The 65,298-nt window shown below is 50.8% G+C and overlaps 1 protein-coding gene and 1 pseudogene across 2 annotated transcripts; both read right to left on the reverse strand.

The window, feature by feature from the left end:
- Positions 1–21,330: 21,330 nt before the first annotated feature.
- On the reverse strand, positions 21,331–24,449 carry LOC149331103 (mitotic checkpoint protein BUB3 pseudogene; annotated as a pseudogene).
- On the reverse strand, positions 21,639–50,043 carry LOC149331104 (uncharacterized). Of its 2 annotated transcripts, none has more exons than XM_089556328.1 (3): positions 49,883–50,043; positions 24,399–24,538; positions 21,639–21,778 (listed from the first exon to the last, which is right to left on the reverse strand). In XM_089556328.1, exons 1-2 carry the CDS (start codon positions 50,026–50,028, stop codon positions 24,457–24,459), a joined length of 228 nt encoding a protein of 75 aa, XP_089412454.1. In that variant the 5' UTR covers positions 50,029–50,043; the 3' UTR covers positions 21,639–21,778; positions 24,399–24,456. The 2 variants fall into 2 exon arrangements, with proteins under 2 accessions (XP_089412454.1, XP_089412453.1); XM_089556327.1 differs by lacking the exon at positions 49,883–50,043 and adding an exon at positions 34,172–35,457.
- Positions 50,044–65,298: the final 15,255 nt, after the last annotated feature.

Below are 65,298 nucleotides of genomic sequence, written 5' to 3' on the forward strand. Positions count from 1 at the left end.
TTTTTCTCTCGATCCCCTACTCTTAATTTTCCGGAGGCTGACGTGATTTGTGGCCGATGAATTTCCTCACCAGGGAGGGAGCTTGCTAGATAGAGGCAGTACGGTACTGGAGACCAAGAACTTAGGTTTACGTACAACCAATATAAAATATTCGAAAAAAAAACAATAGCTGTCACGTGGTTGGACCAAATGAGCAATTCGTTCGCTGCTGTCTCCCGTGCGGCGGTTCTTCCAAAAGCAAAAGGGAGAGAATGAACGCCTACAGCTTCCTTGCCTTCGGCTAGGCAGGAAACTACGACCACGCATTTGCCCTCTACTACATGCAGAACTCGGGAGAAGCGCTCAGTAATTTCTTCGAAAAGCGAGACAGCACTTGCCTCCAAGTCATAAGTATCAACAGAGCAGCATGGCTGTCTAAGCGTCTCTCGGGTTACTCGCACGGTCCACGGATCCGGAGCCCTCAAAGCACCCCGCTGCAGCCCGGCCGCGGCTCTGAAACCTTTAACGGCTCGTCAAGGAGACCTGAGCTGATCTGCTGATAACGTCACGCCTACTTGTGGGTTGCCCCTCCACTGTTCTGTTCTCCAGTCACCGCCCTAACAAGCGGAGGGCAGGCAAGAATGCACAAGGCGCGGGTATTCAAAGGCAGCAAGCTGTTACGTCGTCTCGTGGCCTGCTAAAGCGGCGTACAGCGCATTCCGTAGGTCGACGTGTCCACGCAGAAAATTTACAGCAATGGTGAACAAACCTCAGAATACAGGCTGATGGGCTCGTTACTTGGGTCAACTGAGAATGCCGATGGCACACTTTTGAAGTCAACAAGGCGGTACGAATGCGCGCGGCGATGATCTCGTGGCACTGAGCTCGTGGCTACGTAAACTCAGCACCTGTTTGTGCCCCGGCCACGGTCACATCTAGTATAGGGAGGTATACGGGGACACCGGAAACGAGCAGGGCGCGAACACTCGTCCAGGGAGTTGAACTCTGACGCCACCAACGCTAAAAACAACCTGCGGCATTCCTCGGAGGAAAAAGGAACGCAACCACTCGCCTAGACCAAGCTGCACAACTTCGTTTTTTTTTGTTTATTTACAATATTGTAAGCTTATCTTGTGATGTTGCACTTCGACCCACTGATGCACATCGACGGTGTCAGTACACTAGCTACCACTCTTTCTGAACAGCCAGAACATCCTACATCTCAACCAAGCAAGCTGTTCATGAATATGTAGAAAATTCTTTGGAAGCTGTCTAGTGAAGGCGATGCGAAGCCAGTCGAAAGCCTTACAATGGCCAGCATGAAGTTCCGAAGAATGGAACTGAATGTCCCCAGTGCCGCCGGATGCCCACCGGCGATACAATGGGCACAAGATTCCCCTGGCCTGGTGCTCGGCTTATTTAGGGTGAAATACTTGGGAAATGGGTCTTTGACCCCACCTTGTGCAACGAAAAAACCTTGTGCCGTGTCACTCTTTGACCTCTTATGGCCTTGCGCCATAAGAATTCATCGTCATCATCAAGAATGGAACTGAATGCTTCTATGAAGAGCAAGAGTGGCGAGTACACATGTGAATTTAGTGCGCTTATGAAGAAAACAAAAAACACTTGGATTAAATCTAGCCATCGAAGAGTGCTGCCATGGCTTTGGTCTCCACAGAAAACGCTTCGGTATCTTTGGGACAATGGGGGCCGAGAGAACGCCCTTCACGTAGCTCAGCTTTGTCTGCATTGAATAATAATGCTCTCCTCGGTATGCACAGAGGCAAACTCTCGTCACCAACTTCTTTTCGTAATAAATTGGCTTGTTTTTCCCGGATATTCGTTTCTATGAATAATCAACTTTATGGACACATTCACGGGGACATTATCATCACTATCAGCATCAGCCTGACTGCGCCCACTGCAGGGAAAAGGCCTCTCCCATGTCTCTCCAATTAACCCTGTACTTTGCCCGCTGCAGCCATCGTATGCCCGCCCACCTAACTTTATGCCGCCCCCTGCTACGTTTGTCTTCTCCTGGAATACACTCCGTTACCCTTAAGGACCAGCGGTTATCTTGCCTTCGCATTACATGCCCTTCTTCTTCTTCACCATAAGAAAATGGCACATACCCACGCGGGGGGATTGGCCAAGGTGCGGTGGTGAATGCCAAGGAGGTATGAGTGCGGGAAAAAAGCTAAGTGCCCTCCCAAGCCCACTTCTTCCTCTTCATTGCAACTAGGATATCATTAACGTCCGTTTTTTTCTCTCACCCACTCCGCCCGCTTTCAATCTCTTAACGTCACACCTATCATTTCTCTTTCCCTAGCTCGCTGCGTTGTCCTTAACTTAAGCTGAACTCTCTTTGTTAGCCTCCACGTTTCTGCCCCATAGGTGAGTACCGGTAAGATACACCTGTTATATACATTTCTCTTGAGGGATAACGGCAAACTGCCATTCATGATCTGAGAGAACATGCCATATGCGCTCCACCCCATTCTTATTCTTCTAGTTATTTCCCTCTCATGATCTGGATCAGCGGCCACTACCTGCCCTAAGTAGAGCCATTCTCTTACCACTTCCAGCACCTCGCTACCAATTGCGAACTGCTGTTCCCTTGCCAGACTATTGAACATTACTTTGGTTTTCTGCATGTTAATTTTAAGACCTACCGTTCTGCTTTGCAGCTCATCTCTTGAGAGACTGAGCAAGGCAATGTCATCAGTGAATCGCAGATTACTCAGGTATTCTCCATTAACTCTTCTCCCCAACTGTTCTCATTCCAGTCCCCGGAATACCTCCTGTAAGCAGGCAGTGAAGAGCATTGGCGAGATCGTATCTCCCTGCCTGACACCTTTCCTTATTAGAATTTCATTGCTGACCTTATGGAGAACTATGGTAGGTGTGAAATCGTTATAAATATCTTCCAACATTTTCACACAACTTTTCTACACCCTGATTCTGCAATGCCTGCATAATTACTGAGGTTTCTACTGAGTCGAATACTTTCTCCTAATCAATGAAGGCTATATATAGGGTTGATTATATTCTGCGCATTTATCTATCACCTGACTGATTGCGTGAATATGGTCTATTGTCGAGTATCCTTTACGAAAGCCTGCCTGATCATTTGGTTGATTGAAGACTAAGGTTGTCCTGACCCTATTAGCGATTACCTTAGTAAATACCTAGCAGGCAACCGACAATAAGCAGATCGGTCTGTAATTCTTTAAGTCCCTGACGTCTCCTTTCTTATTAATTAAGATAATGTTAGCGTTTTTCCAAGCTCTAGGTACGCTCGAAGTCACAAGGCATTGCGTATACTGGGTGGCTAGTTTTTCGAGCACAATCTCTCCTCCATCCTTCAACAAATCTTCTGTTATCTGATCCTCACCAGCTGCTTTTCCTCTTGGCATTGCTCCTAAGGCTTTCTACTTCCTCCTTTGTTACGGATGGGATGTCCCATTGGTGTGCTCTACTGCCTCTCTCAGTAGCATTCTGATTGCAATCGCTACTGTACAGATTTGTGAAGAACTGTGTGGCTACTTTAACTATCTTATCCATATTGCTAATGACATTGCCCTCTTTGTCTCTTATCGCATAAATCTGGTTTTTACCTATGCCTAGAATTTCTCTTCACTGCTTTTAGGCTACCTCCGCTCTTCAGAGCATGCTCGATTTTCTCCATGTTAAACTTCCTGATGTCGGCTACCTTGCGCTTATTTATTAACTTCGACAGCTCTATTAGTTCTATTCTATCTATGGAGTTAGACGTCCTCATGCTTTGCCGTTTCTTAATCAGATCTTTAGTCTCATGAGATAGCTTCCCGGAATTACGAGCCAGAACAAGGGAGAGGCCCCTCATCCATCGCTCACGGTGCCGGAGGCTGGCCTTCTTCGGCACATCCAAATGAATGCAGCTATCACCCCGTCTCGCCTCTTTCTCTATCGCTATCGATCAGACCCTTCCTGTCCCAACTGCCCCTGTATCTATGTGGACCTGGCTCATTGCCCTTCTATTGCCCGGCTGCTCAGCAGTCGGGTTCCTACCCCCCACCTTCCTTATCCATCACCACCTGGCTCGACTGGCTTGGCGCTGAAGGGGAGGCAGAACAGCGACTCCTGGTCGCCCAGGCGGTCGACATGCTCGGCCTGTAAATTTTGGCCGAATAAAGGTCTTGTACTACTACTACTACTACTAGGTTATGCGGGTGGAGATAAGAGTTCATTATATTTATATTTACTATTTATATGTATGGAACGAGAATACACGGAAATATTGTTCACGACTCGAAGGGAAGCACTCCGATTATACCTGAAAACCTGCGATTCTCTTGCTTTTTCGTTCTTTTTTTTTTGTTAAATGAACGGCTGTATGTGTTAAAAGCTGCCGTAATTACGTCCCCCTGCTAATGTAGTCTGTGTAAATAATGCTATTTGTGAGGTTCTTGTTTAGTATTCTTTCAGTGGCTGCACAGATGGCGTAACATTCGGCAGTGAAGATGGAAGCACATTGCGGAAGCCTTACTATTTCATTCAAATTCCCTTGTGTCACTGTGCTTCCAACGTAAACATCTGTTTCTGAACCATCTGTACAAAAAGCTCTGAAAGTACTGTACTTTTCCCCGAGCGCAAGAAGTTCTTCTATTACATGTTGCTTTGTGGTTTGTTTTTTTACGGAACTCTGCAAGAGTGAAATCACAGATTGCACGAAAATTGTACCAAGGGCCGCAGTGGATCTCGTCTTCGATCAATGCCAGGTAATGTGTCTTCTACGAAGATGTTTTGGCACATCTCTTCAAAACGCAAAAGCATGTGGCCTGGTAGTTTGCGGTTTATTGTTAAAAAGTATTCTAGAAGGGCACATTGTAACTATTTGGTGACAGACGTGTTTAGGTTGTGAACGAATTTCTAGAATATATGAACACGTAAGCATGGTTCTTCTGTCTGTAAATGATGGTTGGTTAGTTCCTACATCAAGACTATTTATGGGCAACTACCTGTAGGCGCCAGTGGAAAGTTATGTAATGGATCCACTCGTTTATGATACGATGGTCTCGCTGACCATGCAATATACATCCATAAACCAGGACAGAGCGTTCCACAGAGTGGTATATTGCTAAAAGACATGTCCTATCTGCCCCCCAGTGTTTTCGTGAAGGTACTTTGTGTATGCTCAAGGATCGGAAGGCTTTCTTATTCAGCGCGTTTATGAGAGGCTGGCAAGGGAGCTTTATGTCATACGTTATGCCTAGAAATTTATGTTGATCTTTTACGGGTAGCTCAGTTTCGTTCAGGTGTAGGGTGGAATCTGCCTTTAAGCCTCGTTTCAGAGAGAAAAAAAATGGGCACTGTTTTCTCTAAAGAAAAGCGGAAACCATTTCTGTCTGTCCATGTTGTCAGTTTATTTCACTTGTTGGCACATTGGACGATGTGCAGCCCATCTGAAGAACGTCTACATAGAGTGAATACATAATGCACCTTGCAATTATTTTAATAACAGAGTTCTCCTTTACAACAAAAAGTGTTACGCTTATAATACGCCCCTGTGGTAATCCATTTTACTTAATGAAATTCCTCGAAAGGGTTGAGCCTAGGCGTACATGGAATGAACGGTTAGATAAGAAGTCTTTTAGGCAGGTCAACCTTCTGCCTCGGATGCCAAGCTCGGCAAGGTCTTGAATAATTCCGAACCTATAGGTTGTGTCGTATGCCTTCTCTAAATCAAGAGACTGCAGTGTTGTTTGTGTACAAGAGCTTCCCGGACAGCATTTCAAGACGAACTAGGTGATCTGGAGTGGAGCATCCCTTTTTAAAACCACACTGACGGATGTCAAGAAGTTCGGAGGATAGAAGGACAAAAGGTTATCTCATATTCAGGACACTTTCAAAGTATTTTGAGAGGCAACCGGTAAGGGCTATGGGTCTATAATTGTTAGGAGAGGTTGGTGGCTTTCCTGGTTTAAGAAACTGCACAATAATAGTTTTTCTCCAGGCTTCGGGTACTTTCCCCAATGCCCAAAATTTGTTACAAAAAAGTCTTCAAAGTGTATCTACAACATATCTGGAGAGATAGGCTAGCATTTGATAATGTACCGTCTTTGTCAAAAGTAACCAGGCTGCATGGTTTGCTTCTAGCTTGTATAGTGGAGCCCATGGGGCTTTCCTAAAGATCAAAAGAGGTTGGAAGGTAAGAAGACACCCAGTCCTTACCTTTAACGACCATTACAGCTTCAGGGAAGCCGTAAGGGCTCCACTGCACGAGCTAGAAGCAAACCATCCAGCCTGGTTACTTTTGACAAAGACGGTACTTCATATGGGTCGGGTGCAGCCTTTTTATCAGTGGAAATTAGTTCATGGATTTCTTGAAGCGTGATTGAACTATTGCAAGGTTCATTTGTGCTGCCACTTGTTGTCAGTGTGTTTTTCAGCTGTGTTTTTGTATTTTAGGACTGTTTCTGTGTACTGTGACGAACTGGAAACTGCAGAAAAGTATTCACCCGAAATGCTTTCCTGTTCTATATCTGTCTATACAGCAGGGGCTGTCAGAAGGCGAACTGTGAATGGGGAATAGCTGCCATTTATCTTTAGAGCTTTCTCCCATATGTGTTTTAATGTTGTTGAGCTGTTTATGACGACACATAATTTTGCCGAGAAGTTTTTGCGGCACTGTGACGGATACATCGGTCTTTCGCTCTCGCCTTCTTAACAGACCCGTGTACTGTGCGATGTCAGTGCACGTTAAAGAACCCCAGGTGGTCCCAATTTCCGAAGCCCTCCACTACGGCGTCTCTCATAGCCTCAGTCGCTTTGGGACGTTAAACCCCATAAAAAAAAACCAAACCAAAGTTTGTTCAATTATCCTGCGTTGCATACCTACGGGAAAATCCCCAAGCATTCTTTTCTATCTTTTTAGCTTCCCTACGTTCTTGTATGCAATACTTTTTTACTCTGTTTTACTACTCCAGAGGACTGAGGGATGACTAGGCGCGCAGCGGTAATAGTACACGTCGTGAAAAGTTCGTTAAGGTTGTCTAAAACTGAGGTTGTCGGTAACTATTTTTTTCTAGGCTGGCCTTTTCTCGGAACAGTGCCCTGTAGACGAGATGCAGCTTCCAACGTCATGATTTTGATGGAGTGACTTCTAGTGAAGATGTTGATTAGTATAGGCAGATGATCACTTCCATGTGGGTTATCTAGGTCATCAAATTTTGTATCTAAAAATAGATGGCGAACTAAAAGATAAATCTATACAGCTCATTTGTCCTGAGCTAGGAGAACAACAGGTTGGTTTTCCAGTGTTTAATAGATAGAGGTCATTACAGAGTATAACATCCTCAATGAATTGTCCTCCAGTGTCAGTTTTGTCAGCGCCCTGAAAGCTGGAGTGCGCGTTAAAATCTCCAGATATTAGATATGGCTCTGGATGCTGCTCCAAAAGGTCTTTTAATTCATGATTGCTTAGATTAACATGTCGCTCCAGGTACACGCAGCATACCGTAAATGTTTTAAATGTTTGTAGGATGGCTGCCACAGTTTCTAATCTAGTTTTAAGCTTGTGTTCGCGAAATGCAACTCCATTTTTAACGATGATGGGAACGCCATCCGAACGTCTGCTAACCTGCTCTCGGTTGCGGCGGAAGCTATTATAGTTTTTTTAGAATGTTTTCGTGCTTAGAGCCTAAGTTTGTACCTCGATCGCATGGCATTTGGAGAACGTTGGGACAGAGTAAAAGAAATAGAAAAGCGACAAGCTAGAACACACCAGGTTCTGGCACGCATCGTAGTTTCTTTGTATAGTGGACACCGTAGCGTAAAAGCCCATCGGCATTTCACTTTTCAAACGAAGCGCAGCCGTTTTAACGAAACGCTGGGCCGCGGTTTCGTTTTCTGTACGGAACCAACACGAAGGACTTGGTTCTCGGAGCGGCGAGAGTTGGCGCTGCGTATTTCGCATATCGCTATTAGGCATGCACATGAGTACGTCGGATGGCTGCCCTCACGATTTACGCACAGATGTGGTTCAAGTGTACAGTTATCAGAATCATGTTCGTGTGAAGCATGCTTCGCGCAAGTCAGTTGGCTTCGGCAGCTCTGAGAGCTGTCGCTATACCGTTGGCACTGAAAGCAACGTCGTGGGTTTGGTATGTACTGCCCGAAGTGAAGTTTCATACAGCCGATTTCTACGGATTCTGGGAGTATATGCTTGATGCGAAAGTCAGGATGATGTGTTTCGTGGCTATTTCTTGGTCGCCTCTCCTCATTTTTATGCTCTACACGTTAGTCACGTTTTGTTCCTCTAGTCCTTCAAGAAGTACTTCTGTTACATGCCTAAGGCCGTCGTCTGCGTTAACTCCTCGCACTGTGTTCAAGGATCGGGGTGGGTTGAGTGTCACAGGCGTGTCTACAAAAGAGGTGACTTCTGCTTACTTTTCGTGCTGGTGGTTGTACAGGATTACTAGTAGGAGGTCCCCGTTTGCTGGTTTTTTTATCTTATAGCCCTGGCCTATGCTATCTGTGAAAGTTCTGGTGACAAGAAATGGTGTAATGCATCTAGCCGTTCTTCTCTGCGTGTTCAGAGTGCACTTCGTGGAACCGTTCTAAGCTGTTTTGGTTATTTGGGAAGAATTTTGCTGTCTCGGTGCGCCCTCTTTTGCAGCGGAGATCGGCGTTAAAAAATGAGAAGCCATAAAAAAGTTTTGGTGTTCAACAAAGGCGCCAGCCGGCCACCGCGGAGCCCAACATGGGGACTGGACAGGAGCCCTTAAAAAGCCCTACGCACGCCAACTGCGCACCACCACTGTAACCTAATATGGCGCGAAACAGGGTCGTCCGCCACACAATGTTAGCCCTCGCCGCCGGGAAAAAAGGAAAAACCAAGGAGAGAGTAGGAGATAGGACAGTTCTAAGAAAGAAGATCAGAACGGCAAGCGACAGCAGATCGCAAACGGCCAACTACAAATCGCCCCCCCCCCCCCCCCCCTCCGAAGGGGAGATCGCACGACAGTGACCCTTCCGGTTTACGGCAACGTCTTAAGCGTGGGAAACGCTCGGGAGGTCATAATTGAATGTGTTCTAGGAAGGCGCCGGATAGACCCGTGTAGAACTCAACTCCGGGGTCAGTTTAGTTTGTTTTCTTTTTAATTTTAAGAGAGAGTGTAGTGTGCCCTATCAAAGTTGTAGGGCGGGACGCGCGCTTCGGAGAGCCAATCGCTTTTGTGGAGATCGCTCTGTGCATCGTATTTTGGAACTGATTTGATTACTTTTTTTAATGTGTTTTGAGGAAGAGTTAATAATACGATCAACATGAAAAGGGGCAGCACGCAACAAGGAATCAATCGTGTTGAGGCCGGCTGCTACTGGATGCTTCCTGTATTTGAGACGGACTTCGAGGTTTTAAGCCGAGCCCTGAAGAAAACAAAATTAGTTTGAGAATTGGTTCTAAGGAAAGGAAATGATGCAGTAACTGCATCACACATCTCGGTGGACAACCCGAAAAGCGCCGCAAAGGAAGGAATAAAGGTAGGAGTGGAACGGAGGTAGCCTAAAAGCAGTGAAGAAAAAACTACTCATAGGTAGATACTAGATGTATGCGCTAAGAGACAAAGAGGGAAATGTCATTAGCAATATATATCTTTTAACCACTCGAAATGCCCTTCTGAAACTTGCATTTGTGACTATTTTAGATCTGACGAAGATGTATCTCGGAGTGCTTTTATAGCTGCATGCATGAATTTTAAACATATGTATGTACGTAAGCTGCATTTGTTCAATGCTCTGTAACAATTTCTTGTACAATTTGCTTTTGCCTCCCTGCTTGGACCAAAAAGGTCTCCAGTATCATGTAAATAAAATAAATAAAAATATGGATAAGATAGTTAAAGTAGCCAGAAACAATACTAGCCACGAACATAACCTTCGCAAATGTGGCGCTGCATCCAAGCCTTCTTAATAAGACACAATCAACGGCCCAGATCCAACTCGGCACTATACCGTCACCTCCGTTCTCCCTCCCCAACCGGGGCACTCCACAAGGAGCTCTTCTCTCCCCCCTCTTATTTAATGTAACTCTAGCCCCGCTGGCCAAACAACTGACCAACATACCTGACCTCCACTCGGCAATATACGCCGACATCAACGACTGAAGGCTCCACAGGAGAGGCGCAAGACACCTTACAATTGGCAGTTGATATCATCACCTCGAACCTGACCAATATGGGCCTTATGTGCTCCCCGCTCAAATCGGAACTGCTGATGATCAGACCACTTCCCCGGGATCCACGCATGCACCTCCGAATGTACGACGACCATATACCGCTGGTCCCCTAGAGTTGGTCAATAGACTCCTTGGACTCCAACGTCCTTGACTCCATAGGTCCTTGGACTGCACATACAGGACGCTTTGGATGCAACCTTCCCTGTACAACTCCTAGAGAAGCGAACCAAACAAATCGAGGGTCTTGTCCACAGTGTAGCCACATGCAACCATGGACTGTCGGAGAGGGAAACCTTTAATATGACAGACGCCCTCATCACCAGACACGACTTTTCACGTTCCTTACCGCTTTCTCACAAGACAAAGCTGATGCTTTTATTAGAAAGGCAATAATCTCAACGCTCCGCCTACCACAGTCGCTTAGCACAAATCACTACTCTCAACGGGCACCTACAAAACTATCTCGGAACTCCACGAAGCCAAACGAGACAACCAGATACTTCAACTAACCCGCACAGAAACCGGCCAACATCTCTTACGGCATCTTCGCCAGGCTCCAATCTACCTGCTCACCTGCCCCCAACTATCAAATCATTGCACCTGACATCCAGGGTCCAATGCGCATCAAACCTCTACCCAGAAATATGAGCCCCGAGCTACACGGGGCCAGACGCCAGGCACGAGCCTAGTATTACAACAAGCACTACAGAGGCAGACCCGACATGTATGTAAACGCGGCACAACGCACCCTACCGGGCTATTATGCCGCTGTCCCCGCCTACTATCGAGGATGGCACCATCGGGGCCGCAGCCACCTTCCCCACGGAGGCTGAAGGCGCGGCCATGGGCTTGGTGCTTATACACTATGCACAAGATCCCAACATCACGGATATCTCCACCGTCTCCAAAGCTGTGTACCGTCACTCAGCAAAGCATTATCACGTCAATCGCCCGACGCATTCTCGCATCAGGACATACGCTTACCCAAGAGATAACCCTCACGTGGGTTCCTGGGTAAGTATCGATCCCCGGTAACCAGCGTGTTCATACGCTGACTCGAGAACTATCCTTCAGGCCCCAAGAAGATGGGACACCCAAACCCACGCAGGAATCCTCTCGGGCTCTTCTCACATAAAAAAAAACACTTATTACAAAAACAGGCGCTTACCCTCCCACCACCTCACCGTACACGAAATTCAAAATACAGTGCAGTCTGGCGGCAACTGCAGACATTCATCGCACCTCCTTCATCGCCACCACCCCACCTTGACCTCCCTACTCTGCTCAACATGTGGGGCGGCCAAGGCACCCTCATACACAACCTGTGGGGGACGTTTTATGGGGGTTTAACGTCCCAAAGCGCCTCAGGCTATGAGGGACGCCGTAGTGGAGGGCTCCGGAAATTTCCACCACCTGGGGTTCTTTAACGCGCACTGACATCGCACAGTACACGGTGTGGGAATGCCCCCAACCGATGGCAGGTCCCCCATACCCAACCGGTCCGCCTCCTCATGGAATGACATTCTGCTAGTTGCTCAACCAGCTAGCCAATCATGGCAAGTGTACAGAGTTCTCAGTGAAGCACAGACGCCTGGACTCTTGGTCAAGAACAAAGGATCCTTTTTGTTGAAATAAAGCTGTCCCTCCCACATCCCCACACGTGTCAAAGGCGATATGCTGGCCACGCCCAGGTAGCACGGAAAATTAGAACAATCTTATGAAAAATTTATGCAAGTTCAGTAATATTGTTACATTGAAATGTTGCATTAACTGTTAGAAATTAATATTTAAGTTTATATGTTACACATAAAAATTAGTTTAACACTGAACATAAATATTATTCCAATCCTGGCTTTCAACTCTTGTTATAATGTTAAAAATGAACAAATGATGGTAAACGCTGCAGCATAAACATATATTTAACGTTCCAAGTCAGCAATGTCTCCTTATTGTTTATTAAACATTATTATATTTGAATCATAACTATAAAACACTGCAGATATATTTCTAGCACCGAGTCCCAGAACACTCTCCACTAATTTTACAGTAAACATGTTTTTCAACTAGCAGTGCTTCGCGCAACTAAATCTCTTAGATTGTGCCCGCCATAGGTAACATGCTCAAGCAGATTATTTTGTTAAACTGCTTATTATCCTTTCGCTACTACCACTCATGGGACACCTCTCAGTAATGGGCGTGTAAGCTTGACTCCACTGCATGCTTTCGGAGGTAAGTACATTCTAGTCGCATGTTGTGCTCTACTGTGGAGACGAAGTGTCGCCTTCGTTGCTGGTCCTTGTAAAGCGTTGATTAAATTGTCACAATGGTGGGCCTGCATACTAGTGCAGGGTTGCTTCATTATTTTCGACAATATTACATTTACGTTGTTATAATGTTTAATTAATGTTAGAAAAAGTTTACTAGGATGTTCATCTGTAACGTAAAGAAATTATTAAAAAAGGTCATTAAGAAAACTTAATTAACGTTTGACCAAAAGAAAAATGTCACATTGGTCTAATGCTTCGGTGCTACCTGGCAGGCAGAGGGAACTGAGGGTGATTTTTAGGACGCCATAGGTAATGACGATCAAGTGCCTCGGTACTGATCCGTCTACTGCCGAAGCACTAAAAAAAACTGACTTTGCGGTAAAGAGAAAACGTCACGGTCATTCACCAGAACTGACAAGCCCCTGCACGCCAGAAAACGTAGTAAAGTTTGCAACGTGGCTCAGCATAGAGTTACGTAACGGTTACAAAATGCAGGCAGGTCTGTAAATGTGACTTCCAAAGCAAACCATTTCTTGGGTGAATTAACTTTTGCCTGGGATCATCGAAAGAAAGTAGACATAGCAGCGACAGTGACTCGTGTACCATACAGTCGTGGGGATCCCACGCTGTTCAAGCGAAACTCTGAACACTGTTGCCACAGACGCCATGAACGGACACACACCATGGCGCTCACTATGTCTTGAAATACTCAAGTTATAGGCGGAGCTCCAATCACAAAGCAGCGGTCGCCCGGCGGTGTCGGAAAGTTATACACGCAGCTGGTACTAGAAAGTGCATGGTCTTCTGCAGTGTCCATCACGACACATTCAAGCGGTGTCTATCTAACAAAAGGTAAAAACAGGGCTAATTTAACACGCAGCACACAGAAAGGCGGACAGGACGGGCGCTGTCGTTCGGAGCCCGTCCCGTCCCGTCAGTCTTTCTGTGTGGTGTGTGTTAAAGGTGCACCGAAGAGTAATCGAAGCTAGTCTTTTTAGCGCGGGAACTCGATCTACACGTTCCGAGCATTCATGGAAACTTCGAATTATTGTCCTGTGCGACCGATTTCCGTAATTTAAATCGGATTAAACGTCCCGGCTCCCACCTTTTTTTGAACTCGCCGCAGACGGTAGGAGGAGTCAACTAACGCGTGAAGTGCCTTTCAGGCGGTCGTGTGGCGGCTTCGCTTTCGCTTGTATTTTGTTTTTTAGGTTGCCGTGAATAAATTACTCCAGCCAGAGGCTACATAGCCGCAAATTAGGCCCACAGAAATAAAAATACGCGCGGACTCTTTGCTTTCGCCGACCGGTACGTATCATTCCGCCGATGGCAGAGCGGCAAGCCGCCACGGAACTGGTTGAAATATCGGTTGACTCCTCCTACCGTCTGCGGCGAGTTCAAAAAAAGGCGGGAGACGGAAGTTTAATTCGATTTAAATTGAGGAAATCGGTCGCACAGGACTATAATTCGAAATTTCTCAGAATTCCTAGAACGTGTAGATCGAGTTCACGCGGCAAAAAAACGAGTTCAGATTACTATTCAGTGTACGTTTAAATTACAGCTATATTTACTTTTTCCTAGACAACGCTCCACCAACTGACCTTGCGACCGCGTAGCGCATACCGCTGCATGGTCGACGTCGAATGCAGGCGCTGAACTGCATGCTGAGCACGATAATACGTAGTCTGGCGATTTGCAGGCGATCACTTCGGGCCTAATTCACCTAAAATAAAGTACTCTAACGCTGTGCAATGCCTCAAGAAGGCTGAGTACAGCACACATCAGCACAGCTAGTCATTAGGTTTCTCAACACTGTACCGCCATTTTTAGTATTGGCTGGCGAGTAAACGAACCTTACACCAGTAAAAAGTTGTTGGTGCGTTTCGGCCTAAGCGACAGTGAACCTTCATGTTGCGCTGGACTATGCAACCGCTGTAGGAAAACAGCCAAAAAAAGTTTGTTTATATGTCATGTACTGGGGCTGTCTATAGCACTCTGGGAAGTCCCGGACAGGTGAGCAACAGTTCGCCTCACAGCCGACAGATTTGGACCGCCAAAGCGAGCCACGGTGCATGGCCCGGATTCGAACTAGGCAGGCTGTACTACATACCGAGTTTTTCACTTAAGAAGACCTGCGAGTTTTGAAAATGGGCTTTTTGAGCTACACGAGCGCTTTTTCAGCACAGCATTGTCCGCAGTGTAGCGCATCAGAATACAGTTAAGAACTACTAACTAGTAGGATGGTAACTGATATAAAATAGTGAACTTTTAATTATTACTGTTAGTCTCCTTATTTACTGATAGGCATGTGGCCCAGCGCAAATAATATGAATATCAGTTTTAGAATTGAAACGCAGCTGCTCTCCGCGCTATGGCCCAACATATTTTGGCTATTTGGACGAGTTAAGAGCACTGCAGGGGTTGCTTCGCCTGCAAGCTTTTCGAGAGCGCGTGTATTTTGACGCGACGCAGGTAAAATTGTTGGCTCACAGCACCGAAAGTAAATGATTTTGGTTTGGTTTATTGGGGTTTAACGTCCCGAAGAAACTTAGGCTATGAGGGACGGCTTAGTGAAGGGCTCCGGAAATTTCGACCACCTGGGGTTCTTTAACGTGCACTGACATCGCACAGCACACGGACCTCTAGAATTTCGCCTTCATCGAAATTCGGCCTCCGCGGCCGGGATCGAACCCGCGTCTTTCGGGTCAGCAGCCGAGCGCCGTAACCACTGAGCCACCGTGGCGGGGCGAAAGTAAATGCGTTTTCGAAGTTCTAAAAACTGGCATGGATATTACTCACGAAGGATTTCACGCATCTCACTAAATAAAACTGAGCAACAACTGCAAAGTTTAGTTAACCAGCCTACAAGTTAGCATGTTTTAGCAGTACTCTGATGAGCTATACCGCTGACAATGCTATGCAGATAAAAAGCACTCTTCTAACTGAAAAAGCCCATATTAAAAAATTGCTGAACATCTTAGGTGAAACATATATGGTGTTTTTGGCAAAGCCCGTATACATACTTCTCTGCGAACAGTTTCTAACATTGCGAAATCATAAGTGAAAAAAAATGGCAGTGGCTTAGCTCTGGTTAAGCCTGGATATACAAGCGAAAAGCTGCAGTTATGCTTTGCTTGACGTCATGGCTGTCGCAGTTCGCGCACAATGCACTGGGAGCACCACGATAACAGTGTAGGCAAGCGCGTTATATAGCCCTCCTTGCGCATACGTAGTAACTGTGGTAAACACGCGGCTGCAGCGAAAGGTCAAACGGTGTCGAGGAGGCGAGCGCGCAGTAGTAGCGGCGGTGAGGAGGCGGCGCACATGCGCAGTAGCGCGCGGCTGCGCCGAACGGTCAGGCGGCGGAGTCGACACGGCGGCGGCTGCGGACACCTGCGCCGCGCGTGACGTCGCTCGGTTTCGCGCATGCGCAGCTGCGGCAAATCTTGGCTCCGACGGCTCACGCTAAGCGCGGCTGTAGTGCGGGTAGTGAAGCTTTTCGCTTCAAAACTGCGATATTTCGCCAGCCTTCTAATCACGTCTGGCGCGCATACGCGAGTCCTGGCGAAAGACGATTGCTAAGGCCGCGCGTCGGCGGTGATGAACCTGAATGGTGACTGTAAAGATAATCGCAACAAACCGCTACGTAGATAGGCGAACAAATCCCGATAGCATTGGAACTTGGCAGCGCATCGTGTCTGCGACAGCTTGGCATGAATCTGGTCCTACTTCTTGTTGTGGCCGATCAAAAGGTATCAAAAATAAAAGAACGCGACTAGTTAATGAAGATCTGTGCGATACGATCATGTATGCCGGAGCCGAATAGTTAGGAATTTCACGCCAAGGGCTTTTTTGCGACAACGTTGCGAAGGTTTTCTGCTTCTGCGTACACATTGTGGCTAATTACAGGGCCGCGTACTCTGTTGTGCGAACGCAGAGCGGCACATCAAGCTGAGGCAGGCAGCCGGCAGCACAATGCCCTCCACGCAGTTCAACAAAATGCCCACCCCCCTCCACACAGTGCCAACAAAATGCCCTCGACATAGTTCATAGTAGCGCAACTTGAGTGGGCTGAAGTCTCGGCGAAACTTCGGGCCCCCTCGTCAATATATGCGTGCCAGTGCAATCGGTGCAAAAGACGGAGCATTCGGGCCGATGCTAGCCAATCTCGTGCCTTTCTATCACCTAAAAAATGAAGGCTTCTAAGGTGTTACGAAGTGGAACGGCTCTTTCATTCTTTAGAGAACAGCGCTTTACCGTTTCTCGTGCACCTTCACATCCTCTCATCCATTTCCCCCAGTGCAGGGTATCGATCCGGTGTCCTCTTCCAGCTAACCTCCCCACATTTCCTTTTCTCTCCTAAAGGAGAATGCTTAAACCCACTGGTACGAAAGTTCCATCCCTGCGGTACCGGGAAAAACAGTGCTTCTAATTCCTTAATCTGCAGTAATCGCTGAGCGACAACTTCGGTGCTTACTTCCCTCCCAGCTTTCTAGAAGAGACGCTCGTCTCAGGGCGTGCCTTTGACTTCTAGATCAGCGATCACCTCTCAGCTACACATCACTGCGTGCTGCCTATCGTTGCTTGCAGCTGTGCCCTAACTTCTAGACCAACAACAGACACGCGATCACCCCTCAGCTACACATGATCGCATGTTGCCTATCCCTGCTTACAGCTAGCTGTGCTTCTGCGACTGGCGCCAGAAATTACTCCGGATAAAAGTTGTTACGCTATCTTCGTAAGTGCGTTCAGCGCATTTTCTACGCTAACAGAAGCTCGAGTATTGCAAAACTCGCGAATCCAGCAGTGCGAGTAGCAGAACGGACCGATTGTAATCGCACTTACCGTTCTTGCTGCCGCGAGTGAAGCTTTGGGAAGGCATCGTCCATGCAAGCCGAGTTCCCCCTTTGAAGGGGCGACGCCGAAAACACCGCACTTCGTTGACAGGCTGGCAGCAGTGGTACCTTTGCAGAAGTTCGTTGTTTCGTGATTGAAGAGGTTATCCGCCGTGTTTAGCGATGGACAGGCGAACAGGTGGCACAAACACGACGTTGTCAGGCGCCGCGGTAATAGCTGGGTTCTTCAATTCTGGTCCGACTCTAACTTGACAATAGTTTCAAGGCCCCAATTAATGCCGGGCTTCAGGAGACATCACAGTTCGACGAGCGAGGCAGGAAGGGTTTCATTAGTTCACTCAGTCAAGGTCAGTTTCCAACAACGTCACCAATAATTAAGATAATTACACCCGAGCACCACTGAAAGGGCGCGGCCATGCTGCCGCCGCATCGCTACTGCCCGGTAGACTTAGGCCTAATCTCGCGAATTCTCGCCCGCCGTGCCGAGAACAAGCGGGTGTGACCTTATCTTTTGCCTTACTTCGCACGTGTTCCATCTGAGGCTACAGCAAAAACCTTTGTTTCTTTTTTTTTAGGCGGCGATCGCATTGTTTCACCTAAGTTTTAGGCTCTCGCCCTACCGCGCTCGACTGACTTTTTTCAGGCTGCTTCATGCAAGTGCAACGTCACCTATTCACCCCGATAGGAGAGACGGCAACGGAATAAGGCAGGTTATCGATGAAACCGCGCTCACTTGAACGGGAGCCTTGGAACGTTACCATTATATCACTAGAGCATAAACAGTGAAGGAAAGCACATTGCGAATATTGTGGATATTGCGAATGTTGCGAATGTTGCGAATATTGCACATTGCGGGGTCAGTGCCAGAGCACCCCTTCCCCCCCCCCCCCCCCCCCCGAAATTTTCTGAGTGCCGCATCTCCTCTCTCTCACACACCTTTCGGCCTTTTTATTTCGCCGATGCTATTTACACACCGCATCGATATATTAAAATGTAAAAGCAAAAATAAGAAGAGTGTCGGTTTATTCCTGAAAAGATCGATGTATGTACTACGTTGTCGTGGCTCTAGAATAGGAAGCGGAACTTATTGCTGAGAAGAATCACACCTCTTCGCTACCGCACGAAGTATGGCACTCCTTTTAACAGTAGGCACAGTTCACCCGATTAAACATACCTCTTCACGACAGCCTACTTTTTCATCCTTTGCGTTGTCCTCAAATGATCATAAACTATTACGAAAATAAAAAGTGCTTTTTTTAAGCGCCTCTGCGGCCGGGCGCAGGTTTACATGCATGAAGTATAAATTTTGACAAATACCATTCGTTCGCAGTTGCTGACTTTGCTATTGAGCAGAAGCTCTTGTGTTGTTGTAAATCACATGAAAATAGTTGAAACTGCCGCGACTTTTCGTTTTTTACGTATGTTCTCTGCGAATCAAGTTCACGCAATCCTGTGTGCACAAGTATTTTATGTAGAGATTAGAGTGAACGAAACGACGGACCCTTCGGCTTTATGAAAGCAATTAAAAGTATTTTAACTCTATGGACTACGATACTGTTTTGGCGCAGGCTTTCTTTTACTTTTCTACCGGCGGCGAATGACACCCTCGAAAAATATTTCTGGCTACCTCTTGCACTCTTGCCACGGCCTTGGACTGTACGCTTCCCATGCTTTTGAGGGAGCTATAACCAGGCCTGCTGGAGACAGATCCTCCGCGCAATCCCAAATTATGTGATCCAGCGTTGCTAGTTCACCGCAACGCTGGCAGTAAGGATTTACTAGATCAGAAATATATTCGCACTGATCCATGAATTTGGCAGCGACCGTGTCTGCAGTCGCCTCCCCGTGGTGGCTTGATCTCGGCTCAGCGACGTATTCGGGGGAGGCAGACTCGCCCCTAAGATCTCTGTAATAACTCGCAATGGCCTGGCAGCTGTCCAGCGTCTCAATTCGCAAGGTCCCCGCGTCGGAGTCTTCCTCACCAGCACGGCTGACAAAACCTCGAGCGTACTGGTGAGCGGCCCCTTGATGAGCCGGGACCCAAACCAGGCCAATAACTTTCCTGCCTTTTGGCATCGTGGTACTCGGTGGCTGAGATTCGCCTTCGCGCAATGTTGCGGAGGACCGTCTTGTAATCGCAAAGAATGGTGCTGGCGCCTTCCTGAGTAATTCCTAGCGTTGTAGTATCCTCTTCAGCCATCCCAACTCTGCTCGCGTAACTGCCGAGGCTACTACCTTGCGGGAAATGCTCCCAGCGGAGACTCCACGGTGCTTCCATCCCCCGAGTATTTTTCTCTAAGGAGCTGCGCCTTGGCCCTCTCCGTCCATCGTGACGACCCACCAGCACATTCTTACCCGATGGGCACTGAACCTCCCATGGACGTCCTGCAGACATCCTAAACATCCGCAGGACATCCATGGGACTTCCAATGCCCATTGGGTAGGGAGCGCTCCGACTCTAATGCATTGACGGATTTCTACCGGCAAAACTACCCGGTCGAGGTAGTTTCCGTCCCTAATATCCTGAGACGAGTCCCGCCTACGTCGTCCGAAGCCTCTGTTCATGCGACGTCAGCTCAGTTACTACATGGTACTGTGCACCCGCGGTGCCGCAGTGGAGGTCTCCGGAATAATTTCGACCACCTGAGGATTTTTAACATGCAATAACATCGCAGAATACGGGCGCCTTCCGCATTTCGCCTCCATTCAGACGCGGCCGCCGCGGTCGGGTTCGCACCCAGGTACTGCGGCACAGTAGCCGAGCGCCTAACAATTGAGTCACCGCGGCGGGTGCAAAGCAGTCACCGACAAAGGCGTTCCAAACAGCGGACACGTAAACCGCGCTAAGCCTTACCGCGCATGTGCAGCCCCTCGGCACTTTGTAGCAGCATGTATCAGATTTAATATAAAGGCGCAAGTTTGCGCAATCGCCGCAGCATTCCCACCACTGACTTTTTTGTTTGCCACTACAAGTAAATCGTTATATTTAGCTCTGATTTTCTAGATATATTTTTTTTTAAGTTACGACTGCCACCACGGTAACAACGCAGTGACATCACGTCCACAACTGGGCGCCTCGATGGGGATACGAGTCACCCTAGTCCAGGACCAGCAAAATAACAGCTGCCGATATTGGTGACAGAAATAAATAACATTGTTTCAGTGATAAACCACTCTAGTGGTTTAAACTGGCTGTGTATGTGATTTCAGCGCTGGTGACAGTCTTCACTCCTCTAATGTAAGTCAATGTGCGAGGGTTTCCACAAAAGCCGCGGCAGAGTTTCGTGAGACGTACTCACCGTCTGCTATCCCAGTGTTGCCATACTATTCTCACGAAACTCTGCCCAAAGCCGCTTACCAAGCGGAAAGAAACGTTCCTATGCCCAAAACATAGAATTTTAAAATGTTTTGCTACGTTTCTCAGCAGCACAGCTGGGCTTACGTTTATGTTCGCGAGGAGCTTTCGGTTGCCGCAAAGAAACCATGGCCAATTTCAGCGCAGCAGACTGCGCGTGGCAGCTTATGCAATCGTTCGCCGTGGTTCGCCGTGGTTACTCGTTCGCTGTGCGACCACTCAACTTCTGGCCTGCGGATGCCCGATGGCAAATCTCAGCTCAGACTGAGCGAATTAACAGTGGCACTCGCTCGTGCATTCAAATTAGTGGGCATTTTTTCTTACTGAGATACACGTAATTCAGACGCGGCCAATTCGTCAGTTCGAATGAACCAAAAGCTCGATTCTGGCGAGTTCGAATTTTCGATATTCTAATTTGAGTTCAGCTAATGCAAACAAGGAAAATATTGGATGAAAGTACTGTGAGCATTGAGCTCCACTTACTAACAACCAATTTTGCTTCTTGAAATCAACCAAGCTGTACACTTTCCATATGCAGCTAATGCCTGTTGCTTAAAAGCTTATAAGCTCAAAAGTCATCCAGCAAAATGAAAACGGAAAAAGAACAATTCACAAGGTCACTTCAAAAGGGGTGCTGAAGTGGAGACAGTACAGGTGTTCAGAGTTAAACATTCATGTTTATTGAATAAAATAAAGAAATAAAACAAAAACAAGTCAGTGATAATGGAGTTGTTTCGGCTTTGTCTCCTGATCAGTGACACGACGCACAAAGATGGCGTCGTGCGGTTTTTTATGAATCTCGCCCTGTTCGCAGAGGAATGAATAACCAACAGGGAGCCATCATGGCTAAAGGCCAGGGATGCAATGCTCGATGGGTACTTGTGGAACTGACAGAGACGCTTCTTGTTGAAGCCGTCCCAGATGTTCACGTGGCCGTCACTGTCTCCCGCCGCAAATGCGTTGTACAAGTTGTGGAATGCGTTCACAGTTGCGTTCACAGGGTAGATGAGCTCGATGCCATTGCTGTCTTTGGCACGGTGACACTTGAAGGCGTACTTCTTCTGCACTTCGGGGTTTGGATCCAAGTATTCAATAGCCACGCGCCCTGTGTAGAACCATACAATCAGCAACTTGATGCAACAAGTGAAGCCAGGACAGACAAGAGGGTCAACCACTGGAAGTAAAGCGAGAAGTGCCCTTCCTGTTGTGTTCATTATTCTGACTGCTCTAAGTTCTCTCTCCAGTGGATAGACAACTTGGTCGAAATGAAACAGCCTAATACATCTTGCCACCAGAAAACAAAGTTAGGCAAGTTGATTACTAAGAGGCTTATTATACTTAGCTAGTACAAGCTAAGCGCCCTAATCCAATGTTTACATAAAAACTCAGTGGCTTAGGCACTTAGCTGACGAGCACCACACCACGGTTTCAATGCTCATATGCATTTAGCTAGGGACAAAAACCTGATGGAGCATTTAAGCCCCGCCTTCAGGGTATGATGTGATAGCGTAAATGGTCCCTTCAGTGGCCTAGGGTTTTCTTGGCATATCACTTCACAGCCATGGAAACTATTCGTTCCTTCGCCATCATGTAAAGCTTAACCTACACTTAAGAATTCCTACGCCATCATGTAACGCTTAACCTGAACTTAAGAATTACTTCGCCATCACGTAACGCTTAACCCACACTTAAGGATACAGTGCAATAGCATTACTGATACCTCTCGCACAAGTAGTCCTTCTCTGTCGCCTAGGTTCTACCTACATGCCCAAGTATGCAATATTGGCCATTCCCTACTTTACATTGATTGAACGGAGGAAGTCCTCCTACCGATCCTGGCACAGTGGAGGAGCGGTTAAGTGATGTGCCACTGCCACAGAAGGTGGCTATGTTTGGAACAGCGGCTGTTTCAAACACAGCCACTGGTGGGGTTTCTGAGATCCAGGTTGTGATAACGTCACAAGGTCACGTGACTTAGTGACAGGAGGGCCACCGGAATTTTTTCTCTTAATGCCGACTACACTGACAGCAGCATTTATGCATTTTAACAATATTTTGTTAAAATGCATGAATGCAAGTACACATTACAAAACTGCCGGTGGTCAAAAGTAACCTGGACCCCGCAGCAGGGCATCCTTCAATGTCCTCTGTCTAGCTTTGGAGCATTAATTGGCAAGTATTATGTACTTTCTCACGACTTTTCTTTGAATAACAAATAAGGAGATCTGGTGCAAAGCCCACAGTTTGCATTTGTAACGCCTTGATGGATGCACAGTCTTTCTTTCTACTGTGTCAAGCTACAAATTTGCAAAGGACGTCGCCCGACAGTGAAGCAAGAGCATTACGCTTTGCCCCAAAAATAATTCATTAGTACAAGAAAATGATAGCAGACTGCCAATAAATTTCGACCACCTGGGGTTCTTTAACGTGCACTGACATCGCACAGTACATGGGCCTCTAGAATTTCGCCTCCATCGAAATTCGACCGCCGTGGCCGGGATCGAATCCGCATCTTTCGGGTCAGCAGCCGAGCGCCATGACCACTGATTCACCGCGGCAGCAAAAAAAAAAAAGAAAGAGGTGCCGTTTTGGAGCTCTCGGGAATAATTTCGACCACCTGGGGATCTTTAACGTGCTCTGAAATCGCACAGCATATGGGCGCATTTTTGAATTTCGCCTCCATCAAAACGCGGCCGCCGTGCGGCTGGATTTGAACCCGGATACTCGGCTCAGCGCCGAGCACGCTCACCACTCATCCAGGACTTTAATTCTGCTATTCAAATGCGCCTCGTGAGGGCAGTAGTAAACGTTCATCGTGTAGTCAAATTAATTTTAACAACTTTTAATATTACCCTCTCGGGGCACTAATTAACGAGTGTTTCTATTTCGTAGTCGCTGCCGAAGCACCCAGCTCGACTGTAGGAAGCTAGCTCACCCTGCTTTTCTTTAATGCGTGAGCATTAAAACAGTGCTGCGAAAAAAAACCTGTCTGTCGGCTTGTGCACGGTGTCAGTGAAAAAGGAGAGTAGGCGGCGCACGCAGCGCGCTGCAATTTAGCTGCAATGCAGCCTCGCATGATGTCGGTCGGCTCACGCGGCTCTTCCGTGGCGTTCGGCGCTCGGGCACCGACGGACACGTGTCGCGCGTTCCAAGAGTCCCGTAGTGTTTTGTGCGCAAAACTAATGCTACTGCGTTACTGTTACACGAATCCCATTGATCGCACTTCGTTCATTTTAATTAGGTGGAATTACAATGAAACATGGGATACATTCCAGTAGTGGTTTGGTTTATGGGGATTTAACGTGCCAAAGCGACTCAGGCTATGAGAGACGCCGTAGTGAAGGGCTCCGGAAATTTCGACCACCGGGGTTCTTTAACGTGCACTGACATCGCACAGTACACGAGTCTCTAGAATTTCTCCCACAAAGAAATTCAACCGCCGTGGCCGGGATCGAACCGGCGTCTTTCGGGGCAGCAGCCGAGCGCCATAACCACTGAGCCACCGCGGCGGCTCGAGTAGTGCAGCAGGGGGCACGGGGATCAGTGGAGGAAAAGGGAGAGGGGGCCTAGATGCGCATTAGCCCAGGGCCCCCACTTTTCTTAATCCGGCCCTGCCCGGTGTTCACCAACGAGTATCAAGATCTGACAGCTCTAAGGAGTGCTTGAATTTGCTCTTGACCTACTCCCGCGGGGCTCTAACAGCGCATCGAGAACATGGAGCTTACCAGTCCGCGGGTGACGATGTATGTAGGAAGCCAGAGGATGGGCACCGTCATGAGGATCTCAATCTACACCTGCAGGGTGGGCGGGCTCGCCGAGAACACCAGCAGGTCCACCGCGGTGGCCACCAGGGCACCGATCACGCCTGCATCATTCACGGCACCATGAAGGATAATTTTACCCGGCTCCCCACGAGTAAGCCTGGAGTGTTATTGCGATGGCAATAAAAGTGTCATCGGGGAAAAAAAAATTGTGCCATCGGTCATAAAATTATACCGCTGGCCGCAGGAAAACGACGTCACCAGAGCGAATAATTCCCGTTGGCTGGGGGAAATGACGTCACCAGACCTGGTCATTCTCGTTAGCTGGTGGTAAGAGACCTCACCAGACCGGGTCATTGGCTGAAGGAAGGTGACGTCACCACACCTGATAATTCCCATTGGCTGGAGGGCAGGGACATCACTAGACCGGAAGTGACGTCACATCCCTAAATATATCAACAGCTTGGTTTGGTTTATTGGGGTTTAACGTCCCAAAGCAACTCAGGCTATGAGGGAGGCCGTAGTGAAGGGCTCCGGAAATTTCGACCACCTGGGGTTCTTTAACGTGCACTGACATCGCACAGCACACGGGCCTCTGGTATTTAGCCTCCATCGAAATTCAATCCCCGCGGCCGGAATCGAACAAGCGCCTTGGGTCAGCAGCCGAACACCATAACCGCTGAGCCACCGCGGCGGCCCTCAACAGCTTCTAATGCTATCGAATTAAAAGTCAATGTAATTAGGTGTTCCTGTGCATTTTTTGCCTTCGTGACAACATCTGACTGTGCGAGTATATAAACGGAAGTGCGGGGTGTCGAGTGCTATCACTTCACCGTAACGGACCACCCACATTACTTTTGCGGCGAATACTGCAAACTTATTATTCTATACCTCAAAGTCTTGCTAATGATTTCGCCGTTAGATTATTTCGCACGCACTAAATTTCGCAAACCGAAAATGCAGGTCTCTATAAGGCAGGTCTCTCTATAAGAGGAAGGAGCGCACAGAAGGGCACGTAAACCCCAAGTACATGGACTGTAGTAAGTGCCCGTGGTGTCCATGCGCCCACCTCGCATGGACACCACGGGCTGTGGTGTCCATGCGTTACCGTTTTAATGTAGAGTTGTCAACCGAGTACCGTGATCTAAGGGTATACCTCCATTCTTAATCAACTTAAACGTTGGAATTTATTTCTCAGCAGGCTACAATAGGAAAGAAATGGTCGAAGTACTGTGGCCATCGCCTACGTGCACAACGCTCTCGCCATCTATTTAGAGCTGAGGAATGCCGGTAAGGTTTCTTCGAAGTTGAGCCTTTGGATGATGAGCTTTATAATGTGTACTTTCAACCAACGTTTGGGGATGGAACTAGGCCGTTAATTCTGCCCAGAAATTCTCCCCTACAAAAGTAGGATTTTCATGGGCCTGCCTATGGGTAAGAACTATCCTGCCTATGGGTGAGAACTATTCAGCAGCCTATAAACTTCTCTTTGGAGCACCGGCCAATGGCAATTACCCGTGCATTTACGGAAGAGCTATAACAAACCGCCGTCCTGAAGATCGCTAGCCTAACCACCAGCGTCCATCCTGCACCCCGATTAGAAAGGTTATAAAGCTGGGCAAGTTGGTCAATTCACTGTGATATACAACGAGACAAGCCAGGAATAGAAAGGAAAAAAAAAGGACCACATGGTACTTCCGCTGTGACGTTTCCTATTCACTGCACCTGTGGTTTATCGCACCGCATCTCATATGAACGGCGGTCCTTGCGCAAGATTTCATCAACGTTGATAAACCCAGCTGCACATTACCCGTCACGGACGGTTTCCCCAAGGCGGGACCGAGAGTTGAAAGCGGTTTGAATGCGTGCGCACTTCGTAGTCCAGCTCCAGATTTAGGTCAATTACGGCCGCTCAGTGCAGATCGACCTGAGTTATACCCCCGTGACGTACAGTGCTTCCAGCCCGAATGCAAATATGGCAAGAGGTTGACAACAAGAGCAAGAAGTGGGCTTGGGCAGGGCATGTAATGCGAAGGGAAGACAACCGCTGGTCCTTAAGGGTAACGGAGTGGATTCCAAGAGAAGGCAAACGTAGCAGGGGGCGGCAGAAAGTTAGGTGGGTCGGTGAGATAAAAAAGTTTGCGGGAATATGGTGGCCGCGGCTAGCGCAGGACAGGGTTATTGGAGAGACATGGGAGAGGCTTTTGCCCTGCAGTGGGCGTAGTCAGGCTGATGATGATGATGGTGGTGATGCTGTACACTTAGAGCAACGCCCAGTTAGTCCAGATCCGAGAAATATGGCTGCTAGGGAAAGCGACCAGTCTTGTAGATGGCGACGTGGACTGCTGGCTCGTGCGGCATGGAACCATGAGTTGGTTGGACGGCCTCAAACAAAATGGCACATACCCACTACGGGGGAGTGGCCAAGGCACAGAAAAAAAAATGAGCGCAGCCGCGAGCATGGCTTCTCGTCTTCCTCTTCTTAATGCAGAAGTAGGGGGCCAATCTACAGAAAAACAGCAATCTTTGTTTGGCTCTAACCACCTCTTTAATTTACGACAGTAGGATTTTTTTTCCTCTGCGCAAACATCATTGGGGCCGCATTTGGTCGAGGCATTATGTCGCGACAGAAAACTTATTCCACTGCAGCGAAAACGATCACGGATGCGGCAAGCGCGAGCTTTCGTCTTCACGGTCTGTCCTCCTTGGTGTTCGGTCCACAATCTGGAAGGGGTCGAAGATGCAGGACCGTAACTTGGTGAGCGTGAAAAATTAACGTGCTTTTTAGCCCCTCGCATAGCTGCCGTGATTAAACAGGACAAAAGAAGAGACGCGTTTCGACCCCTTTCCCAAACGTGAACCCCAGAGATCTCCGCGAACTCCACCGAACGAGCGGGGCTGACTTCTCGACATCTGCAACCATCGAAATACCAGACCCCTTACAGCGGCGCTTAGCTACAACCAGTCGCTGTGCGATCTTATTGCGGAAGTTCCCGCGCATTTTCTTTTCTCAGGAGTCTAACCTTACATTCGATTAGCTATCCCAAAACGAGTGGGGTTCTTTAACGTGCACTGACATTACCGCAGGTGGTCGAAATTTCCGGAGCCCTTCACTACGGCGTCCCTAATAGCCTGAGTCGCTTTGGGACGTTAAACGCCACAAACCAAACCAAACCAAAACGAGTGGTTCCGCAGCGGCTCCAAAAGTGGTCCCTCAAAGAAGCTCCCTGCGGAATACCATACACAGCAGCTACCCTAGAGCGTCAAACGAATTCCCCAGTATCGCTTCAGAGCATCCCACGTGTCCCGTAGTGGGTCCCTAATTTTAACGCGATAGCTTTAAGGCTCCCGTTCCCCAGATAATTCGCCGCCGTCGTCGGCGTTATGAGCGAAGAATCCCAAGAGAAGCAGCCTAGGTGGGCCGACTAGGTCACGTGACCGTGTGTCGTCATCCCAATCTGCCCACCGGATTATGAGCAGGCGGACCACAGTGGCAGGTGGCAGTTAAATTAATGATAGTTTGCGAGAGGTTGCTCGGGAAGAGCAACCTGGGTCGCACAAGACCCACCGGTGGCAGCACATGCCATGGCAGGGCAGTGAAATAAAAGGTAGTGGAAACGGCTGCTGTTGCAGCCTTTTTTTTAACCCTTACTACCTGTGTACTATGTTCCTACGACCTTGTTTCTACCTCAAAAGAAAATTAATTAGTAACAAGGTAGAGACTTCTGCTGTTACTACGTTTTTTGGCAGTAATTACACTTGTACTACCTCATTATAACCCTGGTAGTGTCCATTACTACGTTGATCTGGAAATAGATGATAGGAATATGCACACGTATGTACACTAACATTCCTGGTGACATTGCTACTCAGTGCCCCATGTTTTTATATAATGAAAAGGGTTTCCTGAATGGCAGCAAATCTAACAATCTAGCAAATGTTACTGCAGGTAGTTACTGTTGCTACCTCTCCAGAGGTAGTAAATGTTACTACTTTCCAGTTACTACGCACAGTTACTACATAGGTAGTCATATATGTGACGGTTGTTGCTAGCCCAAAATGTAGTAACCTCAACTACCTTTTTTTTTTTAGAGTGTGGCGCATCGCTTAACCGTTGCACCACTGCACCAGGAGTGGTGAAAATCCAGAGTGACCAATTCCGCATATACGGGCATTCACTCATTAACGCTGTCGCATCATACCCTTAAAGGGATACTGAGGCGGTTTTCGAATCGGCTAACCTTCTAGGGTTTTGAAGTAGTGTCATTGCTGATCACGTCTGTGAAATTATTTTTTCGATTTTGGCTAAAACAGTGGCGCAATCACCAATTAAAACGCGATGTTTAAATTTCCCGCGCCCGCGCGAGCGCAGGAGAGGGGAACAGCGGAGAGGGAAACCTCGTCCATGTCGGCCTGCGTGACGTCATGTTGAGGAGCCGGGGATGCTTCGGCGCACCCGAGCGCGCTTTCAGCGCGCGTTGTTTCTCGTGCTGCATGCGTTGTTCCTCGTACTACGTGCGTTGCGACGTACAAAGCGTGTCAGCCGACCTTGAGAATCAGATTCAACAGGTGCTACTCTGCGTTCGTGTCCACGAACAACTACGACCGCGACTGTGTCGTCTTCCACTGTTTTCCGCAAGACCACAAGCTCGCAGCGCAACCGCTCGCTGCTGTGACGAAGAGTTCAAGCCGACTAAAGCAAGCTTACTCTGCTCGAAACACTTTCGTAAGAGCGGCTACAGGCAGAGCTTGTCCTAGTGTGATCTCTTGAGATTTCTGTCGAAAAGGCGCGGCTGAACCATGACACAGTTCCATCGATTTCCTCGCGCATAAGAGGCGTGTCACCATTCTGAAGAAGCGCCTCTTTTAAAAGTAGAAACATGCTCACTTAGCCCCTGAAGAAACCTTATAGAGGCTTAAGCATGTGTCGCTCTCCTCAGCTTAGGTGCGGCCAGACCACCTGAGACGTGCTCAGCAAGGCTCGGTTAGTGATTTTATACTCGGTTCGACGTGTCCAAGCAAGCAAGCAAGCAAGCAAGCAAGCAGAGCAAATCACAATAAAGCAAAGCAAGCAAGCATCGAAGCTCTTCATATGCGGCATCTCGTTTAATCCTAGCTAAGCAATTAAAATGAAAGCGTTCGACGTTGATTTCGGATGCAAATTTATGAGAGAAATGAATTCCAACCGAGTTTTTGCAAAAAAACACCGCAACCTTACTCGGTTTCTTCATCAAGTTGTGGCAGCGGTCGAGTTACAGCTAGCTTGGCTTTTAAACACACATATAGTTGGCAACTACTTCACTGAACCTAAACTGCAAATCTAGGAAGGGCAAACGTTTCCGAGGCAGCGATTAATATTTTCTGGCATCTGCTGAACGCGCCAGGAGTGAAGCGTATTTGTGCGCGTATTTGGCTTGGTTTCCAGCGCACCATGATTGCGTCACTATCTTGTGGTCGCATGCCTCGCAGTGCTTGGCCACTGCGCTTCGCTAATTTTGACACCAACTTTGTGCTCCTTCATCGTTCACTTGAAATACTTTCTTGCCCCAACCTGCAACGCCGGGTACTGAGAACAGGATTTACACAGTGCTTTGGGCCTTTTCTTTAGGATGACGCTCTTCCGGGCGAGCCAGGAGGCGTCCGGTGGTGGTAATTGACTTGAGTATTGTTCGCACCCCTTCCTTTCCGAGAGAGAGAGAGAGAGAGAACTTTTATTTTTCAGCTCAAGTCCGAGCCTTCTAATCTGCCCGTTTGGTGGGCGTTATTTATCGGCGGTGGCGGAGTGGGGCCACGTGTCCCTTGGATGCGTCGGATGTGGGCGGCGAGGAGCGGCCAGAGGGTGGGCTGCAGAGAGGTTGGTGGAGCGGTCCATCGGGCCCACGTGAGGTGAAAGGGGGGAGGCAAGGTATGCGAGGAAGGTATGGTGGGAGAGTTAGTGGCGCGGGGGCATAACCAATATGTATGAATGTTTGAGGGGTGCTCTCCGCACACGAGACAGGCGGGTTTGGCCGGTTTATGAAGGATGTAGTGGGAATACAGTTCGCAGGGAAGGGAGTTAGTCTGTGCCTGTCGAATTAGAGTGGCGTCAGCACGGCAAAGGAAATGGGAGGGTGACGGAAGGGTTCGTCGCATGTGGCGCAAATTGCGAAGGTGTTCGCGGCGGTCCTGTCGGTGTGTAGCGCGGTCTGCCTTGGGATTATAATGGGCTGGCCAGGCAGTCGGAGGGCCCGGTGGTATTTTTTCACGGGCCAGAGCATGAGCAAGCTCATTCTCCGGTATACCTTGATGACCAGAAATCCAGTCAAGGCGGACATGGAGCGTAGGGTGGGCTGTTAGGTATTGCAGCAAAGTGTCTAGGATATGGGGAGGGAGTTTTTGAGATTCGAATGAGCGTATGGCAGCCTGAGAGTCTGCACGTATGGTGATGGTGGAGGAAAGGTGGTCGTGAAGCGTAATCGCCTCTGCTATGGCCAGCGTTTCTGCGTCGGTTGAGGAGGGCACTCCTGTGTGGAGATGCGTGGAGGTGCTTCGAGGGCCGACTACTGCAGTAACTACTTGGCGCTCGAGGATATGGGCATCGGTATAGTAAGTGTCGTGGCCCAGTGCGGGTAAATGGTTCGCCAGTGCTTCACGCCGCCCGGGATTTATCGTTGGAGACATGTGGCGTGGAATGGGTTTTACAGTAAGGCTTTTCCACGGGGGAGCAGATGGTTGAAGCGAGGGTAGTTGGGAAATGGTGTGTCCGAAAAGGCTGAGGAGGTCTCTGCCTTGCTCGGAGGTAGAGAGACGGTGTATCGGGGCTCAGTGGTGTGCTGCTGCGCGTTCTTCGAGGGAGTTGAAAATGGCGGCGTCTGCGATCAGAGCATTTGCGGCGTAGATGGGAACTCCCATGGCTAATCGAGTGAAGCGACGCAGAGACGCTTCCAGTTTGCTTACTTGAGAGGATGTGAGGCGTTGATAGGGGTAGGCGTACATGACCCTCGAATAAACGAGTGCTTCTATAACTCGACGGAGTTCGTGTTCTCTGAGTCCATGCTTTTGACGAGATATACGGGACAGCATGTGGCGAATTTGGTTCAGTTGTTGCAGGAGTTGGCTAAGCCACACGTTGCACTTGCCATCTTGTTGAAAAGTGAAGCCAAGGATCTTGATGTGGCTCCGTCGGGGAATAGGGGTTTGCGCGAGAGAGAGTTGAATGAGTTCGCGGTAGGAAGAAGCGGTTTTTTGAGGAGCGTTAGAAACCACGATGTATTCCGACTTTTCGGCGGAACAACTCATACCTATGCGGCGTGCATGCTCCTGAACGACGTCGAGGCCTTGCTGCAAAGTGGATTCTAGTTCCCCGGCGTTTCCTGTGGTAGACTAGAGAGAGATATCATCCGCATATATAGCGTGGCGTAGGCAGGAATTTCAGCGAGTTTTCGGGGCAGTTCTTTCATTGCCAAGTTGAAAAGCATAGGTGAAAGAATGGATCCCTGTGGTGTACCTGCGGTGAGGGGAAAGGGGGCGGAAGGTGTGCCGTCGGGGCCAATGATTCGGAGGGTCCTGTCTGTAAGAAAGTCTTTGATGTAGTTGAACATGCGGACCCCAGGCCGAGTGTCTGCCAGGTTGGTGAGAATTGCGGAGTGGGCGACATTATCAAAAGCCTTTTTGATATCCACGCCGGTCAAAGCTCGAAGCTGTGCGCTGCTTGGGAAGGCGTACAAATCCTCATAGATTTGCCGTCCAATGTCTTGTGTGCATACGTGGGCGCGGAATCCGACCATAGTGGGAGCAAGACAGCGATTGGTATGCAGGTGCCATTCGAGGCGGGTAAGGGCCATCTTCTCCATCAGCTTCCCTAGGCAAGAAGTCATGGATATAGGTCGGAGGTTAGTGATGAGCGCAGAGGATTTTCCTGGTTTCGGAATCATAATTACGTGTGCCTCTTTCCACGCAGCGGGAATTTTCCCGGAGCGCCAAACAGTATTAATGATCTGAATAAGTTCGTCTAGTTTTGAATCGGGGAGGTTACGGAGTATACCATAGGTAATTTTATCTGGGCCGGGTGCTGTGTTTCGCTTAAGGGAGCGTAGAGCAGCCTGAAGTTCGGCGAATGTGAAGTCAGAATTCATTCCTTGCTCGTCTGCTTCTTCTTCGGTGTAAGGGTATGACGGGGAGCTGGCAGGAGAACTAGAGGATGGGTAAAATTGATTTCGGATTTGCTCAGCCAGCTCTTCTTGTGAGACGGAGAGGGCCAACTGTAGCTTTTGAAGTGTGTTACGAGGTTTACCCTGTCCAAGTTGAGTGCGCATAATGTGCCAGACTTTTGGAGTGTGGAGTCTCTCGACCATGTCATCGCAGAGCTGAAGCCAGTTGTTCGTGGCTAGTTGGTCAGCGTATTCTTGGGCTGCTTGCGTTAGTTCAGCAACTTTTCTTTTCAGTGCGTGGCTAGATCTACAGTTGCGCCAAGCTTTTATGGCCCGGCGGCGTTGTTTCCATAGCCCAAGTAGGTGTGTGTCAATGTATGGATAGTCGGGAGATCGGTGGATATGTTTGGTGTGTTGGGAGACGGTCTCCATAATGGCGCTACACCATTTTTCGGGGTCCTCGAGTGAGACTGATAAGGAGTCGAGGGCCGGCCGAGCCTTTGGCCAGTCTACGAGCATAGTGGGAGGTAGATGTGTTCCGGGTGGTCTGGAGGGTCGCTGGGACGTGAGCGTTATCTGAAGAATACAGTGATCACTCCCCATCGTGTCACCTGTATTACTCCAAGAAGCGCGGAGATCGCTGCGAATCCATGCAAGGTCGGGGTTTGTGTCGGATTGTGCTCCACATCCTAGACGTGTAGGCATGAACGTGTCATTCAGGAGGGTGAGGTGATGAATACTGGCGAAGCGGTCGAGTTTTCGTCCGGAGGCTGAAGTACGGTCGTATCCCCATGCAGGGTGTGGGCAGTTGAAGTCACCAAGAAGGACGAAAGTAGTAGGGACATTAGAGGCAGGGAGGGCCGTATGCAAAGGTGGGGTGCTGGTTTTAGAGTCGGAGGGAGTCCAGTAGCAGTTTAAAATCGTGATACGGTGACCCTGATAGGTGGAGTGTGTCAGGACATGCTCTTTCGTCCCGGAGTTGAGGTGGGATGTATCTTCCTGAATGGTGGGTATCGTGCGCCGTATGTATGTAACCGTCAAAATCGGCGGAGGAGGGGGCAAATATGTCCTTTTCTCTTCATGACTATACTTGGCTGAGTAAAATGGTCGTAACCTGGAAGAGAAAAGGCACCGTGCGTTTCTTGCAGTGCGATGACGTCTGGGTTAACGCCAGTAATCCGCATGTGTTGCAAGAGGGCATTTTTCTTGCGACGAAAACCGCGGCAGTTCCACTGCCAAATAATTAGAGGGTTTTGGGGTGGAGATGTGTGTCGCATGATATCACTCATCATGCGGGTCTTCCTCCATGGTGTCGAGGTTAGGCACAGGAGGGGCGCTTGCGCGCTTTCGAGGGGGAGCATTGGAGTCTGTGTCGGGAGAGCATGGGGCAGAGGACGCGAGGGAGAGGAGATGGTGCTCTAGTTGCTCGACGCGAGCCGTCAGTTGTTGTAAGGCCAATAGGACGGGAGCAAGGGATTGCTGTATGAGAGCAATAGCGTTGTCGGTAGGGAGGGGTGAAAGTGGAGTAGGTGTGGAGGGACGTGAGTAAAACCGGTGTTGGAAGGACGGGGGAGGGGGTGCGATGGATGTGGGAGATGGACCGCTCACCTGGTGACTTGGTGGAGTCTGTGACTGCATCACGGAAGCTTGCGGTTTAGTAGAGGAGGTGGAGGTGCTGGTTGCCGCACCAGAAGTGGTGGACGGTGGCCGCTTGGCAGAGGGCTTGGTTCGAGATGACTTCTTTGCGCGGTCTCGTGCCCCGGGCTGTTGCTGCTGCTGTTGCTGCTGCTGTTGCTGCTGCAGGAGAGCTGAAGGGCCTCGTAGCGGTTCGAGGTAGGCAGGGGCGGCCAGATGGTCGCGTCGGCTTTAGGGGGTGGAGGGGCGGCGCGGGCGCGATGGCGTCGTTGGGCGCGGTGCCACTTTAGGACTGCAGCGTCGGCGTCTTTCCTTGCGGGGCACTCAGGATGAGACGGTGTGTGGTCGCCCTTGCAGTTCCAGCAGTGTGGTTCACATTCATGTGGGGTAGTCGTTGGGTCTTGGTCAGGAGGAAACGGTTGGCTGCAAATCGAGCACCGAACAAGGCTAGGCTTGTTAGGACAGACGTCGGCACGGTGCCCTATGGCGTGACAATGCGTGCATTGTTTGCTGTGGGGCTTTTGCGGGTAGACGCGGTACACTCTGCTGTAGAAGACGGCATAGCGTGGTAGACGGGGCCCTTCGACGGTGAGCAGAAGTGTGTTGGTACGACCGAGACGGCGGGCGCTTAGTAGTCGGGTGCCGTCAACACGAAGGTTAGCGGCAAAGTCGTCTTCGGTAAAGTCCATGGTGATGCCGTGTTTAACACCACGGGCGTTAAGGGGGTCGTTAGCTACGTACGAGGTGACTTCGTACTGGGTGTTGTTCAGTGAAACTTGCTTGAGTTGGAGCAGCTTGTCAGCAGCGGCTGGGCGGTGGGTATCGATGGCCAGGATGTTTTGCGAGGTGCGGAGTTTGATGTAGGTATTGGCACGTTCAGTCTTGGTTAGGCGGGCGGAATCCATGACGGACCGACAGAGCACAGGGAATAAAGTGTTGCCGAGGTTGAGGTGGTTCGCAGATTTCATGACGATCGTGGCTGCGGTGGCTTGCCGGGGCGCCGCGGGAGCACAGTGCTTGTGATTCAGCGCCTGGGCTGCTGACTGGCTAGGCGAGCTCCCCGCCGTTCCGGCTGCGAGCATGCTGGCGAGCGCGGGGGGCGTTGCCCCGGCGGTGCAGATGTAGGCTTGGCTTAGCGCGCCCGGCGTGGGCGGCCAGCCAGATGCTGATGTGCCAGAAAACGGCGCAGAACGCTTGGAATTTTGATTACCAGGCGTACAGGCGATGAAGTAGCACTCCTATAGACCGGTTGGTGGCGATCCGAGGTCAGCTCCGAGGTCAGATCCGAGGTCCTGGCCAGCTCAGACCGAAGGGCGCTAGTCGGAGTCGCTGAGTGGGGCGAACAGGTCGCCAACGGCCCTGGGCTAACAGCCACCTGCCAGTATATTCTAGGCATTATAACTCTCCAGTTACCAGCTCTTATGGGCAAAGTAAATGTTTTTCAATCCAATCCAATCCGATGTCCTCCACTACGCAAGTGGGGGGGGGGGGGGGGGGGGGCTTTCTCTCTTTCTGCTTTCGTTCTGATTTTCCTTCCTTTCCTAAAGGCACTGTCGCAGTGCCTACCGAGCAGTGATACGGTTGCAGCGCAATTTCCTTTCCTCAAAAACCACTAAGAAACCAAACCGCGGCGTTTAAGGTGTGCACCGATGATGATGATGATTATGATCTCCTCAGGATAACTGAGAAGGTTCCTGCGGCCTTTTCTTTCACTTCCACCTTCTTCCACCCACATCTCGCGCTGATCGCTTGTATGCACCTGTCCGACAGACTTACCACAGCAGGCGAACGCGAGGTTTTCTATTACTACCATACTACGCCGTCCACGCAGTTTACACTCCTCCCACCCAGGGAACGAGGCGGCCCACTGACACGACGCCCGAGGCGTTACTGTCCAGGTGGTACCCAGCCCCTATCCCAATACGGAGCGAGGTCAACGAGGGTCCGGTTGACCACTTAAAAATTCAGGGGGCAGTTTGACTGTCTAAGAATCAAGTCGCATGTTCTCTTTTTCTGGATGTTAGCAAGGCTTTTGATAGCATCTGCCACGTTCTTTTGCTTGATAAACTTTCTGCGCTGGGATTTCGAGGTTCGTTTTTGGAACTGCTTACTAACTTTTTACAAGATAGGCGCCAATATGTGTCGATTTCAAGATTCCATAGCGATTTCACGGCAATTGCCTCTGGAGTCCCGCAAGGTTCTATATTAAGTCCTTTATTATTCAATCTATACGTTAACGACCTTGCTAACAGTGTGCCATCTTTGCTGTTTCAGTATGCTGATGACACTGTTATTGTTGCATGTGCAAAGAAATACACTGATGCTGTTACAGCATTACAGATAGCTGCTATTAAAGCCATGGACTGGTTTAAGTTTAATCTTATTAATGTTAATACTTCTAAAACAAAACTGATCTGTTTTCATAACCCATTAAAACAAGTTGAATTAACTGACCTTGTTTATTTGCATACTTCCTCTTGTCTTAATTGCAACTGTGTACCAGTTGAATATGCGCATTCGGTCAAATATCTTGGCCTGACCTTCGACAGTGATCTCTCTTGGAAATCGCACCTTTCTTTTGTTTGCCAAAGGCTTCGTGCTGTATCGTGTGTCCTGTATAACATTAGATATTTTATGCCTTTTTCTGTCCGTAAATGTGTTGTACATGCTCTAGCCTATAGTGTACTTAGGTACGGAATTACTGTTTATGGTCACTGCACGGTTCGCTGGCAACATAGGGTGAATTCGCTTTTGCGTTTGCTTCTAAAGAATATTGCTTACGACCTGTCCATTGGTAATGACATTGATATTTTTAGAAGACTAAAGCTTCCAAGTTTTAACTCTTTATTAACAGAAACTATTGTGCTAAAACACTTCTGGTACAGTCAGTTCACCGTTCCATATGTCCCTGCTCGGGATTTAAGACCAAAATACCGCTACTGCATTCCTCGCTCCTCAACCCGGTACGGTAAGCGCACACGTCATTACTATGTACCTGCCTGTTTCAATAGCTTGCCTCCTACTGTACTCCGCATGAAAACTAAATACACCCTGAAAAAAACTTTGCGGTATGTCTCCGTGTTGCTTCCTGCCCCGTAGTTATTTCAGCTATTTACTGTATTAATTTCAAATCACTGTAATCTTTCTTGATGTTGTAATAGTTATATATTTGTTTCATTCTGTTTGGTGACCATTTTCTTTTTTTGCAAAGTTCATTGCAACGTCTCTATTTTCCTTTGTTTTGCCAATGTTAGCTGTCTGCCAGGCGCTGCCACTCAAGCCCTTTGAGGCTTTGGTAGGCCTGATTTATGTTGTCTGGCAATTGACGTGAATAAAAGTTCTATCTATCTATCTATCTATCTATCTATCTATCTATCTATCTATCTATCTATCTATCTATCTATCTAAAGTGCGTAGAGGCGAAAGCGTTTTCCGCACTACTTTTATGCCTCTATGGCACTGGAGACGTCGCCATTAGATGACGTCACACATAATTGGTTTATGGTTGGTTTATGGGGTTTAACGTCCCAAAGCGACTCAGGCTATGAGAGACGCCGCAGTGAAGGGCTCCGGTAATTTCGACCACCTGGGGTTCTTTAACGTGAACTGACTTCGCACAGTATACGGGCCTCTAATTTCTCCTCGAAAGAAATTCGACCGCTAATTAGTGACTAATTATTAAGTAATAGCAAATTACTATTAAATGGCTAATTACTGATTAAAGACTAAATACTAATGAACTGCTAATTAATGACACCTAAGCTTCGCCTTTAGGGGTGAAACGAGACAGCGTGTTGTAGCGCTGCCAGGCAGTCCACAGAACGCCAATACGAAGGAGGCGACTCCTTTGTGGTCGTGGCCGTGAACGACTCGGGTGAAACATTAACGGCCGGTTCACTTCGGTCCCCACATCTCCCCCCCATACACCCTTAGTGGGGTCGGAACCCCCCAGGGGTCCCTCCTCTCCCCTTTCCTCTTCAATGTCACTCTCATTCCCCTTGCCCACAAGCTACAAACCATCCCTCACCTTCGGCATACACTCTATGCCGATGATATCACGCTATGGACCACCCATAGCAGTGATGGAGACATAGAGAACACCCTACAGTCCGCGGCTATCCTCACCCAAACGCATGCGCGGAGTATCGGACTCTCCTGCTCACCGGAGAAGTCGGAGCTCCTCATAATCCGCCCCACAACACGAAACTGTCCCACAGCCCCCATCACCGTGACACTGGAAAACCGACCCATCCCGGAGGTAAACACTCTCCGGGTACTTGGCCTCCACATCCAGAACAACGGGAAAAACAAACTCACCATACGGAAACTCAAGCAGACAACTGTGTCGATATCACACCTAATCCGCCGCGTTTCTGCACACCACCGGGGCATGAAGGAGCATGACCTATGTCGTCTCATTCATGCCTTCGTCCTCAGCCGCTTTATCTTCACGCTCCCCTACCTGAAACTCCAGGCCGGGGAAATCTCCACCCTGGATGCCATGATTCGAACAGCATTTAAGACAGCATTACACCTACCCCAAAATACCTCAACCGAAAAACTCTTTCAACTAGGCCTGCACAATACGATAGGGGAGCTTATTGAGGCCCACCGACAGACACAATACATACGTCTCGCGAGAACCACCACCGGGAGACACATCCTACACACCCTCGGTACACGCCTACCAGTTACCGATCCCACACAGCTCCAGGTCCCCCGCCTCATTCACCGCGATTTATTTATTAAACCTCCCCCCAAAAACATGCATCCCACCTACCACGAACCCCGCCGCAGAGCTCGCGCACGGGCACTCCACAAATACTATGGCACGGAACCGTATGCCGTTTGGGTAGATGCCGCATGCACGGGCGAGGACGCGGTTGTCGCCATCACGAACCCCTCCCTCCAACCCATTGCCACACTTCACATAACCCCTACTGCCACTTCGGAGGAGGCCGAAGAGGCCGCCATTGCCCTGGCCATCACCCGCACGGAGGCGCGATATATACTGCCAGATTCCAAAACTGCCATACTAAATTTTGCTCGCGGGAGAGTTCACGTCCCTGCATTTCGCATACTGGACTCCCTCGCCGCGCACCCGCCCCGCCATGTGGAGCTGATATGGGTGCCTGCCCACTCCGGGAATCCCGGAAACGAGGCCGCCAACGCTTTAGCCCGAGCTTCTCTCAACCGGGCACCGGCGGCCTCCGACCTGGGGTTCTCGCGGGAGCGCATGCACTCATTCAGTGAAATGACGCAGGCCTACAAAGCCGAGCGTCGGCTCTACCCCCCACCTCATCCTTCCCTCGACAATTACCATCAGACACTTTGGAGGCGGCTCCAAACACGCACTTTGCCCTCCCCTTATATACGCTCGCGATATCACCCAGTCCACACGAACCCTTCCTGTACCCTCTGCCACCACCCCAAAGCCACCCTCGACCATATTCTTTTCCTCTGCCCGGCGGATCCTCCCCCGCGGGGCCTGGAGCACATTACCTCTTGGGAGGCTTGGGAGACCCTACTGCGCTCCGAGGACCCGGCCAAGCAAGCCATCGCCACCGGCCGGGCTGCCAGCGTCATGAGCCTCCGGGACATGAACGTTTGAGTGCAGTGGGGCCGTGCGGGGGCCCAAGGACCGACGTGTCCAAAACTCCCTTGTTACAAATAAAGTTTTCATCATCATCATCATCGGTCAAAACAAAAAATCTCTGCCTCTCCCGTAAACGAGAGTAGAGTAAGCATGAAATGTTTACGGGCCTAATGTCATCTCGGTGGACACCCGAACCGCACCGTACAGGAAGGGAGGAACGCCACCACCCGTTCAGCGCGATGCCTTGCCCTTGAACGCAGCGCTTCTCCCCCGGGCCCCTGTGCGCCTGCGCGGCTTTGCTTCGATGCGCGAAGCCCCTAAGAGATCACGTATGAGAACGAAGTGTAACGTGGCACTTATGTGCTTTCTGCATGCGTTATTAGAAATCGGAAATTATAATTCCGTGCATTATCAAACCCACAGCTCCACTGATATCTTGATAAACATTGAGAAGGCACTGGCAGCAGTTATTTTTTGTCTCGTTAGGAGACCAACCGGCGCTTGCATGCCGGATGCGTAGGAGGGCTTAGAGAGTCTCGTTAAATCTCGTTAAGTCTCGTACGGTGCCCGGATGTTCTCGTTTCAGAGCCCGGATGAGTGGATTTCAGTGCCCGGATGATGGCTCTCGGTCTCGGCGTGACGTCACCACACTGCCGACAACGGGCGCTAAAAGCATTTCATGCTTAAAAACTCAGGGACAGCGGAGGAGGCGGCTATCGCCATGGCAATGGCCAGCACCAAAGCAGTCACCATAATTAGCGACTCCAAGGTGGCTATCAACAATTTTGCGCGGGGTATGATCTCCCAGGAGGCAGAACGAATCCTAAGAGATAAAGACTGGGACCAAAGAGAGGTGGAACTAATATGGGTGCCGGCACACTCGGGGAAAAGGGGAAACGAGTTGGCTCACAGTATAGCTCGAGGTTATGTCAGCCGAGCAGTGAGCCGGGTTGAGTCCCCAAATTTCACGAGAGATGCATTCATATCATTTCACGAATACACCAATCAGTTTAAACTGGAAAGGAGGATCTATCCGCCACCAGACAAAAAGCTCGACAAAAGCCAGGAGGTAACGTGGCGTCGGCTCCAGACGCGAGCCTTCTTTAGCCCGTCGAGACTAGCACACATGTATCCAACACAATACAACGCTACTTGCAAACAATGCGGCGAGATAGCCGGATATGACCACATTTTATGGAGCTGCAAAAAGGCACCGCCACCGGCGGACCTACCACCAGTCCCTTCTCTAGAGCGGTGGGAGGCTATACTGGCCAGCTCAGACCCGTTGACGCAAGTCCGGGCCACTGAGTGGGCTCACAAGGTCGCCAAGAGCCATGGGCTCGAAGCCACCTAGTATAATGCCCACTAGGGCTCTGTGCTGACAATAAACGTTTTCCAATCCAATCCATCACCCGTTCGGCGCAATGCCTTGCCCTTTGAACGCAATGCTTTTTGAGGAAAGGAAATCGCGCAGTAATTCTCTGTCATCTCGGTGGACACCTCAACCACACAAAGTCGGAGTGAAAGAAGAAAGAGAATGTGGAGCCGTAATCTAGAAAATGAAAATTGTATTCGAGGAAAGGAATTACGCAGTAACTGTCTCACATATCTCGGTGGACACCCGTCAAAAGCATGACACCTCTGCTGACAAGCTTCGGCTGACAGCCTTCTGTCGACAATGATGGGGTATTAAAGGCCTTCGCCTTAATAGGACATCATCCCAAGTTACCGACTTGACCGACGACTTTACCATCCGGCCGACAGATCCCTATTCTGCCCGCGCGAAGTCTTCAGGCGACAGCTTCAAACGAAATCCCGCAGTTCTTTCCCATACTTACCCAACCTTCTGCTCTCCCAACTGCACAATATCAAGTGGGCCTCCCTATCACCCTCTCCCACTTAATCACTACCGAGGACCACTGGGAGGCTACGCTGCGCCGCTCAGAGCCGGGCCTGCAGACTCGGCTTGTCGAACGGGGTGACTGAGTAGCTTCAAGAGGGTAACAGAATTGAAGCTCACGACCACTCGCCCCAAACATGTCCGACGGAAGAGAATTCAAGCAGAGCTACTTTCAACCAGGGGCCCACTACTCGTCCCAAGAAATGGTTTCTGGTCATGCCACAGCTGCTCATCAGTATCAAGAGGTAGACAACTAAAGTTGGCTGACAAGTCTAATAGAAATGCAAGGAGATGTTGTAGTGCAATTAGTAACTCCAAAAATTTTGTTCTATTTTGCTGCTACCGATCCTAGATTAGTCTAATCTATACAACAATCTATGGCCGATCCTTAAGCAAGAAAACACAGAGGGACTTCGAAACTTCACGCCGGATCCAGCGGTGAAGTGATCGCCGTGTACTCAGTTTGCCACAATGTTGCCGCATTACTACTTTCACTGCAACGCCACTTATTACTCATCAAGCCGTTATAGCATCGTCGATCTTCAAACCGGCACTGTATTCTGAATACTTTGAATGCGAGGGGTCCTTGAAGCCATCAGCGTTGTCATACGCCATAAGAATGGCCTACAGCTTCGGGCACAGAACGTAATTAGTTCACTGAAAGCCTAAGAAAGTTCTCAAGCTGATAATCATGAGACACAATGAAATATCCCAACATACTGTTGCGAGAAAAAAGATATTTCGAGTTATCTACACAACCGAAGGGAACAGCTGCGAGCGGCACCGAGATGATGATGATGATGATGATGTCCTCAGGCTTAATGGTCGAACACAGCGAGAACTTCGTGGTCGTCTTCGTCTGCCTTCCGCTCGTCCAATCACTCAGTGTCGTCGTCGTCTACCCGCTGCAATATCTTAGTAATTCCAGCGATTAACATGAGAGGTGGAAATTGTGAATGGTAAATTGTGGTTTATAGCCCGTAGTGAACATGAGCTGTGAGGGACATCGCAGTGGAGGGACCTGGACACAGGACACTTTACTGTGCGCTAACGTTGCACAGCAAACAGCCGTCTTTGCGTTTCGCCTCCATCGAAATGCGGTCGCCATGGCCGGGATTGAACCGCGGTCCTCCTGCTCGGGCATTCAAAGAACTTCACGCACTGGGCTCTAAGGCAACCAGCGATGTTCTCGTTGAAGAGCAGTTGCCTGGAGGTTTCGTGAGCAATGTGAGTAAATTATCATGCATTTTCCACCCGCCGAAGGTCATGGAGTTCCTATGACTTTTTGCGCCTTAATGTTCAGCGTCTCTGAGAGCACTTCACTGCAGCTGCAGTAATAGGCCCTAAGGTTGTGGCAATGGTGAAATGTCGTAGGTGCAGCGAATCTCACTCCTTAAGCCTGCCAATCGAAAAGGGCTCAACTTAAACTTATACTAAGGATAATGCAGCGAGTTTTGGAAAGGAATAAAGAGGTGTAACGTTAAGAGACATTGGCTAGATTGGGGAAAAAAATAAATGAAAACAACAGTGACCTGACACGTTAAGAGACAGCAAGAGGGAAGAGTGGGTCAGGGAACAACTGCAGGTTAATGACTTCGTAGTCGAAATCGAGAGGAACAAATGGTCTTGGCAGGGTATGCAATACGAAGACCAGATAACCGATGGTCCTTAAAGGCAATCGAATGGATTCGAAAAGAAGGCAAGAGCAGCAGGGGGCAGCAGAAAGTTAGGTGGGCGGATAAGGTTAAGAAGTTTGCGTGGATACGGTGGCCGCAGCTGGCAAAGGACAGGGTTAACTGGGCATGCATGGGAGATGCCTCTGCCCTGCGGTGGGTGTAGTCAGGCTGATGATGATAAGCTACGCCAGGCGCAGTGGGTTGTGTGGAAACCATACTGCAGGGAACGCGTACTTTATTGCTTGGGTGCCGTATTTTTACATTCCAGCAAGTGGCATGAGATGATGCATCCCATACTCATTTTCAAATCACATAGCGTAAGATACAGGTGGAATAATAGCTCTAGTATCCGAGTCAAGAAATGCTATTAGACACGCGCGGCAGAGCCACAGACAGTTCATCGCTTCGGAGCGCGTCACGGGCAGAATGACGCCAGTGCTTTCGTCGGCAGAGGTATTATCGTTGTTCTCTTCTTTTTTGGTCGTCGCTTCGCTGGTTGGAGGCGTCGCAGTCTTCGGTGTATTATACCTTGTTTGCGAGATGGCGGACGGACGGCGAGTTTGACTGCAAGTAGCAAAAAAGTGGAAGACAACTTAATAAAGAGGTAGAAGAAGAGGAGGAGGAGGAATAAGAAGAGGAAGAAGGAAGAAACTTTATATTTAGGCATTTGTGAGCGACCTCAAGTTCGGGATCTTTGTGCCGATGTTTTTAGTCTTTGCTTAGCAGTAATACGTGCTTTGCGCGTCTGGCAAAAATTCGCTGGTCTGATAATGTTGGCACCGCGGTCAGCCTCGCAGTTTCCGAAACAGGCAGCTGTAGTGGGGAAGAACAGGAGGAATGCTCAATCTTCCAGATATACCGGAGAGTTTTAGTATAGCGGATATGTACTAGTTATAGCCAATTACAACTAGCTGTAGCCACATATGTACTAGATATAGCCGGTTACATAGCCCCTGAAAGGAGGTCCTCCAGCCAGTGTCGTCGACCGGTTTTTATGACGTCGCCGTCAATCGTTGGTTGATCCAAGACACTCTAGGTTAATCTTTTGTGAAGTTAGGGTGACACGGAATTAAGTCCGAATTAACCACCACTGGGAGGCCTTACTTTCAGGGTCATTTGCTGCTTCGTTTCCGAGTTGTATACGACTACAGACGTGTGCAGGTTTAATGAATGCCACATGCATGCGTGCAGTACCAGCTGAATGCGCCGCCTGGCCGCATGCCTGCCACTGCACGGGCACAGCCGGCATCCGGTAAACTGTTATACGTCTACGTTAGTATGTCTCCGCGATGCAAAAACTCTGTATTGGAAATTTTCTTTACAGCTAACTAAAGCCATAGAAGGATAGCTCACAAAGCTACTGAGATACCTCCCGCTGAAATCATTGGCGATAGAAGAAAGGATGACGTCAAAACGGATACTGTACCACAAAAAAATATTGTCACGTAGTGGTGACTGCAGTCCGGCGAACAGGAACACAGCGAGAATGTCTTCGAAACGAAACTCTTTATTCGCGCTGTCTTGCGCCCGCAAAGACCTGAATCACTCGGCGGCGGCGTGCAACAAGCGTGCTCGGCGGTCGTCGAACAGAATGCCCGCCGCTGTCGGCCGTGCTCTTTTTAAAGCTGATAGCGAACATTTGAGATAAAGCTTAGGAAGTTACTAGCACCTTATGGCGCAAACTAGAATCGGCTCCGTCCGGATGCGATCAATCGAGATAAATCTAGGCGCGTCTTGCGTCACAAACGAAGCGATAAAGCGGCGCGTCGGCACCCTTGAAACATGAACAAACAAATACTACAAACGAACGCTACAAATATTCGCGGCATTACTCCCCTCTCAAAGAAGCATCGACTCGATGCTTTAGAACATATTGACCGATCTCATCCGCCGCTCTTTGCAGTATTTCTTGCTTGTTTCCCGTCGATCCTTTTGTCGTCCACACTGTGATGTCGTCCGCATAAATTGAATGTTCTACATCTTTGATGTTTTTCAGTCTCCTAGTTAGTCCAATCATTGCTATGTTAAAGAGCAAAGGTGAGATGATGGATCCTTGTGGCGTCCCTTTGTTTGGCGTCGTCTTCTTTTCTGACCTAATGTTGTTGATGCCGATCGTTGCTGTTCTGTTAGACAGGAAGGCCTTTACGTATGCGGAGATCCTCTCCCCACAGTTTGTTGCCGAGAGTTCTGTGAGAATGGCATTGTGGCCGATGTTGTCGAAGGCCCCCTTGAGGTCTACGGCCAAGATTACGCCTTCTCGAGTGCCCGATATTTGTTTTAGTACCGTGTCTCTTAACTGGAGCATCACGTCTTGCGTGGAGAGCCCCGTTCTGAACCCGAACATGGTATCCGGAAACAGACCGTTGTCCTCCATGTAAATGCTCAGTCTAGTCTTGACCACTTTCTCGTATAGTTTACCGAGGCATGAAGTTAGTGAAAAGGGCCTAAGGTTCTCTAAACTGGGTGTTTTTCCTGGTTTAGGTATCACGATAATCTCAGCGTGTTTCCACTCCGCCGGGACCGTGCCCCTTTCCCAGTGCTCGTTGATTAGTCCAGTCAGGCTTTCGATTTGGTCATCACTGAGGTTTCTGATCATTGCATTTGTTACTTGATCTTTTCCCGGTGTTGTGTTCCTTGTGAATGACCTGGCAGCCGCGTATACCTCGTAGTCTTTTATCGGTTCATCCAGCTTCGAGTTCCTTGTCCCTGAATATACCATGGTGCAGGGTGGCACTTGCGTGCTTCCGACGTACTACCTGGACCAAAGAAAATCTGTAATCTGGGCGTCCGTTCCCTGAAAATTGTGCGTGATACGTTCTATCGTTTTGCTGTTTTCTCTTTTCGATTTTGTCGGGTCTATTTAGCGGGATGCAGTGCTCCCCAGAAAAATCAGAATTTATTAGACTTCACAAAAATAGAGAGGACAGGGGGACGATAGAATTAGAGATAGATGGACAACCCGTAAGAAGGACAAATAAGCTTCGCATCTTGGGAATGTGGCTGCAGGAGAAAGGCAAACGGGACCATACCATCCAGCTCTTGGAACACTCCACGAAACAGATATGCAGGATGTTAAGCCGGATTACGAACAAGAGAAAAGGGGTGAAGGAGCGAGATGCGTTACGGATCACTTCTGCGCTCATCATACCGAGGATGACATACGCGCTTCCGTACCTACAACCTAACAAAGGGGAAAAGAAAAAAATGGAAACATGCATCAGAAGGGCGTATAAGCAAGCCTTAGGCGTCATGACCTGCGCCTCGACAGAGAAGCTGATGAACATGGGTGTGTACGGCACCTATGAGGAGCACAGCGAAACCATGCTCAGATTTCAAATAGAAAAACTTAAAAGAACAGCCGCTGGCCGCGCACTACTGGTCAAGCTAGGATACCCGGCAGAAGACGAGGGCGAAGACAAGACAGACATTGACAGCCAAATTAGGAGCACTTTATTGGTTAAACCAGTGCTCAGAAACATGGACCCGAAGAACCACGAAGGAAGATGGGCGGCGAGATCATTGGAGTTGGACAGGTTCCTAAAAAAGAAACAGATGGCTCTGTATGTTGACGCGTCCAAGTACAGAACGAAGGAAAACGCTAGGGCGGTAGCAGTAGTGAACGCCATTGGGAATATAGTTACTGGTGCATGAGTGAGCACAAGGACAACACAAGCAGCGGAAGAGATCGCCATAGCTCTAGCCCTGACTGAAGCCAATCGGCAGGGACTGAGTTACTGGATAGCCACGGATTCTCAGGCTGCAGCAAGGGCATACAGAGATGGAAGGATCGGCCGAAAAGCCGCGAGTATTCTCTTCCAACAAAAACAACACAGACATGGATCAAACAATACAAACATTCAACACACCATCATTTGGGTCCCTGACACTGGGGTTGAGGGAAATCTCATGGCAGACACCGTTGTCCGAGGGTTCACGAACCGGAGGGCGGGTTTGCCTGTCGAACCCTTCAGCACGCCAGAATCTTACGGGGAGGCAATGAAGGCGTTGTTGGGAGCGCGCAAGAAGTACTCGGCTCCGGCGGATATCCTCGACAGAGAGCAGGCCACCACGCTCAGACGACTGCAAACAGACACATACCCAAGCAGAGCCATGTATCACAAAATGTGGCCGAACAGATACGCGAAAGAGTGCGTGTGGTGTGGGGGTTACGCCACAACGTACCACGCCACCTGGGGCTGCGAAAAAAGCCCTTTACTACCAAAGGTAAATAGCCCTAGTCTAGAGCAGTGGGAGGCCCTCCTGGCTGACTCCGACCCGAGCACACAGCTTATGCTGGTGACGAGGGCCAAGGCAGCGGCGGAGGCCAACGGGATCCTGGACTAGGGAAGACCGACCACTGAAGCTCCACATCTATCTATCCCCATCCCCCTACTCCCTAACTCTTCCTTCTGAAAAAAAAAATAAATGTTTTCACTACTACTACTACTAGAACATAATGCGGCTATAAACAATCAAAAAAGTACCGACGATTACGTTACTTCCTAATGCGAAATTTGAGCGCAGCAAATAAGCTGTTTCACCTTTTCGATAGATTGAGGCAAAGAAATCGAGCAACACATGTATGCGCTATCACAGAATTTTTTTTTATTTTTCACACGTATTCGCAATTTCGGCTCGGGCGGTGCACATATACAGATCCGCCGCCACCGATCTGGCTCTCTGGTTGCCACCGCACAGGGGTTGCATTGGAGGAGGAGCGAAGAAAGGAATTAAGTTCGAGCCGGCGCTTTGACAACCGAAGACTCGCAGGAAGAGGGGGGAGGGGGGCGGCGTGTACACCCAGCGGCAAACGATGGGGGCAGAAGCGCGCGCAGCAAGCGGACAACACGATAAAGGGAGGAGGGAAGAGATAGCAGCGACTGACTGATGCCGCTGACGCCGATAGCGCTGGGGGGATGAAAGGGGGGCGGAGCTGGTTACGAGACCGACTACAACGCCGACGCCGACGACGACGCGAAACCCAGGAATGGACGCCAAAGAGCTGCGCTCTAAAACGGATTGTGCAAAAAATTACCGATGATTACGTTACTTCCTAATGCGAAATTTGAGCGCAGCAAATAAGCTGTTTCACCTTTTCGATAGATTGAGGCAAAGAAATCGAGCAACACATGTATGCGCTATCACAGAATTTTTTTTTTAGCAGACGGAGGACTTCCATCGGTCGTCTCGCTCATGGCTCAGAAAGAACTGGCATATAATTTCGCAGTGGCGAACGGCAGCGGCAATTTCGGCTCGGGCGGTGCACATATACAGATCCGCCGCCACCGATCTGGCTCTCTGATTGCCACCGCACAGGGGTTGCATTGGAGGAGGAGCGAAGAAAGGAATTAAGTTCGAGCCGGCGCTTTGACAACCGGAGACTCGCAGGAAGAGGGGGGAGGGGGGCGGCGTGTACACCCAGCGGCAAACGATGGGGGCAGAAGCGCGCGCAGCAAGCGGACAACACGATAAAGGGAGGAGGGAAGAGATAGCAGCGACTGACTGATGCCGCTGACGCCGATAGTGAGTCAACCCCAGCTGCGGATGAAAGGGGGGCGGAGCTGGTTACGAGGCCGACGACAACGACAACGCCGACGACGACGCGAAACCCAGGAACGGACGCCAAAGAGCTGCGCTCTAAAATAAACACCGAATGTGGAAACACGGCGTCCTCGAGCGTGCATGATAGGGCTTTAGGCGTACGACATGGACTACTTCTGGTCGTACGCGGCGTCGCTGGGATGCAGTCATTTGGTCAGGGACGACTTCATAGTCCAATCCACCTAGCCGACGAAGAACCTTGTACGGGCCGAAATAGCGGCGCAAAAGCTTTTCACTCAATCCTCGGCGGCGAATGGGCGTCCAAACCCACACTCGGTCTCCTGGCTTGAATTCCGCGTTGCGTCTTCGTAGGTTGTAGCGTCTGGCGTCGGTCCGCTGCTGGTCTTTGATCCTTAATCGGGCAGGCTTCTTCTGCGCGTTGAAGGTAGGCGGCGACGTCGACGTTATCTTCCTCGGTAACGTTCGGCAGCATGGCGTCCCAGGTCTTGTGTTCAGCAATATGCTCTAGTGTCTTCTCCTTAATTATACCACTTCCTGGCGGTCGACTAAACAACAGTATAGAGAACGGTATTGTTAGAAGAATGTTTTCCCTTAGGACAAGTTAAAGGTGACCAAATATTGCTCAATTCCGGCAAAAACGACAAAAATTCTCTAGTGTTTTCAAAATGGTTTGGTTTGGTTTATGGGGTTTAACGTCCCAAAGCAAGTCAGGCTATGAGAGACGCCGTAGTGAAGGGCTCCAGAAATTTCGACCATCTGCGGTTCTTTAACGTGCACTGACATCGCACAGTACATGGGCCTCTAGAATTTCGCCTCAATCGAAATTGAACCGCTGCGGCCGGGATCGAACCCGCGTCTCTCGGGTCCGCAGCCAAGCACCATAACCACTGAGCCACCGCGGCGTCTGTTTTTAAAATTAATTGCGTTCGCGAACTAAAGCAAACGCTCACATGGAGGCGTTGAGATAGAAATAGGAGGAGGCAGTGACGTCGTCATCTTCGGTGGCACGAAGACCGAGCCAGCCAGAGTGATGCACTATGATGGTGACGACCAGGAGGAGTGTCACGGCGCCTGTCAGGAGGACGACGCCCAACATGACAAGGCCGAATCGTTTCCTCTCGTACTCCGCGTCGTTGGGAGGACCCTACGAAGAGATCGCGGAACGGGTGTTTTAAACGCCTTATCAATTGCTTTCGCCGACGTCATAGCAGGAGAAGTCTTGAGAGATTAAAACCATGGTTAAATGAGCAAACTGGAATAGACAGTGCAACGGTCGGGGTGACCGCATGACTACAGCGGCCACGCTAGCAGCGCCCCCTTACAAGAGCCTCCGATCGCAGCGTCGAGCGGGAGGATCACCACGGCGCTCTGCTGATTTCAAGCGGCAGCATTTTATCGCCGAACTCACTATCTGCCGAATGGCTGCGAAAACAAATGTCTTGTCGTTTTATGCGCCCTGCACGGGGTGAAACACAAGTTACCAACTATGTCCGCAGACCACCTCAGCAAGGACATGGAAACCTGTTCAAGAGGGCGACAGCAGCGCCGCCGCTTCTTTCACCAGCCCGGATCGTCACTGACGGGGTCTGGCGCCCAGTGCGTAATTGCGAAAGCCAATTGAGTTTTTCATCGAGGCACTGGTAGGGACGGCTAATGTTACATTTCAGTGGCCACAACAGCACCATTTGCGGAGCACCTGCTTCCTCTTTTGCTCTAGCTCTGATGAACAAGCTGCCGCTTGCATAGGAATGACCGGATGCGACATGCTAGTGCCCTGGCATTCCAAGTCAATCACAGCATGTTGTGAAGAGCATTTACAAGACAAACACTACAAGGCAAAAGAAGTACACGGGAGAAGGGCTTACTTTCATCTGCCTTTATTTGCTAAATGAAAAGAAAATAGCTCTGGTTTAATGACGTCCCGCCCTGTTTGCCTTGTAAGTGCGCTTTTCAAGTTCCTGAAACTATGAGACATCTAGCCCTTCTGCAAGTTTTGTTGAGTCACCTTCTTTTTTTCTATTCCTTTTTGTTTTTTTCGCTGACTGGCTGAAGACAGGCTAGGACTCCATCATCACTGAGCTTCAAGTAATGATCAAGAGGAAACAGGAAGCGCGCCGTCGAATTCTGTTTCATTAAACCTAAGGATTACTATAAAAAGCAATCGTTATAATATGCCGACCGTTGAATCCCTCAGTTTGGGGCCATGAGCTTAAGACACCGCAGACGCATACGCTGGAACCGTGGCTGCTAAACAGTCGCCTATTGGGGCCACTTGCCGTAGGCAGGTCCTCCGTGCGAAGCGTCTCCATGACCAGACACCCGTGCTCGTCGAGAACGAACCGGGGCAGATCATAGCGCACGAGCTTCGGGTTGCGCTTCTTGTCCGGAAAGGGGAGCTTGCTGAGAGACATGGTCTTCACCTCTGCGTCGAGAGTAGCGCAGGCATAGATGTTTAGAAGTTGAGAAAGTGTCTCGATGTTTAGGTTTTTGTGTTCACACATTCGCCGCGAGTAGCGTGATAATACTGCGAAACTTTGCTCTATCTGGTACTGCACCGAGAGCTGTGTGAAGGACTGTCTGCGCGGTAAACGATGCCGGGGTGTTTCGTAACTAAAGACACCCGCGTGCATCTCACAGTTTTCTTTTTTTACTGTGATAGCAGTAACAGTGCCACTTGGTGAAAATGCCGGCGGTATCTGTGTGAAGAAAGGAAATTTCCTTTGCGTGTAAAGCCTCTGTGATTGAAGCCTGTACACTCCAGGAGCACCGCCCACCAGCCAAGTTTTGGTGAGTATGCACGAGAGCTCTGGCGACTAATATTTGAGCCTGCGGAGTATGTACGTCAGTGCCATTGTCGAAATTCTTAACTTTCGATTATGCATCCTGGTCTACCCAAAGTTTGTCTTGGAAAACTTGTCATCCCCCTGTCAGGCCCACGTCATCGCTAGTGACAATCGCGGCGATTATAGACGATATCGAAACTATAGGTCTGTTCCGATAATGCATTTGCCAGCTATTCCAGGCACAGCCGCTAGCCTTGCAACTAGCAGTCTTTGCTTGGCTTTGAATTGACATTGCCACAGAAATCATAACTAAATAATGCGCTTGCCTCTGAAGGAGTATAAATTTGCCAGACTAATGGGGTGTCTGAGAAGATAACATAATGAGCGGAAAGGAGCCGCGGTATTAGACCAGAATACTCCGCGTTCGTTCGTTCGTTCCGTTCGTTTCGTTCGTTTCGTTTCGTTTCGTCTCGTCTCGTCTCGTCTCGTCTCGTCTCGTCTCGTCTCGTTTCGTTTCGTTTCGTTTCGTTTCGCTTCGCTTCGCTTCGCTTCGTTTCGTTTCGTTTCGTTTCGTTTCGTCCGTCCGTCCGTCTGTCCGTCCGTCCGTTCGTTCGTTCGTTCGTTCGTTCGTTCGTTCGTTCGTTCGTTCGTTCGTTCGTTCGTTCGTTCGTTCGTTCGTTCGTAACGTACCTTGCAAAAAAAACTCTGCCTCTCCCGTAACCGAGAGTAGAGTAAGCATGAAATGTTTACGGGCATAATGCGAAGCGCGCGCGGACACGACGAGACGCTGGCCTGACAAGAATGTATATGCAGCGCGTTCGAAACTGTCCGCAGTGCGTAGAGGCGAAAGCGTTTTCAGCACCACTTTGCGTATGTGACACTGGTGATGTTACCACTGGATTACGTCACACATAATTCATGACGAAGTAATGACAAATTACTGATTAGTGTGTAATGACTGATTAATCACTAAATACTTATAAACTGCTAATTAATGACGCTTAAGCTTCGCCTTTAGGAGTGGAACGCGACAGCGTGTTGTAGCGCTGCCAGGCAGTCTGCGGAACACCACCACCCGCTCGGCGTGATGCCTCGTCCTTTGAACGCGACGCTTTTTGAGGAAAGGAAATTACGCAGTAATTCTCTGCCATCTCGGTGGACACCCGAGCCGCACCTTACAGGAAGGTAGGAACGCCACCACCCGTTCGGCGCGATGCCTTGCCCTTTGAACGCAACGTTTTTTGAGGACAGGAAATGGAGCAGTAATTCTCTGTCATCGCGGTGGACACCCGAACCGCACCGTAAAGCATTTCATGCTTAAATATTGTGGCATGTATGTGCTTTCTGCACGCGTTATTAGAAATCGTAAATTATAATTTCATGCGTTATCAAACGACCGCTCGACTGATATCTTGATAAACATTGAGAAGGCAGGCACTGGCAGCAGTTATTTTTTGTGACTCGTTTGGAGACCAACCGGCGCTTGCATGCCGGTTGCGTAGGAGGGCTTAGAGAGTCTCGTTAAATCTCGTGAAGTCTCGTACGGTGCCCGGATGCCGTTACGCTGCCCGTCGAGCCAGCGGATCATCGAGCTTTTCCTGTCCAGGTGGGCCCCCGGATCCAGCGTCCCGGAGGTCCTGCCTGCCGTCCTGCTGCCCGGCGCCGCGCTCCTGCCGTGGTGACCCGGGCCCCGTCGCGATGGAGAGACCCTGCCCTGCAGTGCGCCCCACAAAGGCGCAATGCTTTTTGTTTACTGTGCCGGAACCTGGGTCCGTATTACCGAACTTTGTCAAAAACCTGTCAAAAGTTATTGACAGTGACGTCAAAATGACGAAACAATGTGACGTCGACGCCTGACGCAAAATTGACGCAACGAGGAATCAGCCAATTACAGCAGAGCGGCGCCCCGAATCATTTGCCTGCACGACGAGGGACCGTCTGCTAAATTTTTGGTAAACGAGTAAAGAAATGCACAGCGATAAAAATAATTATTATTTTATTTTGCCAAAAAATGATGTTTAAAGCTAAAAAATATTAACAAAAACAAGAAGCGCAAGAAGTTAGGCTATTAAATTTCCTGGTGGGTAACTATTGCTGCCGCGGGGGTGCGCAGACGGCGGTAAAATGTCAACAAGCCGCTTTGCACGGAAACAGCTGTTCCACGCCTTGATACTGTTTTCTTACGCGGCGTCGAAAATCAAGGTACTGTGCGGTTGATCTAAGTGCGAAAAAATCGACGAAGCCAACTTGTTAAGGTCTGTGTTGTTCGGCTCTTACGATCGATGACAAAAGTGTCAAAGCGTGAAGCGTTGTATGTGATGTGTGGTCGTCTGTTTATTTTTCCTCGACCGGACGACCACGAAGTGCGATTTGCAGGGGAAAATAAAGTTATTTGCCAGCATAAGCATGTTTTATTTGTATGTAGCTGTGGCACAGAGGTGTCGTCGGCTGCCGAAGCTTGCATGAAAGCCGCCGGTAGCAAATAACCGCTGCCACCCGCCGCTGCACCGACAGCGCATTCGCACGCAAACCTCCAAATTCATCGGCGAGTTCGTCGCATAGCCACACCGCAGTCTGCCTCTCCAGTCGAAAAAGGCGTCGGAACAGCTCGTCCGGCAAGTCAAACGCGTCTTCGTGCGCCCTCCTTCGCCGTTGCTCGCGTCGCCGCAGCCGCCTCAGCCACATACGACGCCGCTGCCGCCGCCGCCATTTTCTGTCAAAAACGGAACGGTCCAATTTTGACCGCCTCGAAGCCGTCAAAAAAAATCGTCAAAATGCGCCTGCATAATTAGGCGTGCAACGTCACCACTTCTGTCATGTCCGTGACGTAAACGACAGCCACCCATGACGCAAGAAAGCAACATGGCCGCCGGCCACGGCCGACCAATAGGAGCGCGGCTACGGCGGGGCTTTTTGACGAGTTTTTGACGCGTTTTTGACAAGTTTTTGATTTGACAGTTCCGTAATACCGCCCCTGCTCCGGCCGATCGCCTCATCGACCTGCTCGAGGAGGTGCTCGGAGTCGGGGGGCTGACATATTTGCAGCACCTTGGTGGTTTACGTTTCCTGGCGGCCGTGGCTTCCATGGCGCAGGCAGCGAAAATGGTGGCGTTGGGCTCGCTGCTCATCGCCGGAAAGGAGGTGCCACTGGAGCAGATGGGGGTTGCAGTGGTTGGTTGGTTGGTTGGTAACAACTTTATTCATAGTCCTGCAGAGCTTTCGCCGACGGGGCCTTAGGTCTCCCACGTGGGGACGTCGAGGCGCTGCCTCGCCGTCGCCTCGCGGGCCTGCTGGACGGCCCAGAGTTGGTCCCCGAGGCTGGGGCTGCGCAAGGCAGCGGCCAACCGCGGCGGGAGGGTTCCGGAATTAGCACCGTGAAGGTTTTTGTTACAGTCCCAGAGCATGTGAGTTAAAGTGGCTACATTGGCGTTGCAGACCTTGCATATATTTGTCGGGTATGTACCGGGGTAAAGCCTGTGGTATAGCTCCGGGTTGGGGTACGTGAGCGTCTGCAGTTGTCTGAGGGTCACCGCGTGCGCCCTGTCCAGCTTGTCGCTGGGTTCCAGTGGTGCACGTGACGGTTTTCCGTCTCCCCCCGTGCGTCAGCGACGAGGAAATCGCCGCGGCGTTCCAACCGTACGGGAAGGTGCGCGCCATCACCGAGGTCGCCTTCCAGTCCACGGCCACGGGAACGGGACGCGCCTGGTGAAGCTCGAGATGACCCGGGCTCCGCCGAACTTCCTGACGGTGGCCGGTGTTCGAGCCATGATTGAATACCGAGGCATGAAACGCGTTGTTACGTCTGGCTTTCGTCGTGGGGAAGACAACGACATGGCAGCAGCGAAACGCCAACAAACCCCGAGACGCGCGTTGGGTGAACGCCTGGATTGCCACGGAAGCCGCGTCCGTCTACCCGGTTGAGCGAGCGTTTCCCGTACACCGAGTGTGAACGCGCGTTCGAAACGCGCGCGAACGCCGCTCATGGACATTTCGGCGTCTGCGCTACGTGGTTGGCATCGTTCCCCTCTCCCAGCGCGTGACGACGGCGTGATCTCTCGGGAGTGAGTGAGTGCTGCGTGTCGGTGATTGGTGCCAGCGAAACCCGGCCCCCATCTAGGGACCCTAGGGAAGAGAACTCTTAAAAAGCCGGCAGCGGCACGGCCGAAGAGCTTTTGTCATCATGGTCTCCTGTTGAGCTGTCGTGATGCAGCGTTCCTGCAGCTCACTTGTAAATATTCCTGTATAAAGTCCTCTAATTGTCTTTTCCCAGCAGCCTCGTCTCAGACGTCCCTCATTCTCTCTCCGGCACACGACCATGCTACCTCGTCTTTAACAAACTGGTGGCAGCGGTGGGATGCTGCTACCTCGTATCTAACAAACTGGTTGGCAGCGGTGGGACGCGAAACATCGGACGCCGGCGGAGAGTTGCGGACAACGGGACGCTGAGCAGCAGAACGGCGAGTCGGGGGCAGTGCAACAGCCCTTTGTGATGACTGGTTGCCTGCAGCGGACCGACTGCGCTGGATTCTTGGCTGCGAGGTTTGGTGAGTGCGGGACTTTCTTCTGCTGAGTTTTGCCAGGCTTTTGTTAGTGTCAGGAACAGAGCTGGTAATTGGGTTGTCGTTGCTGCTGGGTTAGTTGCAGCAAGACAATAGCGGGCAGTAGAGAGCTCTCGCCCCTCACCGCAGCTGGTACACAGCCTGCAGCATTCGCAATGCAGAAACAGTCACAGCAGCAGAGGAGGTTGCCATTGCGCTAGCGCTAGCTGACCCTAATACCAAAGTCGTCATCAGTGATTCTCAACAGGCTATTCGCAACTACGATGCTGGCCGTATCTCTTGCCAGGCGTCACACATTCTCCTTTCTACTGCACCCTCTTCCAACTCTCGCGTACTTCTTTGGGCCCCAGCCCACGAGTCGCTCAGCGGAAACGCACAGGCGCACACTCTCGCCCGAGATCTCAGCTGCCGAGCAGAGTGTATGATCGGCCTCCCTGCTTCCTCTGACACTAATATCTCACGCGCTTCTCTACTCACCACTTACACGGACATACTACAGCACTACCGGCTCGAAAGATGTCTCTATCCTTCCGCACACCGTGATCTAACAAGACGCGAGGCCGTCCAATGGCGCAAACTACAAACTGGCAGTTTTCCGTACCCCCTCTTATACAGCAAGATCTTTCCACAACAGATAGACCCCATGTGCAAACACTGCTCAACTCCAGCCACTCTCATACACATGGTGTGGACTTGTACACATTACAACACAAACAACCCAAACACCCCAGAGACGTGGGAGTCTCTCCTGCGTACTTCCGAGCCGGCAGACCAACGCCGGCTTATCCAGCGCGCGGTGGAGGCCGCGACATCCCAAGGGATCCCCGCCGACCTCCTCTAGGCCAGCGCAACCGGTCCCTAGACTGGTCCCCTGTTTTGGGAGCAATAAAAGAATTTACCACCACCACGGGCAGTAGAGAAGCAGCACTCGGAGCAGCCATGGATTTGAAGACGCTGCGCAAACCAAAGTTACTGGAGCTTGCGAAAGAGTTTGGTCTGGAGGTATCAGACAAACTCAGAAAACCAGAACTGCTGAAGGCTATTCTTGCGTTAGAGGCTGAAGATGACGAGCTTGCGGAATGCCTTGAGACCATTGAGGAGAGGGAATTGGCAAAAAGAGAACAAGAGGAACTCGAACGTAAAGAAAAACAAGAGAAAGAGGAACGCGAACGTAAAGAAAAACAAGAGAAAGAGGAACGCGAACGTAAAGAAAAACAAGAGAAAGAGGAACTTGAACATAAAGAAAAACAAGAGAAAGAGGAACGCGAGCGTCAATACGCTTTGGAAAGGAAGCGTCTCGACATGGAGATGGAACGCGAAAGAGAGCAGCGGCAACAGGAATACGAAAGAGAGATGCGGGAACTCACACGTGAACTTAACGCGATCAGAAGTATGAGAACGCGATCTCGCTTAAGAGTTTTCAGAAAAGGGGAAAATTTCAGAACTTTTCTGGAAAATTTTGAGAGAATTTGCATGGAGGAGCAGCTAGATCAGGATTATTGGCCAATTGTGTTGATGGGATTCCTCCCATGTGAACCTTGTAATGTTTGGGCGAGGTTGTCTGACGAGGATGCCCACAACTATGCGATAACCAAAAGTGCGCTCCTCCGATACTTTCGAATTCCCGCGGAGGCAGATTTGGAAGGCCAAATTGACGGTGGTAAGCTACACCGCTATAGTGTCAGGGACAGAGTTAGAAGCTCCGCTCAGTCGCCGGATGACACGAGTGCTGTTCAGAAGTGGCGGCATAGGACAGGTTTGGTCCAGGAAAGAAAGGCGACTTCGGCAGCGAGGACCGAGGAGTTCGGTCAAAAAGCTAGCGAAGAGTGCAGATCCACAAGCCGTGAGGGCTTGGGGGATAATGTAAGCACTAAGGCTAGCAACGAGGAAGAGTGCAGATCCACAAGCCGTGAGGGCTTGGGGGATAATGTAGGCACTATGGCTAGCAATGAGGAAGAGTGCAGATCCACAAGCCGTGAGGGCTCGGGCGGTAATGTAGGCACTAAGGCTAGCAACGAGGAAGAGTGCAGATCCGCCAGCCATGAGGGCTCGGGCGATAATGCAGGCACTGCTAAAAATAAGGAAAGGGGCAATGCGTTGGTTTTGAGCCCAGAAAGCATGCACTTTCCGGGAAGGAGGCTGATTGCTGCGATCGAGAAGGTAGTACCCAGGACAATAACGCTACGTTAGCCGAACAGCGTCTCATAGTTCAAGTTCCGGGAAAGAGCGTTAGGGTATTAGGATCGATTAGCAAGCCTCAGGGTAGTAAGTTATGCCCAGCCGAAATTGAAGGGCAGTCGGGACACTTAAGTGCTGCGACACGCAGTGACTCATCGAAAGAGCGAGCCGATAGTTCGAATTCTAGTAGAAAAGGCGGCTCGCTGCTGAGTCAAAAAGCTGATGAGAAGGCTGAGTGCCCCGCGAGAAAGGGAGACGCGCAGGACGGAACAGCTAAGAAAGTTTCCGGAAGGCGACCGCGCGCAAGGAGAGCCATGCAAAAGGGCAGTCTGGACAGAAAGGACAAAGGACGGGCCCAAAGCATCGTAAGGGTGAAGGCCGGTCAACCATGTAATGCTCCAAGACTGTCATCGCGGCACGCCAGATGCGATAAGCGCCGTACAAAGGCCAGACTGGCTAGGCGTGTACAGACAGCGCGAAAGCCAGCTGACCCATTGTGGCGACGCTGCGGTAGCAGAACGCGTGAAACTTGCAGCCGCCCACAGAGAAGAACGCCCTGCTACCTCACGAGGGAACGCCGCAGAACGTGTTCCAGTCGAAGGACATTGCCGAATCGAGAAAGGAGTTCTCGTAGGCGTTTCCTTCATGCGCGACCGTCAACACCTCGCATTCAAATGTTCAGACGCTACTCAGGTGGTGTAGACACGCGGCCGGGGTGCGGAACAAATCGTAGTTGCATGGCGTCTGAGGCTCGCAGGTGTCGAAGAGCAGTTGATTTTTGTCGATTGTCGGCTTCTAAAGCCACTGTTGGTGTGCGTCCGCGCAGGGCGCGGTTGAAGAATAGGCGACCCCTTTGAGCCGCGGCGCGGCTCGTTAGCAGCAGATTGCGAGGATGTCTCTGCTGTTTGATTTTTCTTTTTTGAGTGATTCCTGCTGAAAAAAAAGTTTAGCAGAAAATGAAGGAGAAACAAGCGCGTTCGTAATTGTCGGGGTCATTACGAATCGGAATACATCACAAAAAGGGGAGTCTCAAAGGTAATGCCGATAGCTTAAGTTGAGGTCCCTAGCGCAATAGTCAGCATCATAGTTGCAGTTTACTGGTGGTTTTTCTTCCTGATGTAGGATTTTGAACCGATTGGTTTTGTTTGTTTTAAAATTGAGATGCGCTTTGTGGTGTAATGTGCCGATTTGTGGGCATTTTCTCAGTGCTGCGGAACTACTCCCAGGGATTGATTGGGTTGTAAGAGGGAAAGAGCCTGGCATCGCTTAGTGGGGATTGTGTCGTGCTTGCGGACTGAGCGGTCGGGTTTTCGGCGTGGTTCTAACGCTAGCGGAGCACGAGTCACTTTGCAGTGCCCTTTGGGAACCTGCACCTGCAAAGGAAGACTTCGGGGTGCGCTGAGCTCCAGAACCGCCGAGAGAGAACCGACTCCGGTTGAGACCAGCCTCAAGCGACATCCCTCCGGACAGCGGATGCTGTCCCCTGTCCATCGGGATCTCCTTCCCCCGGCGGGGCAGTCTGTTACGTCTGGCTTTCGTCGTGGGGAAGACAACGACATGGCAGCAGCGAAACGCCGACAAACCCCGAGACGCGCGTTGGGTGAACGCCTGGATTGCCACGGAAGCCGCGTCCGTCTGCCCGGTTGAGCGAGCGTTTCCCGTACACCGAGTGTGAACGCGCGTTCGAAACGCGCGCGAACGCCGCTCATGGACATTTCGGCGTCTGCGCTACGTGGTTGGCATCGTTCCCCTCTCCCAGCGCGTGACGACGGCGTGATCTCTCGGGAGTGAGTGAGTGCGTGCGTGTCGGTGATTGGTGCCAGTGAAACCCGGCCCCCATCTAGGGACCCTAGGGAAGAGAACTCTTAAAAAGCCGGCAGCGGCACGGCCGAAGAGCTTTTGTCATCATGGTCTCCTGTTGAGCTGTCGTGATGCAGCGTTCCTGCAGCTCACTTGTAAATATTCCTGTATAAAGTCCTCTAATTGTCTTTTCCCAGCAGCCTCGTCTCAGACGTCCCTCATTCTCTCTCCGGCACACGACCATGCTACCTCGTCTTTAACAAACTGGTGGCAGCGGTGGGATGCTGCTACCTCGTCCCTAACAGCGTCTGTTCCCGGTGCGGCGCCGAGGGCCACTTCGGCGCTACGTGTAAGGCGGTGCGCTGCGGCCGGTGCGGCGCGTACGGACACATCGGCGCCAACTGCAAGCCGGTATGCAAGAGGTGCGGAGGCGACCACCCGTCCTCCGACTGCGTCGTGCCGCGGTCCTACGCGGCGGCCGCGGCTGCTGCGGCAGCCAGACCTTCCCAGGAGCCTGGTGTGCAACCCGGGCCGAAGGCGACACCTGAGGGGGCTGGCGCCGGTTCGAGCGGCGCGGCACAGGAGGCGGCGGCGAGCCCTCTCGAGGGGGCTGACGTGCGGGACGACGCCGCGACCAAGCCCGATGACGACCAGGCGGGCACGGAGACGGCGGGCACCTCGTCCGGCCAATCCGCGACGGAGCTGTCCACGGGCAACTCCGACGTCGCGGAATCGACCTCGTCCGAGTCTGACGACTCGCAGGGCGAGTCCTCTTTTGTGGAACCTCCGAGTTTGGAGGTTTCGCTGCTTGACGCGCCCACGGCGGCGCAGCACGAGGGCACGTGCACGGACACCACGTCGCCTGGCTCGCCCTCCCCCAGTGACGCCCTGCACACACCCGTGAAGGACGCCCCGAGCAGCGACGGCTCAAGCGAGTTGCGACCGAAGCCGCCGCACATCCCGGTCGCCCTGCCGCCGCAGGGCCCGTGCGCAGCTAAGTTGGTGCGGGGGGCGCGCAAGGCTCTCGAGCTCGACGACCCCAAGCGCCAGCTCTCCTCGTCGTCGGACGGCGGCGCGACCTGCTCTTCGGCCACCCAGGCGCCGAAGAAGAAACCGAGGACGGCAGACGACGACGGCGACGGCGTCCACATGGACGTCGAGGGAAACGAATAGTTTCCGCCATGGCGCCTCCTCGCCGGACTTCAGGCCCTGCTGGGCCTTTTTCTCCTCCCCTCCCTGCTCGGCGGCCGCCCGAGCGCCGTTCTTTCGACGCTCTACGGCGCCGTTATCTTTTCGGCGCGCTGGCTCCGTCGGCGCGTTTGGCGAACGATGGACGGTGTTTGCGCGGTGGAGTGTGTTGGTGCGTGTGTGACTGTGTGTTGCTGCCGCAGCCGCGCGCATCGGCCGGACCTTTCCACCGCGCAACCATTAGCACCGCTTGGCATCGTCGTCCCGCCGCCGCGGGGCCGCCAGCCAGGACGCCAGCAGGGACCCGGGACGCCTCCCAAGCGCCTCGACGCCCCCCCCAGCGCCGGTGTATCAACGCACTCGCAGACTCTATCCGCAGAACTGTACTGTGAGTCCGTCAGCGTTGTGTTTTGTTTACTTGTTTCGTTGTTTATTTTTGTTACATTGCTTCCTTTATTTTCATGATGGCTGTTTTTCGTTTTGCCTCCTTTAACGCGCAGGGTTTTCGCTCTCCCGATAAGCAACGGGAGGTGCTTCACCTTGCGCGTTCGTACCAAATTGATGTTTTGTTTTTGCAGGAGTGTAATTTTCGCACCCCTGCAGACGTTATTTCTTTCCGTTCACGCTTTCATGTCGATGCTTTCTTTTCCTTGACGGACTCACGGTCTTGCGGTGTGGGCGTTGTTTTCCTCACGCCGGCTTTCCGCGCAGGTGCGCATTGTACCTTTGGTTACGATGGTCGAGTACTGGTGGTGGACATTTTCCTCGGCGGGCGGAGGACTCGCTTTGTAAACCTGTACGCGCCCGTCACGCGATCTCTGACAGGCGAGTTTTTCCGCTCTCTTACATCCCACCTGCTTGAATCCGTGTCATATGTCCTGCTGGGGGATTTTAATTGCGTCCTAGACTCGTGGCGTGACATTCAGGGCCCCGGTCAAGGTGCGTCCAATTATTACGCCAAGGAGCTAGGCAAACTGGTTCGCCAGCTGCACCTTACGGACGCGTGGGTCGAACTGCACGGGAACCTTTTCGTGGCCACACGTGCTAGGGGCCGTAGCGCCAGTCGAATCGACCGGGTGTACCTACCTCCAGCCCTCGTGCCGCAACTAGTATCCTGCGAGGTAGTGCCATTTCCACCAGGCGCCCGAGCACTCAGCGACCACTTACCTGTCGCGGTATCCTTGAGGTGCGCTTCGGGCCGAATTGCGACGTTCTCTACTTGGAGAATGGACATCTCACTCTTGGTGGACGACCAGAGCATTCGCGACATCCGTGCAGATTTGGTGGACTCTGTTGCCCTCTTTGAGTTCAGTCCCTTGATTTGGGACGCCCTGAAAACACGATGGCGAGAAGTTCTCATTCGGGCTGGCAGAGCAAAGCACGCGCGGAAGACTGCGGCGCTCAACGACGTGCTACGCCGCATGCGTATCGTGAAGCAAGGGGGTGAGCTCACCTTTGCGATGCGAGAGTACCTGGACACTCTTCGCGTCCGGTACCACCGCATCCTGGAAGAGGGGTCCCAGGCCTCCTGTACCGCAGCGAATCTCCACATGCTGTCGCAGGAACGCGCTGACCTCTTTCACGCGAACAGCTGCCGCCACAAGAGCGACCGACCGGCCCGTATTGGAAGCGTAACTATGCCAGATGGCACGATTTCCGAGCAGGTCCAAGACATCGAGCACGTCTTCCGTGATCACTTTGCCCATCTCTTTGCGTCGCAAGGCCTGTGCGAGTGGGATGGGTTTGACGCTGCTGTAGACGCCTTTTGCGCCGCCCTTCCCCACGCGCCCGACGACGCGGAATCGGCTCTTTGCGCTCGCGCCACGCGGGAGGAGGTCTACGCAGTCTTAAGCGACATGAATCGCGCCTCCGCACCCGGACCAGATGGTCTAGTCTCCGGGTTTTACTACACCTTCTTTGATGTGCTCGGGGACTTCCTCACGCATTTGGTGAACGCCTTCCTCGAGGAAGGAGCTAAGCCACCGTCTTTCGGTGCGGGCCGAATCGTGTTGATACCAAAGCAGGGAACAACGTCGTCATGCCCGGCGGCGTGGCGGCCGATAACCCTGCTCAATACTGACTACAAACTGGTCGCCTCGATTCTCGTCGCTCGCTTGCGTCTTCTTTTGCCAAACCTCGTTAGCCCCTTCCAGGCTTGCGCTGTTCCTGGCCGTTCGGTCTTTGCGTCGCTCACGCTCACGCGCGATGTGTTCGCATACGCACACGCGAAAGGGACTAGCGGGGTTTTTGTTTCCTTAGACCAAGCTAAGGCCTTTGATAGAGTAGAGCATCGCTACTTATACTCCCTTTTGCGGTGCTTTGGGCTGCCTGTCAGCTTCATTGAGCGCATCAAATCGTTGTACTCGGGCCTCACGGCCGAACTCTTGGTGAACGGGTCAGTCACCGCTCCTTTCCCCGTAACACGTGGCGTGCGCCAGGGATGCCCTCTTTCTCCAGCTCTGTTCGTCCTGTCTTTGGACCCCCTGCTGCGCAGCGTCGCCTCCAACGAACGCATCCGCGGCTTTCCATTGACAGGACAGGAAACAATCGTCGTCTCGGCCTATGCCGACGATATTTCAATCTTCGTCCGAGACACCCGGAGTTTTGAGGCCTTCCTGGCCGTATTTACTACTTACGCGGCGCTGTCTGGTGCCGAGCTCAACGCCAGCAAGAGCAGGGCGCTTCGTTTTGGGACCTTCAGCGATCCCCTCCCGGTGCCCATTCCTTTCGTGGACGGGGTCCGAGTGCTAGCAGTCCTTTTTGAGCAGAGCGGTGTGTCGTCCCGGACATGGGATGAAGTTGTTGCGCGCACGACGAGCGCGCTAAGGATGGCAGCGCAGTTCGGCCTCTCCATGGAGGCCAGGGTGAGCGTCATCAAGGGCCGCGCGTGCGCCTTTGCCCACTATGTGGCCCGCGTAGCAGTGATGCTGCGTCGTACGGCGGGTCGGCTCGCGTCCCTTGTGGGCGCCTTTGTCTGGGACGGTGGCACGGCGCAGGTCGCTCGACGCCTTTGCCAGCTGCCGCCTTCTAGAGGAGGACTCGGGCTGCCCTGTAAAGCCACCATGGCGCGTGCGCTCAGCGCCAAGCTCGTAACCACGCTGGTGGAGAGCGACGCATACCTTGGGCGTTCGCTCATGTTTTATTGGATGAGCACAGTGCGGCGCTTCTTCACCACTGAGCGCCATATAGGTCCACAGGCCGAGAGGCCTCTGCGCTTCTATAGAGCGGCTGCTGGTTTTAAGCAGTCTGTTTGTACTGACTTGCCAGGAGTCGACCTGACTGAGACGCCCGCGTCTCGGCTGAGCGAGATGATCGCGTGCGTGCGCCTTGGCGCAGACGACCAGCGGCGCACCGCGGTACGCAAGTGGCGCACGTGGTGCACAAGTCGTCTCCCTCCGCAGGTCCGCGACTTTGAGTGGAGGAGGAGATGGAGAGTCCTCCCCACGCGCGAACGCCTCTTATCATGGGGCCTTGTGCCCAACGCCCAGTGCGCGCAATGTGGAGCGCGAGAGACAGCGCGACACACTTTCTTTGAGTGCCGTGTTGCCCGGATAATGTGGTGGCAGGTACATCGGATGTTTTCAGTTCGTGCCGGGCCAGGCATCCGGCAACCACGGGATTATTTTGGCAAACTAGTGTTTATGTCCGCTATGCTTGTTTTGTGGCGTCGCCGCTGTCTGGCCGAAGCCCGGCGTCAACCGGCAACGGCTATGTACCCCGCGTTGCAGAGCCTGCGTCTCCTCATCTGGCAATACCTGTCTGAAAGGCTTGCAGCGGATGGGGAGGCGCGGTTTCTGCGACGGTGGCACACACGCTTCTTTGTCGTGCACGAAGGTCGGCTGGTTATGCCGGCGCTGC

Source organism: Amblyomma mixtum, chromosome 8 (genome assembly GCF_055824585.1).
Source record: "Amblyomma mixtum isolate Tamu chromosome 8, ASM5582458v1, whole genome shotgun sequence".
NCBI classification, from domain to species: Eukaryota; Metazoa; Arthropoda; class Arachnida; order Ixodida; family Ixodidae; genus Amblyomma; species Amblyomma mixtum.

Bases quoted from the DNA above. Each gene is read 5' to 3' on its own strand.
- LOC149331104 (XM_089556327.1), bottom strand. From the start codon at position 35,280: ATGCTCGCAGCCGGAACGGCGGGGAGCTCGCCTAGCCAGTCAGCAGCC.